This window comes from Culex quinquefasciatus, chromosome 2, assembly GCF_015732765.1.
Source record: "Culex quinquefasciatus strain JHB chromosome 2, VPISU_Cqui_1.0_pri_paternal, whole genome shotgun sequence".
NCBI lineage: Eukaryota > Metazoa > Arthropoda > Insecta > Diptera > Culicidae > Culex > Culex quinquefasciatus.
In genome coordinates this window covers 173330007-173402095 of record NC_051862.1, presented here as the reverse complement: position 1 = coordinate 173402095, position 72089 = coordinate 173330007, and the positions used below count along the sequence as shown (strand labels likewise).

Sequence of the window (72089 nt, the reverse complement as noted above, 5' to 3'; positions counted from 1 at the left end):
TCTCACCCAAACAACCCACCATTTTCTAACGTCGACTGATGGTTCGATTTGCAAAGTTAAAATATGAAAAGTTCGTGAAATTTTCCGGTCTTTTCGAAAACAATATTTTCAAAATATTCAAATCAAGACTAACACTTCAAAAGGGCCAAACACTCAATATTACGCGATCATAAAATCCCTACCAAAGCTAATTAGGGGATAGTACACTGTCTGTCTGCATGACACATGTTTGGATAGGTTGTAGAGGGTTACAAAGTCGATACTGTTCACGAAAGTTGTGCAGATGCACGCTAAGTAGCTAATGTTGACGAGAACTGACATCGTCGAAAAGCTGCATATAAAATTTATCTCTAGCTGACACTGTGAATCATTTCAGTTCGACCTGGTTTCGAGCCCGAGTTGGAGGGGAGCCATCCGTGAAATAGCAATTATTTTCACAGCGCGCTCCGGTGATCTCTGCAAACATTGATGTGGCTGCAAGCTGCTCATATTCCGATGAGTTGTCGTCGTGAGTGGAAGTACTCCAATTTGGCTGGAATTTGCATTGGGGAGACTTTGAGTCGGTTCAGCAGCGAAACATTGGGTTTGTTCAAATATTACGTCCAGAGATTTTCGGGATTTCAGACCCCCCTCCCTCCCCCCTGTCACGCACTTTTCCTATACCTTTAACATGGGCTGTCACAAACCGCAGACCCCCCCCCCCCCTCCCCATTCATGGACGTAATTTTTGAACAAACCCATTTCAACGAGGATTGGAAAGCTGAAAGTGGGCCGATTAGGAAAGTCTAATTGATGTGTTGTTTTATGCTACCGGAAGCAACCAGCAGAGTGGAAATTCAATTTGTGCATCTGTTATTTCAGCTTATTCCTTAAAGATACCTGCTCAAACAGTTCTTGGAACGGATCCTTCTACTCGGGAAGAGCTTCGTCTGCTCATAGCAAGGCTTTGATGCACTGAGTTTCATCTCTCCCTCGCATTCATATCGCATCATTCACGTGGATGAATTTATTTCCAGCGGTGTGTGTACTAACGCGTTGAACTCACCTCCAACGATGGCGGTGTATTTTGTGATGTCCCATCAATCTTGGGACCTGTTCGCTCCCGCATGTGGAGAACCTACATTTTTCTTTTCGAGTGCATCCGACGACGCCTGGAGAAACCAACAGTAGGTACTTCCAGAATGGAGCAATCGCGCTGGGCGATGTGGGGTCGACTACGTAGCCTTTTAGTGTTGTAACATTTTTAGATATTTAAAGTCATATTTTCTGATTGTCATTTAATGTGTTTTACAGTCTTCCAAGGGCCTTCCAAACCCCGCGGGTGCCCACAAACAACGAACGGATGCCACGTGATGCATTGGGAAGCTTTCGCGCATCGCTGGCACTCCTTCAAACGAACGAGCCGCGCAAGGCGCCCGCAAGGATGCAACCAGCCACGGGGAAAAGCGTATCAATCATATCCGTAGCCCGTGCTGTTTTCCACCCACACCGCGTGAAGTGCATGCAAAATATGGCGGACGTGACTGTGTGCTCATTTCGCAGCAGCACGGGGAAAATGCAGTTTGGTCTTGTCTTTCGACACGGATGCATTTCTTTTCTGTTTTTTTTTGCGCCCGCTTCAAGTTCGACTCGCTTTTTTGGGGAATGTGCATTTCATGATGTGGAGCATTCGATGAAAGAATAGTAAATGCGATTGAACGAACAAGCATTTTATGTGTTGGAAGCTCCGTGTTTGATCTTACGAGAAATGTAGGAAAAAAAGAAAATACTAACCAATTTTGAAACTGATTGAATTGTCCTCCGAAATCGGATCTGAGATGCGCTGGATACATTTTTGCTCAATATAATACTTTTTTGGTAAAATATTTGATGTGGCAATCATTTTGAAACGTGTAATTTTGTTTAGAAAGTGTGTTTAAAAAGAAAAAATATGTTTGAAATGATCAATATCATTTCAAAAATAAAATACCCATTTGAAATGTTAGTCTTGATTTGAAAACTCTGAAATAGTAGTTTATGCAACAAGTTGCAAAAAGAGGATTTTTTCAGCACGAGTCGTACATTTATCCAACGAGGTTCACCGAGTTGGATAATTACGACGAGTGCTGAAAAAATCAAGTTTTGCAACGAGTTCCATACAACATTTTTTGCAATTCCGAAAAACACCCATTGAGTGAAATTTTAAGTCAAATTTTCATGTATTTCGTCAATAATTCGTTTAAATCAAAAAAATGTTGAAAAGTGTTACTTTTCGAAACAAGTGCTGAAAAGTTCAACTTTTCAGCACCCATTTCAGTGCTAAAAAGTAGAACTTTTCAGCATTTATTTTGAAAAGTGTTGCTATTCGATTCTGCTATGTTTGGTACAGAAAAGTAGGCTAGTTTGTCATTCAAGAATGACAGAAAAAGTAAGTGGTTTCACGACGGAATTGCAAAAATTTTTTTTTTCAACAAGTACAAGCTACAGCGCAGAAGTTGAGACAGATTTTTAATGTTAAGCTTTTAGCAGATTTTTTTGGTAAGGATGAGCAGTTCTCTCAGATTTCGGTCATTCGATTTTTTTTTGTATTTTTTTATCTGACTGAAACTTTTTGGTGCCTTCGGTATGCCCAAAGAAGCCATTTTGCATCATTAGTTTGCCCATATATTTTTCCATAAAAATTTGGCAGCTGTCCACACAAAAATGATATATGAAAATTCAAAAATCTGTAGGCTCTGAATCTGAAGGCATTTTTGTGACCGATTTGGTGTCTTCGGCAAAGTAGTAGGTATGGATACGGACTACACTGCAAAAAAATGATACACGGTAAAAAATGGTGGTTTTTTATTTAACTTTTTGTCACTAAAACTTGATTTGCAAAAACACACTATTTTTTTTCATTTTCTGGTATGTTTTAGAGGACATCAAATGCCAACTTTTCAAAAATTTCCAGAACGGGCAAAAATTCATTGGCCGAGTTATGAATTTTTGAATCAATACTGATTTTTTCAAAAAATCGAAATATTGGTAGCAAAAATTTTCAACTTCATTTTTCGATGTAAAATCAAATTTGCAACCAAAAAGTACTTTAGTTAAATTTTGATAAAGTGCACCGTTTTCAAGTTAAATAGTCGCAGTTTATCATTTTATGCATATGCACATACATTCAATATTACGCCCTTTTTTAATGTTAGTCTTGGTTTCATAATTTTGTAAATATTGTTTTCGATCAGATTGGAAAATTTCACGATTGATTCATATTTCAACATTAAAAATCGGACCATTAGTTGTAGCGATTTCAACATTAGAAAATGTTGGGTTGTTTGGGTGAGACTTAGAAAACATCAATTTTTCTGTTTTTAAACACTTTCATGGCAAGATCTCAGCAACTAAGGGCCGTATCAACTAAGTTCAAAAAAAAAAAAAAAACAAAATATAGAGAATTTTCTCAGCTCTTCCAAAATATTTTTTTCAATAGCGGGCAAACATGTGCATTAATTTCAAAAATCAATAACTGCGACTTTTTCCAAAAAGTTACCTGGAAATGGCTTTAACTTGAAAAATGGTGCAATTTATAAAATTTCATTAAAGTACAATTTTTGCGATCAATATTTCGATTTTTTGAAAAAAAAAACAGTATTGATTCAAAAAATCACAACCCGGTCAAAAATTTTTTGTCCGTTCTGGAAATTACAGAGAAGTTGATATTTAATGTCCCCTAAAACAAATTAGAAAATAAAAAAAAACTTAAGTTACCGTAAACCGGGGTCAATCGGGACACATGTGGTGAATTGGGACAGCAATTTTAAACATGTTGGAGCAAAATATTTTGATTTTTCTGGTTGGTTTCGGTTAGAACAGACTCAGACCAACAAAATGATTACATCCACTTCCAAATTTAAAAGCTTTAAGTGCTCTAAAAACTGCTGTCCCTATTCAGACTGAAGTCCCGATTCGCCCCAGATTACGGTAGTGTTTTCTTGCAAATTAAGTTTTAGTGACAAAAAGTGAAATTAAAAATCGCATAAAAAAGTATACCGTGCAATATTTGTTTTCAGTATAGTCCTTATTCATAGCTACAACTTTGGCAAAGGCGCCAAATCAATAAAAAAATTTCAAAAAATACAGATTTTTGAATTTTTATAAATCATTTTTCAATGGTCAGCTGCCAAATTTGTATGGTTTATTATATGGACAAACTAATGATGTAAAATGACTTTCTTGGGCATTTAACGCACCAAAAAAGCCACTTGTTTCACCTGTAATCCTGAGTTATTCAACAAAACCTACAAACAATGCTGTTACTCTTCATAAGAAAGTAGTTGCGTTCTGATCGTGCTTTGTTGACACACTTGCAAGTGCAACATTTTATTTTCTCTTTTCTCACTTTCAGGCTGACATTTATAAGAAGCACAGTGACTATCAAAGTCGCATTGTTTTTTCAATAACAATTTTAAACAAAACTTTTTTTAAAGTTCCATTGATTTTTATTTAAGTACATGGACATCATGTCATGGCTGAAGAAGATTATTATTAAAAATTTAATTTATCATGAAAAAAAATCTTCGTGGTAAGGACGAATTTTGTTTTTTTTTTCAATTTCAAAACTCTATACATTTAAAAGGAGGCACGCGATACTTCGTGAATCTTCACCTAAAACGAAGATTTATGAATGGTCGTGCGCCTCCGCTTAAGCGTAAAGAGAGCGATTTATTCACTTAAACTTAACACGAAAAATTTGTTCTTAAATCTAATTACAAGTTCTTCAATACAGATCGTAAATAAACAAATAGCAAATCTACCCTACGTTGTGTTTGTGTATCAGTGTGGTGACATTTAGTAATTCACCACACTGCTTTGGCGAGGGGTACTTGTTTACACAGTACTTAGGAGGAGTTAGGGTGGAGTGGCCAATGGTTGGCTGCAACACACAGGTATAATATTTTCTAGGTTACGGATATTTCAAAACGATCTTTAAGCTTCACAATAACATTTGTTAGGTACATTTAGTTGAAATGATAATCACTTTCCGTCATATTGGTGTGGGATATTTTAAATTCGATTTTTTTTGAATAATGTTTGAAGTATAAAATAAAATCCTATCATTTTTATAAACATAAGTTGCGTCTCTTTTTGTATTTTTTGTCAATTTCGCGAGACTTTAATATAAGAAGTTTTGTTAATTAATCTATTTTATAGCAAATACTGTAAATTAATACATAAAAACTTTTTTTTTGAATTTAGGATAATTTCGACTCCAACTCCAGGTTATCAGAAATTTTCGGCTCCAACTCCGACTCCAGCTAATAAAATTTAGCCGACTCCGGCTATTCGAGTTTTGACGAATCCAACTCCGACTCCAGGTCCCCAAAAAGGACCCGATTCCACCGACTCTGGATCCGACTCCGACTGCACAGCCCTGATTATAACATTATAACGCAAAACTTCAATAAGCGACCTGCGACAAGTTAGCACGATCATGTCGACATGACGTCTTCTAATAAAAGTGGTTGGCATGAAAATACAGACACATTGAAAGGAAAAGCAGTTTTTCTTACAGTTTGGAGTTTTTTTTAAATTAATGAATTTTTTATTTTCGTTGAGATTGGTGCGCTGGAAGTGGGGACGCGAAGTCGTGATTATTCAGGTTAATTTTTTGTGTGTGCTTTTGTATCGATATTTGTATGTGGTGAGTGCGTAATTTGTAAAGGTGGTGTAAAAAATATTCGGAGTGTAAAGTGATTTTTTTGTGTGTTTTTAGTCATAAATTGTGTGTGTCTTAATTTATTGTTTTGTGATTTTCAAAGCCCTTCCTAAATCATCGATGATCGGAAGGCACGGCGTCGGGTGGATTGTGTTTAAATTTTTCGAGGTTTTATTTATTTGCGGTGAAAAAGCCATTTCTATATAATGATCGAAAGACGCACTGACAATTTGGATCGTCGAGTTAATAGTGGAGCAAAATAACTGTGTGTGAGTGATTTTGTGTGCTAACCAGAAAGACCTTCCCATAGCATCGTTGCTCGGAAGGCTCGCCGACAGGTCTGTTATGAAAGTCCTCCCCATAGCGTCGTAGCTCGGGAGGCATCAAAAAGCCAAAACCTTATCCTACTAACCCAAAAAAATATTAATCACGTGATGCTTGAAGGAGATGCTGTGGATTCAACGGTCTCAAGCGGTATCAACAAGTTTATAGCGAAAAACTATGTGCTTGATCATTCTGCAACTTCAACTATCGGACTAACATTCCTCCCTTTCGTTGATCTGCAGGCTTCTTGGGAGGGCGCCGGTATTGACTAATAAAGTAGGGATCTTTAGAGGTTAAACAGTGAATGGATGGTTGGCTCCCACTGATTTTTGATTCATTGTTTAACTTCAGCTGATCTGTCAATAACGGAGTAGCAGCTCATTGGCAGTCAACCATGCTCATGCTCAACTTATTATTTTTTTTCGTTGACTTATACTTAAGGTCAAAACAGGGTTGATGTTCACCTTGGCCCTATCAATCTGTTTAAGTTTTCTTTCGAAGCTGACTTGAACAAATTATTTGCTGATTTATTTGTTAAAAAAACAACATTGTTCATTCAAATTACGCACCCAAAATGTCAAACATTTATTCCGAACTTCACGACACTTCACGTTGCCCCTTCATTAAGTTACATTTTGAAAGCAAAAAACGACGTCGACGACGACGACGTCACAAATGGAATGTTTCTGACTCAAGTTTAATTACGCTGCCGGCGTCGTCGTTTTCACCATCGACTTCAGTCTGTTGGAAGATAAGTTTTTGGGACCCATTTCGAGGAAATTTCGTTCGATTGAAGCTGGAAAACTGCTGCTGCTGAAACTATGGCACAAATGAGAAGCTTTCTCGTAAAATTGGACGGTTTATGTGTGAAGATGGTTGGGAAATTGTAGTGAATGAGTTGAAGTTGTAGGGCTTTTAGATATAAATTTTGCTAGAAATCGTGGTGATAGTGCTTTTACGTCAAGTTTCGGATTGAATTGGATTCGAGACGAATTTTTTTATTGTTTCACACTTCATGAAATGGATTTTATAGTTGTAGTGAAACTAATTTTTAATATTTGTATTAATGATTGCTGAAATGCGCATCTTTTAAGCTCTGTTTGATGTCAAATTATTTTTTTACAAAAAAAAAAATAAATAAATAAATAATTGTATATTCAGATTGAACTGTCACCATTTGAATGAAAATATTTTTGTTTACCTTTAAAGTAAATCAAAAGGTTTTTGACAATGTTTCGTTTGACAAATATACAAAAAAAGTCGTTTTGCAAAACTTTTGAGAATTTGTCCGCAAATTAAATTTTCACACCAAACAGCACATCTCAAGAATCAAATGTCGGTCACGTGAGTGAAATTCATCAACACAACATTTTACCAAGAGTATACACTCTCTTGCTTCGTTACGATTGAGTAGTATCAGCAACACATTATCGCAATCAATTCCACTTTGATGGAATTCCTGGAAAAACTTTCCTGGGTGCTGCACTCATTTTAATGTTACGTGCTGAATGCATTGCAAAAGATGCTTCTTATGGTCGACCATTTCACCTAAAAGTGTATTTTAAATGATTTTCATGAATTAACATACTTATGAACAGATGATTTGTTTAGCTTCAAACAGCAGAAATAATCTTCAACTACCATCTATTAGATCAGTTAAAAACTGCCCGCTTACCCCACATCGGAAATCATTCTCTGGGGGATGAATGAATACTGAACAATGATTTATGAGTTTCGGTTGCCGTGACAGTGCAATTAAAAGCATGTGAGATTTCCTGCGTTTTTTCTCCCCACAATCCCTTCACTTCCGTGTTTTCCGCACAGTTTGTGAGGGAGCACCATGGAAAAGGGAAAAATCGCTCCCGCTCTCATTCATCATATAAGCTGTCTAGGATTTTTCGGCTTAGCTTTTACCCAGCTGAAGAAAAAGAAAACGAAGAAGGGGGTACACCGCTTAATCATGACCGTCGTGAATTCGAAATTGTAATAGAACTCAGCTGGCTCAACCGTAAGAGCAACGGAATTATGTCGACACGGGGAGGCATTTCAATTTGACTGGGTTTTGAGATTTTTTTTCTCTCTTGTGCTGAGGAACAACCATCATGCTGCGGTGTTATTAAAGTGCCTCCAGCAGGGGTTATGTACGTTGGTAGCATGAAGTTCTGAATAAAATCATCGAGAATATGTTTTTTTTTGTCGGGCTGCTGATACAAGCTACAGCGTAAAAGTTGAGCCAGATTTTTCAGGTTTAGCTTTTAGCAGATTTTTTTTGTCATGAATTTGCAAGATAAAGTTAGGAGTTCCATTTGTTTTAATTTAGAATAAAAAAAATGGTGATTTTGGTATTTTTTTCCAAATAATTATAAATAAAGATTTTCAATATTTTTTAGCGCTAAACCGTGATGGAAAAACATTCAGCTAGATCGTCCAATTTCCAGTCCCTTAAAAAAATCCTGGTAGTTCTGTGGTAGTTTTTTTTACAGTAACATTCAATGTACTGTTTTTCCATTGGGGTATGTATCTTTACCTAAATATTTTATAATTATTAGTGGATGAAATACTGAGTAAAAAGTAATTAAAACGAGTAGCTATAGAGCAGTTCTCTACGGAATCGGTCTTTTTTCTTTAATTTTAATTTTTGTATTTTTTAATCCGGCTGAAACTTTTTTGGTGCCTTCGGTATGCCCAAAGAAGCCATTTTGCATCATTAGTTTGTCCATATAATTTCCCATACAAATTTGGCAGCTGTTCATACAAAAATGATATGTGAAAATTCAAAAATCTGTATCCTTTGAAGGAATTTTTTGATCGATTTGGTGTCTTCGGCAAAGTTGTAGGTATGGTCCATACTACACTGAAAAAAAAATGCTACACGGTAAAAAAAAATTTGGTGATTTTTTATTTAACTTTTTGTCACTAAAACTTGATTTGCAAAAAATACTATTTTTAATTTTTTTTTATTTTTTGGTATGTTTTAGAGGACATAAAATGCCAACTTTTCAGAAATTTCCAGAATGGGCAAAAAATCTTTGACCGAGTTATGATTTTTTGAATCAATACTGATTTTTTCAAAAAATCGAAATATCGGTCGCAAAAATTTTTCAACTTCATTTTTCGATGTAAAATCGAATTTGCAATCAAAAAGTACTTTAGTGAATTTTTGATAAAGTGCACCGTTTTCAAGTTATAGCCATTTTTAGGTAACTTTTTTGAAAATTGTCGCAGTTTTTCATTTTTTATAATTAGTGCCCATGTTTGCCCACTTTTGAAAAAAATATTTTTGAAAAGCTGAGAAAATTCTCTATATTTTGCTTTATTGAACTTTGTTGATGCGACCCATAGTTGCTGAGATATTGCTATGCAAAGGCTAAAAAACAGGAAAATTGATGTTTTCTAAGTCTCACCCAAACAACCCAACATTGTCTAATGTCGATATCTCAGCAACTTTAAGTCCGATTTACAATATTAAAACATGAAACATTCGTGAAATTTTCCGATCTTTTCGAAAAAAATATTTTAAAAAATTTAAAATCAAGACTAACATTTCAAATGGGCGTAATATTGAATGTTTGGCCCGTTTAAAATGTTAGTCTTTATTTTGAATTTTTGAAAGTATTTTTTTCGAAAAGATCGGAAAATTTCACGAATGTTTCATGCATTAACATTGTAAATCGGACCTATAGTTGCTGAGATATCGACATTAGAAAATGGTGGGTTGTTTGGGTGAGACTTAGAAAACATCAATTTTCCTGTTTTTATCCTTTGCATAGCAATATCTCAGCAACTATGGGTCGCATCAACAAAGTTCAATAAAGCAAAATATAGAGAATTTTCTCAGCTTTTCAAAAATATTTTTTTCAAAGGTGGGCAAACATGGACACTAATTTTAAAAAATGAAAAACTGCGACTATTTTCAAAAAAGTTACCTAAAAATGGCTATAACTTGAAAACGGGGCTCTTTATCAAAAAATCACTAAAGTACTTTTTGATTGCAAATTTGATTTGACATCGAAAAATGAAGTTGAAAAATTTTTGCGACCGATATTTCGATTTTTTGAAAAAATCAGTATTGATTCAAAAAATCATAACTCGGTCAAAGATTTTTTGCCCATTCTGGAAATTTCTGAAAAGTTGGCGTTTTATGTCCTCTAAAACATATCAAAAAACAAAAAAAAATAAAAATAGCGTTTTTTTGCAAATCAAGTTTTAGTGACAAAAAGTTAAATAAAAAATCACCAAAATTTTTTTTACCGTGTATCATTTTTTTTCAGTGTAGTCCATATCCATACCTACAACTTAGTCGAAGACACCAACTCGATCGAAAAATCCTTCAAAAGATACAGATTTTTGAATTTTCACATATCATTTTTGTATGGACAGCTGCCAAATTTGTATGGAAAATTATATGGACAAACTAATGATGCAAATTGGCTTCTTTGGGCATACCGAAGGCACCAAAAAAGTTTCAGCCGGATTAAAAAATACAAAAAAAAAATCGAATGACCGAAAACTCAGAGAATTGCTCTATAGAAAAAAAGCTGATTGGTTTAAACAAAATGTGGAAGAGTCTTCGCTTTCGCCAGATTTATATTTTCATTCCGCAGGGCCTATTCATGCTGTGATCGATACGAAATTAATGTTACGATTTACGAAATTGTTTGAACAGGGCTCAATTGATGAAATCCAAGAACGGTGCACTCGGGGCTAAACGATTTTCCCAAGTACCATCGTCAAGCCCCGCTTCCAGCCTTTGAGCATCATAATTACCAAATAATATGCCATCATTTTTCCACCGTTGCTGAAAAGTTAATTTGCATTTTATTAAAACACTTACGGTTCATTGTTCTTTGTAGTACTTATTCGTTTCAGTTTTCGGTTTGCTTAGGGTATCTTTTGGCCAGATTTTCTCTCCTCACCACCTCAAACCCTGAAAAAAAGGAGAACAAGTTTCCGTTCTCCGTTCGCTTGTTACGAATGCAAATCGAGTTGGTTAATTTTTGCAATCATTAAATGCCTCAAAATATGATCATCAATTACCATATTTTTCTCACTCGGTTTCATTCGCCGTACGGAGGCGAATATCCAAAACTTCCCGCTAAGCTTCCCTTTCGGCTTCAGCAAACCGAGCCCGCTGGTGCCGAACCCCGTCATGGTAAATAAAAGCAGAACAAAGCAGCAACGGCGACGAAAATTGGCTTTACTGAATAAATCTCGGATTTGCATTTTTCAGAAAATTTGAATAATTTCTGCCACACGGCTAGCGTCAGCGCTGGGGTGGTTCCTTTCTAGAATTTTTGTTTGTGAGATATCGTCCTGTTCCTGTAATTATTATTTAGTTTGGACCCTAAACAAATGAATGAATAAAGTTGCACAACTTCACCCTTTGTCGTAACCACTCTATTTGGTGTGATTACGGCGGCATCATCATCAAAATGGGGAGAAAAATCGGAAATGCCCGAAAATGTAGCTCATAAACCGGTGAATCTATTCTGTCAATGTTGAGATTTGCGAATTCATTATTGTTGGAAAACGATCTGCGAAAATGCTTGTTTATATTTGGAATATATCTTTATGTATGTTTACTTGATTCAGAAATGTTGCTATAATGAAATATTTGTCAACATTGTAAAAATGTAATCGTAAATAATAGTTTATTCTGACATAAAGTCAGTAAACATTACCCGTCAACATTATTGGGGCCATCTATAAACCATACGACTTTTTTCAATTTTGGCTGGAGTACCTCCATTGAAGCCTGCATACTTTAAAGTTTACTTAAAGTTACAATCCCAAATTACGTGCATTTTAAATCAATTTTTTTGATATATTTTTGGAAATAAAAAAAGACATCATTTAAAATAATTCAAAAATTATTTTTCATTTTTTAAAGTTAATTTTACGTTCTCAAGTTATCACCACTTATGGGCATTATCATCGATTTTTCTGCATTTTTTCAAATCCATTTTTTTTAATTGTCCGATCTTTTTAAAAATAAATAAATTTGAAAATGTTGTAATGATTTCTGTTAAAAAGAAAGTTTTACAAAATTAACCGGCCCGTGGCTTAATGGCTTCGGCTCCCGCCTCATAAGCGGAAGGTTCCGGGTTCGATTCCCGACCGGTCTCCTTGAAATTATTCGACTATAATTGAACTTTGAATATGAACAAAAAACGCATGGAATCAGGTGGGATTCGAACTCACACCTTTAGATGCTCTAGCCACTCGGCCACCGAGGGTTTGACACCCCTTGAGTGAATTAATCCGTAGTGGTGAAATAATGTCACAAGGTCATTTACTATATAATACATCAATCCCTTTCCCAACGTTTCCCCTACACACACTACACACCATATTCTATAAATAACTCGAAGTGGTTGGTACGGTATGTCCTCACTTCTTCTTCTTCCCCTGATGGTTCTATGAAATGTGGGATCCGTTCATTGAATCTGCGGTTAATGCAACGCAGTAGGCCGGGCCGCTTTAGTGAGTGTAATACATTTCGGGGGTTCTCGAAAGTACTGCAATCATTAATAATGACAAGAAAGAACTTGAGGCGTAATCTAACCATAAGTTCTTCCCGGATGCTTTCTTCGGACTGGCTGCGCTTGTGTTTGATTAGATTAGATTAGATTAGAAAAGAAAGTTTTACAAAATTTTAATTTTTTAACAACGCAAATCGAATCAGTTGATTTCAAGGAACTCATTTCATCGATTCGAACCCTTAGTGAGAGTGCTTATTAGAAAATAATTGTTCGATTTTTGAAGTCTTAGAGGAGAAAATTATATAAAAGAATCTCAGCAATTCATCATTATTTTTTTCTGGATTGGCTTACTTTAAGAGAGTAAAAACAAAAATGCTAAAATTTTATAAAATTATAATCCAAAACGGTGCACCTAATCAAAATTTTTCAATAATTCTCTGGAATTCTGGAACTGGATTCATGCACAATGTGCACTTATTTAAAATAAAAAACTGCGACTTTTTTCAAAAAAGTCACCTAAAAATGGATTTAACTAAAAAACGGTGCACTTTATTAAAATTTCAATGAAGAACTTTTTGATTGCAAGTTCAATTTTACATCGAATCAATATTTCGATTTTATGAAAAAAAAATGTATTGATTCAAAAAATTATAACTCGGTCAAAGATTTTTTGCCCATTCTGGAAATTTCTGAAAAGTTGCCTCTAGAACACATTAAAAAAAACAGTGTTTTTTTGCAAATCAAGTTTTAGTGACAAAAAGTGAAATTAAAAATCACCAAAAAAATTTTATCCTGAATCATTTTTTTTTCAGTGTAGCCCATATCCATACCTTCAACTTTTCCGAAGACACCAAATCGATCAAAAAATTCCTTCAAAAGATACAGATTTTTGAATTTTCACATATAATTTTTGTATGGACAGCTGCCAAATTTGTATGGAAAATTATATGGACAAACTAATGATGCAAAATGGCTTCTTTGGGCATACCGAAGGCACCAAAAAAGTTTCAGCCGGATTAAAAAATACAAAAAAAATCGATTGACCGAAATCTCTGAGAATTGCTCATAAAACACCAACATTAATGGCCAAAATGAGTGTGAGGATGGCTTGACTGCTTGTAAAAAACAAACACGCAACTTTGAGAAAATATTTAAACTTTCCAAATTTTTCTGCCATACCATATTTAAAAAATAGTATTTTTTGTTGAGAAGTATTTATTTTAATCAAATTGTTTGGAGAGTGAAAATTTATGCTCCACAGCGATAAAACTGCTTTTAAATTTGTCTCAGTGACCATTCCAGGATATGTATTTTCAACGTGTGAATAAATAGGGGTAATTCTCCGCCAACTCACACAGCAGTTGCCCCGACCCCTCTTCGATTTGCGTGAAACTTTGTCTTAAGGGGTAACTTTTGTCCCTGATCACGAATCCGAGGTCCGTTTTTTGATATCTCGTGACGGAGGGGCGGTACGACCTTCCATTTTGAACATGCGAAAAAGAGGTGTTTTTCAATAATTTGCAGCCTGAAACGGTGATGAGATAGAAATTTGGTGTCAAAGGGACTTTTATGTAAAATTAGACGCCCGATTTGATGGCGTACTCAGAATTCCGAAAAACGTATTTTCATCGAAAAACACTAAAAAGTTTTAAAAATTCTCCCATTTTCCGTTACTTGACTGTAAAAAAATTTGGAACATGTCATTTTATGGGAAATTTAATGTATTTTTCGAATCTACATTGACCAAGAAGGGTCATTTTTTCATTTAGAACAAAATTTTTCATTTTAAAATTTCGTGCTTTTTCTAACTTTGCAGGGTTATTTTTTAGAGTGTAACAATGTTCTACAAAGTTGTAGAGCAGACAATTACAAAAATTTTAATATATATACATAAGGGTTTTGCTTATAAACATCACAAGTTATCACGATTTTACGAAAAAAAGTTTTAAAAAAGTTGGTCGTCATCGATCATGGCCGTTCATAGTCACCCGCGACAGACACGGACGACGAAACAAAGAGAAACGCAAAAAGTAACTTTTTCAAAACTTTTTTTCGTAAAATCGCGATAACTTGTGATGTTTATAAGCAAACCCCTTATGTATATATATTAAAATTTTTGTAATTGTCTGCTCTACAACTTTGTAGAACATTGTTACACTCTAAAAATAACCCTGCAAAGTTAGAAAAACACGAAATTTTAAAATGAAAAATTTTGTTCTAAATGAAAAATGACCCTTCTGGGACAATGTAGATTCGAAAAGTACATTAAATTTCCCATAAAATGACATGTTCCAAAATTTTACAGTCGAGTAACGGAAAATGGGAGAATTTTTAAAACTTTTTAGTGTTTTTCGATGAAAATACGTTTTTTCGGAATTCTGAGTACGCCATCAAATCGGGCGTCTAATTTTACATAAAAGTCCCTTTGACACCAAATTTCTATCTCATCACCGTTTCAGGCTGCAAATTATTGAAAAACACCTCTTTTTCGCATGTTCAAAAATGGAAGGGGTCGTACCGCCCCTCCGTCACGAGATATCAAAAAACGGACCTCGGATTCGTGATCAGGGACAAAAGTTACCCCTTAGGACAAAGTTTCACGCAAATCGAAGAGGGGTCGGGGCAACTTTTCCCGATTTCGTGTGAGTTGGTAGAGAATTACCCATAGGTAATCATTGAATTTGCCTTAAAAATCTAATTTCTAGCGCTATTTAATTTGAAACACTATTTCATGAAATCACAGCTTAAAGTTATAAAATATTTGAAGCGAATGTTTGAAATATAGTTGCATTCTTTGGGTGAATTTCATATGATTCGAAGTTGTTTTTTTAAATGATTTTTCAAGGTTCTATTTATGGTATGACTCTAGTTATATGGTTATATGACCTCATATTTGATATTTCATATCATAATTGTTTGGATTAAATAATTTTCATAGTGTAAAAGTAATTGAAATTAAACGATATTTTATTCATATTTAACACTCTTACGCCTTGGGTAGCTCACGTCCTTCAGAAATTTATAACTTCAAACAGTAAAAGTAGAGTAATTTTTGTTGCTAAACATATAAGCAAACAATATTCCTAGTTTTGAATGCTTCAGAAATAAATATGTTCTGAATTAAACCTTGACATGAAATATTCAGACAAGCTGATTAGTTCAATATGAACAGTAGATTGAAATGAATAAAATCAAATCAGGTTCTGTAATTATTATTTTTGTATAATTTTCAAACATTAGTTCCTCAAAGGTAGGAAAATGTATAACCCGCATGTAATTCGGAAATTTCCCGGGAAACGGGAAATATTTTTTTCCGGGAATTCCCGAGCGACGGCGCTTGATACCCATAATTTCACTTAGGTAAATTTGACGTAGAAATAAAATTTGAACACCTTGAATTTTATTTAAGGGTTACATACATGTAGAAAATCACCAAATTTCATGTAACAGAAAATTTATTCAATCCACAAAAAAGATGATTTTCAATCACTCCTGAAAGTTTTATGAATATATTACATGATTAAACTGAGTAAGAAACGATTTAAGACCAAAATTTTACCATGCGCAAAGCGGACTGTCAAACTTTGTGAGTGTTTTGCTCAAAACACCGAGTTGATTTACCGGTGCCACGATATCTCGAGATGGGATAGACCAAATTGGCTGAAAATTGAGGTGAAGACTCCCAAGACATATCCCGTGTGCATGACGAAGCCCGATTTTTAAATTTTGCTTTTTAAAAAAAAATACAAAAATCAATTACTGACGATTCTTCATATGAAAATTATAAAAGTATTTGTATCTTTTTTTTAAATAAACTTTTTGAAAATCGGCCTTCGTCATGCACACGGGAATAGTTTGACGAGTCTTCACCAAAATTTTGAGCCGATTTGGTCAGAGCAGTGTTGAGATATCGTGGCACCCGTTTTTTGAAACTGCTAACTTAAAATAGCTATAACTCGGCAACGGTACAACCAAATGGCTTCAAATTTGTTTTGTTAGTAGATGAAAATGTATATTTTAATTCTTTGAAAACAGATTTAAAAAATCAACCTCTGACATTTTTGCCGATTTACATGTATTTAACCCCTTAAACAAGAAAAATTATGACAATCAAAGTCACCCCGGAATGCAAAATAAGAAACTTCAACGCAACTTTTTTTAAAGCACTATTGATTTTTTTTCAAAGATGGTGCATGGACTTTGTGTGGCCTACCCAGTACATATTTTCAAAATAATAATCTTGAGAAAACCTTAACCAAACATAAATTCAAATCCAATCCTATCGGTTTACGGTATTTTGTAAAAAAATAATAGTTTGATGATAATGAACTGAAAACCATACCAAACTTTCCTTCAATTGACACCCATATTGCATTGAAAATTTGTTTTCCGAGGACTTTGGGTAATGAATTCTGAACTGTACATTAAAGTCTTAAAACCGAAACACAACTAAATTTAGATTACTTATGTTATTCTCAAACGTCTCTTTCGAGTAAAACTGGCTACTGAGTTCAATTGATATCGGGTAGGGTCGAGTAAAAAAGCATCGAAAAATGTCTGTTTTGAGCTGGAATTGTTCTTCCTTCTCATTTCCGTTTTCCATCGTGTATTTTGAAAAATCCCCAGAATAAAAAATAAAAAATAGCACGAGAAAATGTATCCGTGCACCGGTAAAGGGTTCTAGCAAGCGAGAAAGCAGCTTATCTAATTGCTGCCTTTCGATTATTCTCGCTTTCCTGGCTGCAAAAGCAAACGAACGCCACATGGAAGCAAAACGGGCAACAATTAAAAATCCAGTGTTGCCAACCCCCCGTACCCTCGTATTGCAAACATGGAAGAAGATGTAGTGCCGGGGCTAGACGAGCTGCGAAACAATTAAGCTCCAATCGATCCCTGTCGTGGACGGGGAGGCAGGCAGCTTCGCTAAGTGGAATTGCTTGTTCCTGGGCCTGTGATTACTAGGAGTTGAAGAAGGTTTCCAGAGGGCGTAAGTGGGACGTGGTAATAGCTGGAGCAGACTGTGTCCTTTACAAAAATCCAACTTTTCATCACCTCCATTACACTCGAGGTCTGATTGTTGAAAAGTGAAACATGTAATCAAATGTCAGCCGTTAGTGAGCATAAATAAAGTTTCGCGACTTGATGACTTTCGATGGGGCAAGAAAAAAATCATTTCTTAATGGTCATGTTTGGGCGGCATAACGTTTTGCAATCACCATCAAAATTTGGCCATTCGTCATAAAACCAAAGCGCCAGCTGATGAGATGAAGAATTACACTCCCTCGGCACGGTCTTTATCGCTGTGTCAACTGTAAAGCTTCTAATTTGCAGTATTCTTGAGCCATAATGGGGAATGCTTCGACGATGGGTGTCAAATCCTGGTTTTAACGGCGGTTGGTCACATTTTGAGGTTGCGGCCTTTATGTCTTCAAAAATAACAGTGGATGACCATCGTTAAAATAATTGGATTTGAATGTAGTAATATGCAAGATTCAACAATGGTTAATTAACATACTCAAAAACACGTAACTGTGAACGATGATTTCTTTCCCAAATGATCTTCAACGCCAGCAACGCTAACATTCCCAGAAATTCAACATGGCTTCCAAACGGATCATGCTTTTGTTCCATTCTTTCTTCTAAGTTTCTGTTCATACAATAACTTTCGGACTGGTTCCGTCGAGGTATGTAAGAAATTTCTTTTCTGAAAACCGATCCAAGATTCACAAAACAACAAAACAACTTATCTTGTCCTCCAAATACAAACCTCGAGTTTAGCAGCTCACTTAGGCTGTCGATGCGTTCCGACGGAGTCTGGATAAGAGAGAAGATCTTGGCAGAGTAGTAACCACTGCCCGTTGGAAGGGTGACCTGGAGACCAGCAAAGATCCTTGCTGAACAGCTATGTCGATTCCTTTGAACAGCTGATCGTACCTTTCAGCCTTGTTTACCAGTGGTCGTGTCCGCAAACCAATGCAATACCCGCTGGCCGACGCTAACGACGAGACTCAATTAGATTGTCTCGGTTGTCCTGAAACTTAAAATACTATTTCTGATCGAAACGTTTCCACTATTTAAATCTGTGCTAAAATAGTAAACTTCACTACTTCTAGTAACCGGTAGTGAACCAACTGCTCCCGACGACGACCATCCAGTAGCTCACCGGACAGGCCGCATCGACGACGACGAGATGTTGCTGGTTTTCCCGCGAATCCGACCTTGCCTACATGAAAACTGGCTTTCCGATGACGCGGCCAGTGCACCTGTCGAATGAAGTCAGCAGCCTCGTCTGGGAGAGGCCAGCAGAATTGATTGATGAAGCTTGGCGATGCGGAAATCAACGCCAAAATGCACCACTTTTTGGCCAGCAAACGAGCTTGTTGGAACAAGCACAAATCCACAATCATTTCTGGAATGGTTGGTGCGGTTACACTTGAGGGTTGACCGAATGCTACACGGAAAAAATATCAATTCTCAAAATCGTGAATTAAATTCACGAATGCGAGAGCTACGAAGGAATGTATTCACGTTTATTATGCAAATGCACCATACTCAAGAATAAATTCCTTCGTGGTTCTCACATTCGTGAACTTAATTCACGATTATGAGAATTGTTTTTTTTCTGTGTACGCTGCCCACCAGGGCAAGAAGTTGCCAGAAAGTGGCCTTTCTACTTTATTCGCAGTGCGGAGTGATAGCAGAGTCCCATAAGTTGCGCATTTTTACACCCAAACGGCGGTCGCATGATTGTGATGCATGGCGGCATGAAAGTATATCAGAATCTGCATGAAAACTGTCCTCATGCATTTTTTGCGATATAGGGGTATGACATTTTTGCCCGTTATCGACAATTATCGACATTACCGACGGCTTTTTGGTTGTATTTAACAAAAAAAACCTTATCAGAACGAGGATTGAACCACCAACTTCTTGATTATTGGTCCGACACGCTACCACCGCGCCAAAGACGCTTGATGAAACGAGAGTGAAAGAGCACCAACATATTCTTCTCTTTGGTGTGTTGCTCTTGGACGGGCCAGCTTTATATGTGTTGGTGAGAACTGCAGATCGCTGAAATGTTTACACGCGGGCAAAAATGATCTACGGGCTTGCTGCAAAAATTGTTATAAAATGTGACATTTTCTGCAGCAAATCCACTGTTGCAGATTTTGAGATATATATTTCCTTTGAGTGTATTATGTTAGCATTCGTACCTGGACTAGGGAATCAGTGTAATTGATGTAAATTGAACTTCAAGTGCCCTGAAATTGCCGCTAGTTGTATACAATTTTACGAAACTTGTTCTTAACCAATATTCCGCGTCCTATATTATAATTCCCATTACTTTTTTTTTCAAACCCTGTATAGGTATACATTCCTTAAAGGCTATTCTTGTTCATTTACATAAATAATTCGCATTGATAAGTACAGTTTTGAGTCTTCTCCATGATTGAAACCAATCAATTGACATACTCAAACACCGGCAGCCGTGAAACTTTATATCGGTTCCATGCGTTCTCCATAGCCAGCAACATCAACGCTCCCAGCAAACCTCCACCGATCAAACCCGCAGCGAACCGTACATCCACCATGTTCAGTGGTTGAAAGTCCGCTCCCTTGACGCAGTTCAACCTCGCGTCGATACGATACATGATGAACTCCCGTTTGTACACCCCGGTCTCGCGAATCTTCGCAATCCCAACCTGAAAGTGCTCCCGAAAGGTGAAGTTCTTTTGAACCGCCAGGTTGATGTCACCGCTATCGATAAACTTGAGCTCCCTGATGAAGCACTTCTCCGTCTCGTCAAACGTTTCGCTGATCACGTGTACGACGGCCGAATAGATCGCGTGAAAGGCAAACAATCCCTGCAATGGGAAAACGCTGTTTTTTTTGGTTTCTCCACGATTCAGTCTGTTGATGGCTTACCTTTTGAATTTTTGAAACGCCTTCCTCGAGTGAATAAACTTTTAATGAGCCATCTTTCCGTCTAAGCTTCTGCTCGTACAACGCCTTTCGAACTGGTTCCGTCGAGGTCTGTAAGATCAAACATTACTTAAAATGGATCGATATGTGACTCTACAGGTAACTTACAGAGAGAAAGAAATGATTATACGGCAAATCGTCACCGCTAACTTCGAGTCTCGAATTCAGCAGTTCAGTCAAGCTGTCAATACGTTCTGAGGGAGCCTGGATAAGTGAAAATATCTTGGAGGAGTAGCTGATGTGGAGAAACATGAGTCCAATGACGCTAACCATAACCACGGTGCGTTGAAACGCTGACTTGGAGACCAGCAAACAACCCTGCTGCACAGCAATGGCGATTGCATTGAACACTTGGTCATTCCTGTTTGTTTGGCCTTTCAATGGTCGCGTTGTTAAGTTGTCCATAAAATGCATCAAACCAAAAACCACCGATAATACCACAACCAAGCCCAGCAAGCAAACCCAAACCTTTGGATCAAACGGTAGCTGGTAAATGTTGTTCGTGATTGACAGCTTTGGGGCCTTGAAGATAAACAGTATTGGAGTAGGAATACTCAGAGGAATGAAGTCCATCAACTTCAACCTGCTAGTGGTAAGAAACATAAAGGCTCCCACTTCCGAGTGGTTGTTGACCAGATCGACGCACACACCAATCAGGTCACCAGTCTTTTGGTCCGGATAGCACCACGTTGTGCTGTAACGCTTCACGAACGTTGCATTGATGTAGAACCGATATAAAATGTGTATCATCATGTACGAAATGCGATTGTGTGTGTCGATTTGCCGATTTCTGCAAATAAAAAACAAACTTCACCACGGTGATTTCATAACATCAACAAAGAATTTTACTCATAATCATCAAAATGATCTAACGTCTGATTATCGGTATACAGAAGCGTGGTCCGCAGCGGCAGCTGTTGCAGATTCTTCCTTCGAACTGAAACCGAACGACCTGCTCGTTTGTCCTCAATGGTTCCATTACACCAGATGCCAATCTCTTCGCTAAGCAGTCCACTTTCCATTGAATTTCTGTAAACTATGTCAAAAACCATTAGTATGAATGGCTGGCACTAGAACCAATACAAAATAGTACCATTTCTGATCGAAACGTTTCCACTAACAAAATATGTGCTAAAATAGTAAACTTCACTGCTTCCAGTAACCGGTAGCGAACCAACTGCATCGAACACTCGTCGTTCGGGCTCCATCTGCCCACGATGACCATCCAGTAAGACCCACCGGGTCCGGTGGTAGATTCGATGTTGGGCCTCCCGAAGTAGCTCACCCGTCCCCAGACAGGCCACATCGACGAGGACGAGCTGTTGGTGAGTCTCCCGAGTGTCCAAGAACCGCACATTTTCCACCGAATCCGACTTTGCCTCAATGAAGATCGGCTTCCCGACGAGGCGAGATGAAGGCCAGTTCACCTGTCGAATGAAGTCAGCGGTTTCATCTGGAAGAGGCCAGCAGAATTGATTGATGAAGGTTGGCGATGCGGAAATCAACGCCAAAATGCACACCACCTTTCGGCCAGCAAACGAGCAGCGTCACTTTTAATGGGACTTTCAGGAATGATACCAAATCGATTATCAGCTCTGGGGTGGTTGGTGGAGATTGACTGTGAGTTGTACCGAGAGAAATACTGACCGTCAGGGCCAGCAGTGTCCAGTAAGTGGCCATGCTGGATAGATTTCAGGATTGAATGATTCCCGTTCGTTCGAGGTTGGCATTCTCATATTGTTGATTTTTCCATGCGACTTGGTGGGCTGTTGGAGAACTAATTTTTAATGCACTTTTGCGCACGTGTAACTGTTAGTGCAATTTATCAATCATTTTAAAAACATAGGCCCCGATTCATTGTGTGTTCTTAGAGTTCTTTATGATTTTTAGCTTTGAATAATATTTGAAAATATCAATTAAGTATTTGTTTTAGTGTAATGAACACAACTTACATAGTTCTCGACATATTTGAAGATGATATCTGGAAGCGCTTCATTTTCATCAAGATATCGTCGTCATCGTGCTAACTTGTCGTACAGCTCACAATGCCTCACATTTGACCTTCACAGATCCCCAAAATATTATTTCAATCCTGAGATATTCAATAAAAACCAAAAAAGCTCCGCAGATTTTTGTGTGAAAAAAGTTCCAATCTTGTCACAGCCTGAAAATTGATGTAAGTGCGACAATTGGCCAAAGGGATTTCAGGTCAGAACGCGTTTGACACATGTGCAAGTTAGACTACCGTAAACATTTGTAGTTATAATTCGGGACTCCAGCAACCAAATACAACCAAACTTCCGGACAGTGCACAGAATTTTTTGTTCAAACAACCTGTAGGTACGTCTGGGGAAAAGAAACAGCAACTTCTTGTATGGCCTGTCATTAGCGGAATCGTCTGGAGAGAAACTTTCCCGAAGAGCCCAGGTCGATTCGTTGAACCTGGTTCGGACCTGATGGCAATACATCTGGAGTCGTCGGAATCACCAACCACCAACCACCGGGGGTTGACTGTATTCCCAAAGCTATGAAAGTTCGATGAACATCATTCGACGGATCGACAAGGCTTTAAGTCGAAACATGAAATCTATCGTTTTAACGCTTCGCGTATAGGTTATTCATCTGGGATATGGTCATAGAACGGCGAAGTACTCCTTTTTATCCGTTGTAAACTATTTTGACCCAATTGAGGGCTTGTTTTTACATCGGTGAGACTCTTAAAATCTTATACTTTGTTGAAATTATTTGTAATGTGTAACATTTATTTACCAATACATTAGCAGGCTTCTTCAAAAAACTAACTTAATCCACCTATGTGGTTGTTGCCTTCCTCACTTTTTACCAACATTTGGTGATATCAAAGAGTGATATGATGGGTTTGGATACAAATTCCATATATCTTCTATACATATTATATATACAAAATTTCGACGGTTTTGTTCGAACGCGAATCAATTCAACACGGAACGTCCGATCGAGTTGATTGTTGTTGCGTTGGGTTCGTATGGTAAGCTCGTAAGTCCAACGAAGGTTCTTACGCCAAAAAGTTACTAATTTGGCCACTCTGGAACCTATTCCGGAAAATTTGCAGATTGTATGGGAAAGGTTAAAATCAAGTTTTGATCACAGGAGGCTGAATAAGCAAAAAAGTCAAAAACGTCAACAAACGAAAAAAGGCAGAACGAAGTTTGTCAGGTAAGGCTTGTATCTCAATAAAGAAATACACAAATGTCACTTAAGCGGTCATAACTTGAGACTGAGCGTTGTCAGATCTTCAATGTTTTGGACTCATTGGAAAGGTCTTTTGATGACCTATCCAACGATTGGTTGGATAATGGATCCGGACATAGTTTACATACATTTAAGTGAGATCCGGCTTCAAAAAAGTACATAAATATCACATAAGTGGTCATAACTCGAGACAGGGTTACCAGATCTCCAATGTTTTGGACTCATTGGAAAGGCCTTTCTATTACCTAACCAACGATGGGCCGGATGATGGATCCGGACATAGTTTACATACATTTAAGTGAGATCCGGCTTCAAAAAAGTACATAAATATCACATAAGTGGTCATAACTCGAGACAGGGTTACCAGATCTCCAATGTTTTGGACTCATTGGAAAGGTCTTTCGATTAACTAACCAACGATGGGTTGAATAATGGATCCGAACATAGTTTACATACATTTAAGTGAGATCCGGAATCAAAAAAGTACATAAATATCACTTAAGTGGTCATAACTTGAGACAGGGTTGCCAGATCTTCAATGTATTTGACTCATTAGAAAGGTCTTTTGATGACCTATCCAACGATGGGTTGGATGATGGATCCGGACATAGTTTACATACATTTAAGTGAGATCCGGCATCAAAAAAGTACATAAATATCACTTAAGTGGTCATAACTTGAGACAGGGTTGCCAGATCTTCAATGTATTAGACTCATTAGAAAGGTCTTTTGATGACCTATCCAACGATGGGTTGAATAATGGATCCGGACATAGTTTACATACATTTAAGTGAGATTCGGCATCAAAAAAGTACATAAATATCACTTAAGTGGCCATAACTTGAGACAGGATTGCCAGATCTTCAATGTTTTGGACTCATTGGAAAGATCTTTTGATTACCTATCTAACAATGGGTTGAATGATGGATCCGGACATAGTTTACATACATTTAAGTGAGATCCGGCTTCAAAAAAGTACATAAATATCACTTAAGTGCTCATAACTCGAGACAGGGTTGCCAGATCTTCAATGTTTTGGACTCATTGGAAAGGTATTTTGATAACCTATCCAACGATGGGTCGGGTGATGGGTCTGGACATAGTTTACATGCATTTAAGTGAGATCCGATTCGCAACTCTGTCACTTTTTTATACGTAACTTTTGAACTACTTATCGGATCTTCAAACAATTCAATAGTGCAGTATGGGGCACCAAACCGGATCGAATGCAACTTATTTGACTCAAATCGGATCATCCAGTGCCGAGAAAACTTGGCAAGAATTTTGAGCACCAAGGAGAATACGCACACACATACACACACACACACAGACATTTGTTCAGTTTTCGATTCTGAGTCGATAGGTATAAATGAATATAGGTCTACGAGCTGTTTTTCAAAAGTTCATTTTTCGAGCAGGATTATAGCCTTACCTCAGTGAGGAAGGCAAAATTGTTTTTCTTTTTTCTAAATGCTTTCTTTGGTTTTGACAAAGCTCTTAGGAAAAAATAATTTCAAGCCATTTCTACTCAACATATTCAAACACCGGCAGTCGGTTGTACTGATACCTGCTCCACCCGACCTCCGCCGCCAGCACCAGCAGCGTTCCCAGCAGTCCCACCCCAATCACTTCCATCGCAAATCGCACGTCCACCACGCTCAACGGCTGAAAGTCGGTGCCCTTGACGCAGCTGAGCTGCGCCTTCAGCCGGATCATGATGAACTCCCGGGTGTACACGCCGCACTCGCGAATCTTGGCCAGCCCCACCTGAAAGTGCTCCCGGAGGGTGAAGTTCCGCTGGACCGCCAGGTAGATCACGGTATAGTCCACAAAGTTCAGCTTCCGGAGGTAGCACTTTTCGGTGTCGTCGAACGTTTCGCTAATCAGCTGTTCGGCGGCCGCTATTTGGACGTGCAACGCAAACAGTCCCTGGGAAGGAGGTATAGATTTGCAGTTTTTTTGAGATCATACATTTTTAGATACCTTTTTAACTCTAGCAACACCCTCATCCAATGAAAACATGTTCAATGATCCGTTCTTAAGTCTGATCTTCTGCTCGTATATAGCCTTTCGGACTGGTTCCGTCGAAGTCTGTAAGATGGAACATTGATTCAAAATCATTTTTTAACGATTCATGAAATTACAAACAGTTAGATAAAAATGATTGTACGGGATGTCGAGTCCTCCAACTTCGAGCCTCGAGTTAAGCAATTCGGTCAAACTGTTGATCTGTTCCGACGGAGTCTGTATCAGGGAGATGATTTTGGCGGAGTAGCTGACACTCAAGAACAAAAGTCCAACGACGCTTACAAGGACAACGGCGCGCTGAGTACCCGATTTGGATACCACTGAGCCTTGCTGAAGAGTAATGGAGACTGCGTTGAACACCTGGTCATAGCTATTATCTTTGTTTCTTAGAGGTCGAGTTTGAAAATCGTTTAGCTTGGTCATGAGATAAAAAGTAACGCCTAAAACAAATACCAGACTAAACAGGCAAACCCAAACATTTGGGTCAAACGGCAGTTCAAAAATGTTGTTCATGATAGAAAGTTTCGGTGCCTTGAAGATGAAACTGAGCGTTCCCTCCATGCCCAACGGTAAGAAGTCCATCATTTTGAGCCTGCTTGTCGTGATGAACATGAAGGCTCCCACTTCCGAGTGGTTGTTGATCAGATCGACGCACACTCCTATCAGACCACCGGTCTTTGGGTTCGGATAGCACCAGGTAGTGCTGTAACGTTTCACAAATGTTGCGTTCAGATAGATTCGGTACAGCGAGTTGATCATAAGGTAAGAAAGGCGGTTGGGAGTGTCGATTTGAGGGTTTCTGGAAGGAGATTTTTGTTCCTTACATAGGGAAGAAATTCAGATTTGGTACCCTACTCATAGTCATCAAAATGATCCAACGTGTAGGTATCGGTGTAGAGAAGAGTTGTCCTTAGTGGCAGCTGATGTAGGTTCTTCCGTCGAACTGACACTGATCGACCTGCTCGTCGGTCGTCAATGACTCCATTGCACCAGATGGCAATCTCTTCGCTGATGAGGCCTCTTTGCATTGAGTTTCTGTAAACTAGTTCAAATTCCATTAGATTGTTCCGGTTGAACCAGAACTAGTACAAAAAATACCATTTCTGATCGAAACGTTTCCACCAATCAAATCTGTTCTAAAATAGTAAACTTCGCTGCTTCCAGTAACCGATAGCGACCCAACTGCATCAAACACTCGTCGTTCCGGCTCCATCTGCCCACGCTGACCATCCAGCAAGACCCATCGTACTCGATGGTAGATTCGATGACGCGCGGCCAAAAGTAGCTCACCCGTCCTCGGACAAGCCACATCGACGACGACGAGCTGTTGGTGAGGCTCCCGTGTGTCCAAGAATCGCAAATGTTCCACCGAATCCGACTTTGCCTCAATGAAGACCGGCTTCGCGACGATGCGAAATGAAGGCCAGTTCACCTGTCGAATAAAGTCCGCAGTTTCCTCTGGAAGAAGCGCAGAATTGTTTGGTGAAACTTGGCGATGCGAAAGTCAACGCAAAAATGCACCACCTTTCGACCAGCAAACGAGCAGAGTGACTTTCAGAGGAACTTTCAGAAACGACACCAAATCGATAACCAGCTGTGGTTCGTTTGGAAGGTTCGAACTCAAAAAGTGTGACGAATTTGTGGTTGTTACGATAGCAAAACTGATTAACAGTGAAAGAAGTTTTAGTAGACGGGTCATGCTGGCCACTGATCAGTTATTTCATTTTCCCGGCTTTAATGTTCTTTTCATGCTTATTGTCTTCACAGTTCGAGGAATTAAATCAATTGAGCAATTTGGCCGAATTTCCACAAAATTGTATGTTATTCGGAAAATTACTTCTTGATTGGTTTCTAACCTTCATTAACTTGTGGTGATACACAATCACCATTTTACCAGCATAACAAGTTCTAGCTAATTCATTAAATAACCAGACCGACCGATTTTCCAGTGAAAGCTAAACATGCTATAGCGGTGCACCCCCAGATGGAGGGGCTTTTCCTCGAAACTAAACAACAACATTGCACACACAGACACACACGCCGTTCTATGCCAAAACCAACAAACCGAACCGTGCAATTTCCGCCGCCGTTGGAACGAGTCCAACATTAAAGCTCCAAATTATTTAAGGCTCTCCAACCCCCCGGAAGGGGAAAAGCTCAATTCCGAAAACAACCAGGACAACACGACTGTTAACGAGCTGTTTGGAGACTAATACACAGTGTAATTGCATGTGTCTGGCTGGGCTGCAGGGCATTGCAAAGCCGCAATTATTGGCCACGTGGGCAATCGCGCACACTCAATCTCCCTGTTCATTGATCGTGTAAATGATGGGATTTTATGTTGTTTTTTTTTTTGTTCTAGATTGGAACATCATGTGAAATGGATTCCTGGAGGGTTTGATGTGGTTATCAGTTTCATGTTTTTAAGAGAAGCAAATAGCCTTTGATAATAAAGCTTATAGATAATTATCATAAAATGATCTCCCTATCTTTTTTATATTTATTTTAATGTATTGAACACATTACAATTCCTTCCTCGCCCCATAGGAATAAGTTCAAAAACTTCAAATGAGGATTAGTTTATTTTTTCCCGATCAAAGATTTTCGTTCACCCCGCAAATGAACGGGGATGTTCCACACTTTCATATGCATATGACAGTTTTCATACTATTTCTCAAAAAATACTACCCCCCCTGAAAAAGACCCTGTGGTCCAGTTTGGTGAAAACTGCGATTGGAAATGTATATAAACAAAAGCTGGTTGCCTAGTTTTTTGAAATGTTGTAGTTTTTTGAAAAGTGCGAGCAAAATCCAAGTTACAATGAAAGGATCAATATTAGGATGTAACAAAAATGACTTTTTAGCGGGCATTCAGGGGTTTGTTCCGGTAAGCCCAAACCCCAAATATGAGCTTGAATGGACGTAACAGGAGCTGGCGCTCCGCCCTACAATTTTAAATGGGATTTAACCCGTAAAAATACTTTTTTTTCAAAAATGTTTATTTATGAGGCACTTTGGCCACCAATGCGTTTACCAAAAACATCACTGGAGTGTAGGCCAGATCCTTGCGCATCTTTTGGTATATATAACATTGAAGTTAAGAGCACCCTGGAGCTCGTTACAGACCTTCAAAGTTTGACATTTTTTTCGAAAAATCGTCGTTAGTTTTTGCCCTGTAGGCCTCCATAGCGGCACATTTTGGTCTCAATTTTGTCATATTCGGAATCCTCAGAAAATTTCACGTTAGTTAGAAGTATTGGTGTGGCAAATTTGATTGGAAAAAATGCCATTTAGAATGAATTAAAATATTTTTTACAATTTGTTGGATTAGGGATGAAACAGGTTTTCGCCTACTTGATACAGCATTTGACGTATTGATCACAGAGTAAAAAAGATCTATTTCTTTTTTCAAAAATGTTTTATTCAATTATTTTTTAAATCAAATTTACCACTCCAATACTTCTAACTAACGTGAAATTAACCGAGGAGTTGTGGATTGCCTGGCCCGAGTCATCTGCATTACCGATCTATGTCTGTTCAATTTCAGAAGAAATCGTTAGCCATATAAAGGTATTTTGCTTCAAAGGTTCTTGAGATATATGGTGGTTACTAACCGAACCGTCTCAGTTGAAATATACTGTGGTCATGGCCAAGTCCTGCCAAGACGGCGGTTCAAATACATACGTACATACATACATAACATTCGATATTTTCCGATCTTTTCAAAAACATATTTTCAGTTTTTTTAATCAAGACTAACATTTCAAAATTGCAAAACATTCAATATTACGCCATTTTGAAGCATCAGTCTTGATTAAAAAAAATGAAAATATTGTTTTCAAAAAGACCGGAAAATTTCACGGATACTTCATATTTTATCATTTAAAATAAGACCATTAGTTGCTGAGACATCGATATTAGAATGGTGAATTGTTTGGGTGAGACTTCGAAAACATTAATTTTCCTGTTTTAAATTCTTTGCATGGCAATATCTCAACAACTTAAGGTCGTATCGACAAAGTTCAAAAAAGCAAAATATAGAGAATAATAAGCACTAATTTTAAAAGATGAATAACTGTGACTATTTTCAAAAAAGTTACCTAAAAATGGCTTCAAACATGAAAAACGTGCACTTTTTCAAAATTACACCAAAGTACTTTTGATAACACATTCTTTTTTTTTATCGAAAAATGAATTTGAAACTGATTTGCGACCAATATTTCGATTTTTATAAAAAAAAAAACTGTATTGTTTAAAATATTCATAACTCGGTCGATGATTTTTCGCACAACCTGAAAATTTCTGAAAAGTTGGCAAAAATAATATGTTAGAAATGAAATTAGTGTTTTTTGCAAATCAAGTTTTTATGTCAAAAAGTGAAATTAAAAATTACCAAAAAAATTTACCGCTTATAATTTTTTTTTTCAGTGTAGTCCTTTCCCATACCTACAACTTTGTCCAAGTCACCAAATCGACCAAAACATTCCTTCAAGGATACCGATTTTTGAATTTTCATATATCATTTTTGTACGGACAGCTGCCAAATGTGTATGGAAAATTATATGGACAAACTTGTAATGCAAAATGGCTTCTTTGGGCATACTGAAGTGAAAACAAAAACAACAGCCGGATTAAAACATATAAAAATTAAAATTAAAAAGAACCAATCTCGTTGGCTGGTAGAAATCTAGAGTTTTTTAAAGGCCCTATAAGCTATTGTGTTTCATATATACATATATAAATAGGTCCTATCCAAATAAAAATCTAGAAAATATTGAAAAAAATGTCATCGGGGATAATTCCAATCGGCCCAAAAATCAAGGGGCAAATTTTTGTTTCAAACTTCAAAATTTGTATGATAATTCAAGTGCAATCATCTTAAATCAATTTAAAATGTACTCCCTTAAATAATTCTTTGCATGTTTGGTTTTATTTCAAAAAAAATAAAAAAATTCGTCGGGAAGATTTTTTTGGTACAATTTTTGATTTTGTCAAGCCTTATTTATTTTTAAACTAAGGATTGCAAAACAACTGAACTGCATGCTCCTATAACACTTTTCGATTCAAAGGTTGAAACTGTGGCTTGTCTTATTATTTTATTTTTGTCCTTCCCTTGACCCCGGCCAGAACGGATACTTTGAAAAATATTTGCTTCGGCCTTATCTAAATTCCAAAAATCGTACATCGTTTTGGATTTGTTAAAATGTAGCGTTTACAGATAAATGTTTTTATTATAGGGCCTTCGGCCCAAGTTTTGGGATGACACCCGATACTTTCGAGTCCTACGTCAAAAGCAACGAACATCACAGAAAAATACGAAGTTGACTTTATAACTGTCGGCCACCATTGCTAGTACCATCCACTAGTGTCTTCCCTTTAACTACAAGGACTTCGCCGCCCTGGGCAGCAACCTCTGGGTTGTGAGTCCGAGCATCACAGATTGTATTCAATTATCGCGTGCTTAGAGGGTGTCAAGATTTTCCACTCCAAAAAGCTTCAAAAGACCTTTCAAATGCATCTACAAGAGTAGGAATTGATGAAGTTTTACGGAAATGCGAGCAATTTTAAGATTTTTTAGGTTTTTTGGACCTCAAACTTCGAAGCCCGTTTTACCCCACTTCCCTTTGTCGTAGAGGGCTCATATTTGGCATGAGTTCATCTCATGCATAGACAAACAAACGCTGATAGTTAAATCCAAATCGGAGCACTTCGATACGACCTCTAGAACAAACCGAGCAGAATTTACAAATACTGCCTCTTAAGAATCAAGTGGGATTCGAACTCACACCTTTGGATTGATGGTCTGGAACGCTAACCAGTCGGCCATCATGGAGTGGCGTGGAGTGGAGTGGCCATGGCGAAATAATGTCACAAGCTATAATACATCAAACCATTATATAACTACTAACACCGTATAAAAAAAAGCCCAGGGCCATCTCATATACTCATGAACTAGACGAGGGAGTTGTGGATTGCCTGGCCCGAGTCATCTGCATTACCGATCTATGTCTGTTCAATTTCAGAAGAAATCGTTAGCCATATAAAGGTATTTTGCTTCAAAGGTTCTTGAGATATATGGTGGTTACTAACCGAACCGTCTCAGTTGAAATATACTGTGGTCATGGCCAAGTCCTGCCAAGACGGCGGTTCAAATACATACGTACATACATACATAACATTCGATATTTTCCGATCTTTTCAAAAACATATTTTCAGTTTTTTTAATCAAGACTAACATTCCAAAATTGCAAAACATTCAATATTTCGCCATTTTGAAGCATCAGTCTTGATTAAAAAAAATGAAAAGATTGTTTTCAAAAAGATCGAGAAATTTCATGAATATTTCATATGTAATCAGACCATTAGTTGCTGATATTAGAAAATGGTGAATTGTTTGGGTGAGACTTCGAAAACATTAATTTTCCTGTTTTAAAATCTTTGCATGGCAATATATCTCAACAACTTAAGGTCGTATCAACAAAGTTCAAAAAAGCAATATGTAGAGAATATTCTCAACTTTTTGAAAACTTTTTTCAAAGGTCAGCAAACATAAGCACTAATTTTAAAAGATGAATAATTGTGACTATTTTCAAAAAAGTTACCTAAAAAGGCTTTAAACTTGAAAACGATGCACTTTATCAAAATTTCACCTAAGTACTTTTGATTGCAAATTCTTCTTTATCGAAAAATGAAGCTAAAAATGTTTTGCAACCAATATTTCGATTTATAAAAAAAATCAGTATCAATTCAAATATTCATAACTCGGTCGATGATTTTTCGCACAACCGGAAAATTTCTGAAAAGTTGACATTTGATGTTCCCTAAAACATATCAGAGAATAAAAAAATTGAAAATAGTGTTTTTTGCAAATCTAGTTTTTGTGTTAAAAAGTGAAATAAAAAGTTACCAAAAAAAAATTATCGCTAATCATTTTTTTTTCAGTGTAGTCCTTTTCCATACCTACAGCTTTGCCTAAGACACCAAATCGACCAAAACATTCCTTCAAGGATACAGATTTTTTAATTTTCATATATCATTTTTGTACGGACAGCTGCCAAATGTGTATGGAAAGTTATATGGGGGTAATTCTCTACCAACTCACACGAAATCGGGAAAAGTTGCCCCGACCCCTCTTCGATTTGCGTGAAACTTTGTCCTAAGGGGTAACTTTTGTCCCTGATCACGAATCCGAGGTCCGTTTTTTGATATCTCGTGACGGAGGGGCGGTACGACCCCTTCCATTTTTGAACATGCGAAAAAAGAGGTGTTTCTCAACAATTTGCAGCCTGAAACGGTGATGAGATAGAAATTTGGTGTCAAAGGGACTTTTATGTAAAATTAGACGCCCGATTTGATGGCGTACTCAGAATTCCGAATAAACGTATTTTTCATCGAAAAAAACACTAAAAAAGTTTAAAAAATTCTCCTATTTTCCGTTACTCGACTGTAAAAAATTTTGGAACATGTCATTTTATGGGAAATTTAATGTATTTTTCGAATCTACATTGTCCCAGAAGGGTCATTTTTTCATTTAGAACAAAATTTTTCATTTTAAAATTTCGTGTTTTTTCTAACTTTGCTGGGTTATTTTTTAGAGTGTAACAATGTTCTACAAAGTTGTAGAGCAGACAATTACAAAAATTTTGATATATAGACATAAGGGGTTTGCTTATAAACATCACGAGTTATCGCGATTTTACGAAAAAAAGTTTTGAAAAAGTTGGTCGTCATCGATCATGGCCATTTATGGTCACCCGCGACAGACACGGACGACGAAACAAAGAGAAACGCAAAAAGTAACTTTTTCAAAACTTTTTTTCGTAAAATCGCGATAACTCGTGATGTTTATAAGCAAACCCCTTATGTCTATATATCAAAATTTTTGTAATTGTCTGCTCTACAACTTTGTAGAACATTGTTACACTCTAAAAAATAACTGAGTACGCCATCAAATCGGGCGTCTAATTTTACATAAAAGTCCCTTTGACACCAAATTTCTATCTCATCACCGTTTCAGGCTGCAAATTATTGAAAACACCTCTTTTTTCACATGTTCAAAAATGGAAGGGGTCGTACCGCCCCTCCGTCACGAGATATCAAAAAACGGACCTCGGATTCGTGATCAGGGACAAAAGTTACCCCTTAGGACAAAGTTTCACGCAAATCGAAGAGGGGTCGGGGCAACTGCTGTGTGAGTTGGCGGAGAATTACCCATGGACAAACTTGTAATGCAAAATGGCTTCTTTGGGCATACCAAAGTGAAAACAAAAACATCAGCCGGATTAAAACAAATGAAAATTAAAATTAAAAAAAATACCGATCTCGTTGGCGGATAGAAATCTAGAGTTTTTTTTTAAAAGACCCAATAAGCTACTGTATTTTATATATTTATAGGTCCTTTTCAAATAAAAATCTAGAAAATATTTAAATAAAATGTCATCGGGGTTAATTCCAATCGGCCCAAAAATCAAGGGGCAAATTTTTGTTTTAAACTTCAAAATTTGTATGATAATTCAAGTGCAATCATCTTTAATCAATTTAAAATTTACTCCCTTAAATAATTCTTTTCATGTTTGGTTTTATTAAAAAAAATATTTTTTTGAAAAAAAGAATTGTTTTTGGTATAATTATTGATTTTGTCAAACCTTTTTTTTAAACTAAGGATTGCAAAACAACTGAACTGCATGCACCTATAACACTTTTCGATTCAAAGGTTGAGACTGTGGCGTGTCTTTTTTTTTTAAATATTTTTTTGCCTTTTCCTTGACCCCGGCCAGAACGGATACTTTGAAAAATATTTGCCTCGGCCTTATCGAAATTCCAAAAATCGTACATCGTTTTGGATTTGTTTAAATGAAGCGTTTACAGATAAATGCTTTTATTAAAGGGCCTCCGGCCCAAGTTTCGGGATGACACCCGATACATTCGAGTCCTACGTCAAAAGCAACGAGCATCACAGAAAAAAACGAATTTGAGTTTATAGCTGTCGGCCACCATTGCTAGTACCATCCACTAGTGTCTTCCCTTTAACTACAAGGACTTCGCCGCCCTGGGCTCCTGAGTGTTTGAGTACGGCACGGAGCGACGGCGCCGAATACCCATATTTATACTTAGAATTTTTAGAGCGCCCGCCGCGGGATTCGAACCAGCAACCTCTGGATTGTGAGTCCGAGCATCACAGATTGTATTCAATTATCGCTTGCATAGAGGGTGTCAAGATTTTCCACTCCACAGTGAAAAAGCGGGTTAAATATTCATTCGAAAATGTCTCAAGTTTTCGGCCAACTCCCCAAAGTGCACTTCTGAAACCGTTTCGGGGCGAGATTATTGAACTGGACGCGGACCCACGCTCGTGGCAAAGTAAAAGTTGTGTCTGATTTTCTGACATTGCTATTTTGGGTTCAGAGGTAGAAGCACATTTTCAAGAGCTCGAAACATTATGTTGCAGCATGGTCCAAAGCTTCGATGTCGAGTCACAAATGACGATGCGACGGGAGATACGAAGCTACACAGCTAGGGCGAACGAAAGTTTCTTCGCCAACTCCGGGAGAGTTCAAGAAGGTGCACGTCGCAAAGCCAAATCTAATTTGATACCATTTGAATCCTGTCGATGCAGTTGCTACACAGTGCAACAAAATGTGAGAATTTTGCTTACTTTTTGACTTATTTTGCTTTGTTTTTTGTTTAAATTTTTTACGTTAAACCTCAACAAAAATTTTGTTACTAAGTTCAAAAAATATTTTTTATGTGTAGTCCCGTGTCGGAGAGGGTGTGTAATGCAATTTGTAGCCAGTTTATATGGGTGTCTGAGAGCATTTGCTGGGTGTGAGAGTGAACCTGAATGGAGGGGGTGTTTGATTGGCCGGATTCGTCCCAAATCTGCTGTAAAGCTGCTTGAGATAACAAATTTTGGAAGCGATTTGGAGACTGCTAAAACAAGTTGAATCCACTTGGCGAGCACAGAATATTGGATTGCTCTGGATTTTAGTCGTGCCAAGTGGGCGGCAATTACTGCAAATGGTGGGAAACTGAGTTTGCGACTTTTTATCAGATTGTACTGCAATTTGTAGAGATATAAAGAAATCAGTTAAATCTAAAACTTGGGTCTCGTTCGAAAAGCTTTGGCTTTTGTCTTGTTAAATTAGTTTTTTTTTCTTTATGAAAGCACTGCAGTCCGAACCTTTAATTCACATGAGTGTTGTACGCAATCTCAATCAATTCAAGATGCAAATTTTAAGCCCCCATTTAATCGTTCACTTACCCAACAGTCATTCCTTTGGTATATGCTCTTCAGTGCCACCAAACTAATAAAATTGAGCTCACCCAGCGACGCAGTCAGCCAGCCGGGTGAGCACCTGTTTAGATTGCATTCCCAGGTGTGCAAGGGGTGTCAGTATGGCCAAACGAATACCTACTCGCTCTATTTTCGCAACCTTGTTAGTGCTGACATACTGGCCTGGCCTGACGGGTTGAGTCTACCAAAGGGTACGTGATGGCATTGGATTGCGCCACCAGCAGAGGGGTAAGGGTTTCAATGTTGGAAAAACCTAATTTTTTTACTGTGTATTTTTTTTGTGTAGTCCTTAACCGAATGTACAACATTGCCGAAGACACCGAGTCGATCAAAAAATTTCTTAAAAAGATACAGATTTTTGAATGTCCATGTATCATATTTGTATGGACAGCTGCCAAATTTGTATGGAAAATTTTATGGACAGACTAATGAGGGTAATTCTCTACCAACTCACACGAAATCGGGAAAAGTTGCCCCGACCCCTCTTCGATTTGCGTGAAACTTTGTCCTAAGGGGTAACTTTTGTCCCTGATCACGAATCTGAGGTCCGTTTTTTGATATCTCGTGACGGAGGGGCGGTACGACCCCTTCCATTTTTGAACATGCGAAAAAAGAGGTGTTTTTCAATAATTTTCAGCCTGAAACGGTGATGATATAGAAATTTGGTGTCAAAGGGACTTTTATGTAAAATTAGACGCCCGATTTGATGGTGTACTCAGAAATCCGAAAAAAACGTATTTTTCATCGAAAAAAACACTAAAAATGTTTAAAAAATTCTTCCATTTTCCGTTACTCGACTGTAAAAAATATTGGAACATGTCATTTTATGGGAAATTTAATGTTCTTTTCGAATCTACATTGACCCAGAAGGGTCATTTTTTCATTTAGAACAATTTTTTTCATTTTAAAATTTCGTGTTTTTTCTAACTTTGCAGGATTATTTTTTAGAGTGTAACAATGTTCTACAAAGTTGTAGAGCAAATAATTACAAAAATTTTGATAGATAGACAAAAGGCGTTTGCTAAGAAACATCACGAGTTACCGCGAATTTACCATTTTTTTTTTTTTTGAAAAAGTTACTTTTTACGTTTCTTTTTGTTTCGTCGTCCGTGTCTGTCGCGGGTGGCCATGAACGGCCATGATCGATGACGACCAACTTTTTCAAAACTTTTTTTCGTAAAATCGCGATAACTCGTGATGTTTATAAGCAAACCCCTTATGTCTATATATCAATTTTTTTTAATTGTCTGCTCTACAACTTTGTAGAACACTGTTACACTCTAAAAAATAACCCTGCAAAGTTAGAAAAAACACGAAATTTTAAAATGAAAAATTTTGTTCTAAATGAAAAAATGACCCTTCTGGGTCAATGTTGATGCGAAAAGTACTTTAAATTTCCCATAAAATGACATGTTCCAATATTTTTTACAGTCAATTAACGGAAAATGGGAGAATTTTCAAAACTTTTTAAGTGTTTTTTTCGATGAAAAATACGTTTTTTCGGAATTCTGAGTACGCCATCAAATCGGGCGTCTAATTTTACATAAATGTCCCTTTGACACCAAATTTTTATCTCATCACCGTTTCAGGCTGCAAATTATTGAAAAACACCTCTTTTATCGCATGTTCAAAAATGGAAGGGGTCGTACCACCCTCCGTCACGAGATATCAAAAACGGACCTCGGATTCGTAATCAGGGACAAAAGTTACCCCTTAGGACAAAGTTTCACGCAAATCGAAGAGGGGTCGGGGCAACTGCTGTGTGAGTTGGCGGAGAATTACCCATTATGCAAAATAGCTTCTTTGGGCATACCGAAGGCACCAAAAAAGTTTCAGCTGGATTAAAAAATACAATTCAAATCTGGCAAAGTACATGAAAAATGCCTTACAAAACAAAAACAAAAAAAAAAATGGTCAGTGTAAAACCAAAATTGCAGAATTTGATGTCCTCAAAATTGACATTTAAAATAAAAAGTTCGATTAAGTTCAGGACTAGACAAGTGGATCACTTACTATACTCATTAGACTAGTATTGTTTGGCCATTAGGGTGACCTATGCCGTCTTAAGGTGTTCTGTTTATTCTGTTCATCAAATTTTGCAAACGTCACAATTTCAAAAAAAAAAAAAATGAATTGGTGCCATTTTTAACGACTTACTCTTACTGTATATGACACAAGTCGTAAGTGATATGTTAAAATTTTAAGGATTATTTGAGAAAAAAAAAATCAGAAGAAAAATTTAAATGACGTTTTATTGGTGCTTGGACCAAAGAGTCTGATCATATTTTTAAATATAAATTATAACAAAATAAACAAAGCAAATCATTACAAAAATTGGAGAAGTTCATAATCAGGATTCCGAAATATGTTTTTTTTTGAAAATAAAAACTGGGTTTTTTTAGTCAAAGTCCCAACTTCGCTGCCTGACCGTAAAGCTCAACGAACGATGCAATATCATTCCGATGCTGGTGGTGCCACCGTTGATGTTGCAGTAAAACTGGCTGACATGTAATAGAACACTCTTGACACACACACACCCATACTCACTCGGAGACACGTGAGACCAATAACGTTTTGTTGAACGGTGCAGGTAGGATGCGTTGTATGCTCAACTTTGACGCAAACATTTTGAAAGGGTGGAGCGATTTCATTTTAGTGAGTTTTTATTTAAAGGCCTATTTTTAAAATTTAATAAACCGTTTATAATAATAGTAATATTATTGATTCGTGAATATATTATTATTTAACATACAATGTTTCATTGAACAAAAATTACGACACAATTCAAGAAGATATCTTTCAAGATGATTTAAATTTCTATATTTGCCCTTCAGAAATGAAAGTTCACAGCAGCCTATGGTTCACATCAGCTAGTTGGTCACTGTTGCCTGAGGCAGACAAGGTTCGCGTGGAATTTTTCCGTAACGGTACCAGTGTAAATTGATTTTTTTTGTAATTAAGAACTGCAATGCTATGGAACACGTCAAAATACCGTTAAAACTCCCGCTGGTGGGACCGGGAACTGCATTCTTCAGAAGCTTTGATCATTGGATGGTTTGTAGGTACTTGGTTCGGACAGATTAAAATAAAAAAATACAAAAAATCTGTAGAACTATTCGCAATCAAGTTAGAAATTTTTATGAACCAGCTTGAACAATATTTGAACCAATTAATGATGGGAAAGCATCAATGTTATGGTGTAAAGTCAGAGAAATGATCTGTTTGAAAGTGGAAACAGGGATTCGCCCTGTTAACCTCTGAAAGGCTTGCGTGCAATCTTTGACCTTTTAGATGTTAAAGGGAAAGAGGGTAGATTATTGCAGCTCATGCTACTCATCACTAAGTCCGAGTCAGCCTGCAACCGCAGACCTGCACTCTGGTTGAGCTTCTGCTGACGATGCGAATGCGTCAAGCTAGTGATAGGAAGTTTATTGAAAACGAGCCAGTTCATTAGAGCCCTTTGGGCGTCTCGAAATTGCCTGCCAGAAGGCAAACTGGATAACAGTTTGACGTAGTTGCATCTTATATTTATTGCACGTGCTAGCTGGGGTCAAAGTTACGGTAATTTACTTGTGACACATGGAAAACCATATTTGGATCGTACGAACAAGCGCATGCCAATTTAATCAACAAAATATTCGATTTTTTGACAACATGCACCATGAACCGGGGTAATATTAGTCTCTAGAGAGACTTATTTTTAGCTAAGATTGGTGCGCTGGAAGTGTGGACGCGAAGTCGTGATTATTCAGGTTAATTTTTTGGTGTGCTTTTGTGTCGCTGTTCGTATCGGATGAGTGATTGTGCTAATCGAATAATAGCATCATTGGTGCGCTGGAAGTGGGGACGCGAAGTCGTGATTATTCAGGTTAATTTTTTGGTGTGCTTTTGTGTCGCTGTTCGTATCGGATGAGTGATTGTGCTAATCGAATCATAGCATCATTGGTGCGCTGGAAGTGGGGACGCGAAATCGTGATTATGCAGGTTATTTTTTTTTGTGTGCTTTTGTGTCGCTATTCGTATGGAGTGAGTGATTGTGGTGATCGAATAATAGCATGACTTACTGAATTATTTGTGTCTTGAGCGTAATTTTCGTTGAGTGATTGGTGTTTTTTTGTGATTTTTTTGTGATTTTTTTTGAGATCTTAATTAATTGTTTTGTGATTTTCAAAGCCCTTCCTATATCATCGTTGATCGGAAGGCACGGCGTCGGGTAAATTGTGTATAATGTTTTGAATAAGGTTTTATTTTTAATGGTGAAAAAATCATTTCTATATAATGATCGAAAGACGCACTGACATTTTGGATTAATTAATAGTGGAGTGAAATAATTGTGTGTGAGTGACTTTGTGTGTTAACCAAAAAGACCTTCCCATAGCATCGTTGCTCGGAAGGCTCGCCGACGGGTCTGTTATGAAAGTCCTCCCATAGCATCGTAGCTCGGGAGGCATCGAAAAGCCAATACCTTATCCTACTAACCCAAAAAAATAATAATCACGTGATGCTTGAAGGAGATGCTGTGGATTCAACGGTCTCAAGCGTTATCAACAAGTATATAGCGAAAAACTGTGTGCTTGATGAGTCTGCAACTTCAACTATCGGACTAACATTCCTCCCTTTCGTTGAACTGCAGGCTTCTTGGGAGGGCGCCGGTATTGACTAATAAAGTAGGGATCTTCAGAGGTTAAACAGTGAACGGATGGTTGGCTCCCACTGATCATTTTTGATTCATTGTTTAACTTCAGCTGATCTGTCAATAACGGAGTAGCAGCTCATTGGCAGTCAACCATGCTCATGCTCATGCTCATGCTCTAGAGAGACTTATTTTTAGCTAACCCTTTAGTGCACATTTTTTTGGAAATCTTGCCCTTGTAAAGGTTGCCGTTTTTAACAACTTTTGATTTTTAATGGAAACACTTTCTTTATATTGCTATTAAGCGACACAAGCTTTGAAAAATATTTCCGAATGCTTTTTGGAGATTTAATCAATTAAATTTTTATATTTAGCAATGTACAGGGTCATTGGATTAACACAATCCAATATAGGATTTAAAATTTTGTTTTGCATTTCATGCTAATGTATTGACTAAGAAGTCAGTTTCTTTTATCGTCATATATCTTCTCTCCGAATAAATTAACATAAAAAAAGATTCATATTACAAATACAATTCAGGAAACATAAAATTACTTAAAATGCTCAATAATTACTTTAGTAACCCATTAATTACTGAGGCCTTGCTGGAAATCCTTATTTCAAAGCTCGAACTCACGAGCGTATTTTTTCTATGGAGCAATTCTCTACACAGAAAAAAAAAATCATGGTAATATTACATTTGGGAAGGGGTACATCTTTTATGTCAGAAAAAAGGTGTAATTTTACCTCTGAAAATGTGTAATTTTACCACTTTTCTGGTGTAATGTCACTTTTTCAGTCTAAATTGAGGTAAAATTACATCATAAAAGAGGTAATATTCAACCTTCCAAAATTACAGCTTCCAAATTTACATTATTTTTTACTGTGTACCAAAACCGGAAATGGATTTTATTTGTATTTTTTTATTTGGCTCAAACTTTGTGGGGGCCTTCCTCATGGCCAAAGAAGCTATTTTGTGTCATTGGATCACCCATACAAGTTTCCATACAATGTTGGCTGCTGTCCATACAAAAATGGTACGTGCATATTCAAACAGCTGTAACTTTCGAGTGAATTGTCTGATCAATTTAGTGTCTTCGGCAAAGTTGTAGGTATTGTTGAGGACTATTGAGAAAAGAAAAATTGCGGAAACTCAATTTCCCAAAATAAGTATTTTTTGATATTCGAGATTTTTTGATATGTTCAAGGGGACAAAAATCCATAACTTTTGAGTCATAGAGAAACATGGTCAAAAAATCTTTTGCCGAGTTTTAAATTTCTGAAAAAATATTGATTTTTGGAAAAAGTCGAAATTTTATACAAAAAAAATTAACTCATTTTTTATGTAGTTTTATTTGAAATCGAAAAGTACTTTACAGATATTTTTATAAAGGGCTCTGTTTTCAAGATATAGCCACCAAAAGTTTGATTTTAGCGAATAATTTGCAGTTTTCTGATTATTTTTAAATAGCGAACATGAATGACCGTTTCCAAAAATGTTTTTTTGCAATTCCGTCGTGAAACTACTTACTTTTACTGTCATTCTTGAACGACGAAAAAGCCTACTTTTCTGTACCAAAAATAACAGAATCGAATAGCAACACTTTTCACAATAAATGCTGAAAAGTTCCACTTTTCAGCACTGAAATGGGTGCTGAAAAGTTGAACTTTTCAGCACTTGTTTCGAAAAGCATCACTTTTCAACATTTTTTAGATTTAATTGATTTATTGACAAAATACATGAAAATTTTACTTAAAATTTCACTCAAAGGGTGTTTCGGAATTGCAAAAAAATGTTGTATGGAACTCGTTGCAAAACTTGATTTTTTCAGCACTCTTCGTATTTATCCAACTCGGTGAACCTCGTTGGATAAATGTACGACTCGTGCTGAAAAAATCCTATTTTTGCAACTTGTTGCATAAACTACTATTTTATGTTCAGAAAATTTGCTATAAATTATCATAAAGATATTGAAGATTGGACCTCTGGTTGCTGAGATACTGCGGCTTAAACAAATAAAAACAGGAAAATTGAAGTTTTCGAAGTCTCACCCAAACAGCCCACCATTTTCTAATGGTCTGATTCTCAATGTTAAAACATGAATATTCATGAAATTTTCCGATCTTATGAAAAAAATATTTTGAAAATTTTAAAATCCAGACTAACATTTTTCGAGGGCCAACCAGTGAATATAACGCCCATTCAAAATGCTAGTCTTGATTTAAAAATTTTCAAAATTTTTTTTTTTTTCGAAAAGATCGAAAAATTTCACGAATGTTTCATGTTTTAACATTGAGAATCAGACCATTAGTTGCTGAGATATTGACATTAGAAAATGGTGGGCTGTTTGGGTGGGACTTCGAAAACTTCAATTTTCCTGTTTTTATTTCTTTAAGCCGCAGTATCTCCAATCTTTAGTGTCTCTAAGTCAATTTAATAGCAAATTTTCTGAACCTTAAAAAAATATATTTTTAAGGAATGGTCACTCATGGTTACTTTTTTTAAAAATCAGAAAACTGCAAATATTTCGCTAAAATCAAACTTTCAGTGGCTATATCTTGAAAACGGAGCCCTTAATCAAAAATCTGTAATAACTTTTCGATTGCAAATTAAATTTAATTTTATCCAAAAATCACTGTTTTTCTAAAAATTATAATTCGGTGGCAGATTTTTTGACAATTTTTCTCTATAGCTGTATAAAAAATCTCTAAAATTAAAAAAACACATATTTTGCGAAATTTAAAAAAAAACACAAATTTTTTTTTTAAAAATTTCTGCAAATTTTTTCCCTGTACCTATTTTTTCTCAATAGTCCTTAATAATACCTACATTTTTGCCGAAGACACCAAATTGATCAGAAAATTCACTCAAAAGTTACAGCTGTTTGAATATTTACATACCATTTTTGTATGGACAGCAGCCAAAATTGTATGGAGACTTGTATGGGTAAACCAATGACACAAAATAGCTTATTTGGTCATAGGAAAGGCCCCACAAAGTTTGAGCCAAATAAAAAAAATAAAAATTTAAAATGGTCGAATTCGGCCGATTTCGTAGAGAGTTGCTCTATAGCAATCATGATTTTATAATTTTATTATAGCTTTTCAGCGCTCAAAAATCAGAAAATAATATTTCAATATTTTTGTTAAACAATAAAGCTTTTTTCCAAAATACAACATGATTATCATAATTAACTTTGTTTGATGTTAGTTTTAGTACAATTTAATATGTTGTGCTTGAAAAAGATGATAAATGAAATATAATTTCTAAAAATTAGTAACCAAATTTCTTATTAAAGTATTTTTTATATTACAGGGTAATTTATTTGAAGATCGCTCTCTTGTAAAGTTGTTGAATATTTCCAAATTGATAAACATTTAAAACTTTCGCATTTCAAAGAAAAAGTTATGGAAAATTGATGTTAATCAAAATTCTTTTTTTTTTTTTTAATTTTACGAGTATCAGTAACAATTATTTGTGTTTCATATGCAGTCCGAGATACTACTGTAAGACAATGACACCTGATACCAAGCCTGTAAATCGTAATTTTTGAAATTAATTTCTATGAGCGAAATTAAAAAAAAAGTTCTTTTTGCTGTCAATCAAAATTCAAACAGTCATTCAAAAGTATTCTGAAATTTTTATTGGATTCAATAAAAAAACTGCACTCAACCAGACACGGTTAAATAACATTCACACACCAATGAATCCTCTATAAGCTTGGTAGCATTATTTAGCAAAAAGTACTAGTTTTTACTGAAATTCTCTGGGGCACTATTTTGTTTGTTGAATATTTTCATCTGGCACAATTAAGTGCCACGCAAGCAATTAGATACCAGTTCAAAACATTGTAAGGGATTAGATCTGTCTGACATTAGAGTGACCATTTAACGCAATTTTAGTTTTTGAATTTTTCACGTTAGTTTTTGGTTTTAGTAGAATTGATTTATTTACTTATCTTAAATATATTTATTTAATTTTTCAAGAGATATTCTGAAACTAAAAAAAATGTTTTTCAATATCGGTGAAGATTTGTATAGGATATATCCTATACATGAGCTTTTGTTTATAGTTTGAGTTCAAGTTTTAAAAATGTAGGATGCTCTACTGCCTTTTTCGAAAGCAATCCGATTTTGGCCAGTGAAAGTGTGTAGATTCTGTGTAGTTATTTCCACGCAGAGGTTCCACAAAAAAAGATCCGCTCAAACGGTGAGATATTTTCGCCGGCGCAAATTCCATAAAATATCGACCTGGACTGGAACACCACTCCCAAAGCCTGCTCCCAAAGTGCCACTTGTGTCGACTGTTCAGTGCATTGAAATGGGTTTAGCAGGGGAAAAAAAGTTTAAATTTTATCGTGACATTTTTATTGCATTTCACACTGTACTGGCTTTCACGTTCCAGAGAGTCCTCCCCTCAACTGACCCCCGAATGTATGCAGCACCACCAATGTGTGTGTGCACTCACAAAACGTCAGGTTGCACACTCATTAATCTCGTTTGATGTGTGAGCAAGAATGTGTTGGTGGGTGTTTGTTGGTTTCTGTGTTATGCGATCACGAAAAGGATTTTTGTTGTTTGAATTTTAGTAATTTGTTCTCAACTTTCAATGATTTGAATCGTTTGTTTCCTTGAACTGTGAAAAACAAACCATTTAATTTTGAAACAATGAAATATTTTTTTTTAATATTCTTAAATCATTATTCCCTACATTCTCGATGCCATAATGAATTCGTGGAATTTCAACATATTTTTGCCTAACAAACCCGTAAGTGTAATAAACTTTTTCCCAAATAAAAAAAAGGAAATCCATCCCAATCCCAAGCAAACCCCTCAACAAGAACGATGATTACAACTGGGAGCTCCCAGAAGGATGGTCCCGCTCAGGGGTTGTAGAGCAGTAGACTTTTGAAAACTTTATGTTATTCGCTTACGATACGATGAAAAATATCAAAAAAGAATCAACGTGGCAAATACTGGTTCTGCTAAAAATGATGAAATTTCTTTCTGTTAGCTTTTTTTTAAATAACAAAAAACTGATTTGAATACTTGTTTGCCGTCGATCTTGTTTCTATGTGTTTTTTTTTTCTTGAAAAGTGCAACATTTGAACGCAAAAAGAAGCTTTTATGATCAAATCAGTTACCCTGTGGAAGGAAGTTCCGAAAAAAGGGTGCATCAATTTTTCAACGCGAATTTAGACCGTTTTTGGGAGGTATTACGCGTATGTGTGTGTTATGTTCCGGTTATGAAAAGGGTTGGACAGGTGCAGTGTAACATTATCTTGCGAGGGATAAAATCTGGGATTTTGAACAGGCCAACCGTCATAAAGTGTGCTCGAGTGAGATTGCATAAAAGTAGTAGGTTTTTTTCTGGTTGGGAAGGTTCTGGTAGCGAAGCTCAATTATAAAAGGGTTAGAAGTTTTTTTCAGCATTACAATATTTTGGAAAGCAAACATTTGCTACCAAACAAAAAGTGGGTGAAATTGTAGACTGCCATTCTTAACTAATTTAATTTTGCAGTCTCCAAACATTTTTAAAATATACTTCAACTGAAATTCTAATTTATTTTCGGCTCAAAGTACAAACAATATCCACAATTGCAATATTCAAAGGTATAAACGGAATTTTGAATACGGATTTATTTACCTTGGAAAAAAATGGAAAAAAGAAATTGTACTATTTGTAGTCATTTAAATACTACTTTTGGGAAAAGGGTAACTCTCCGCCAACTCTCAAAGCAGTTGCCCCGACCCCACTTCGATTTGCGTGAAACTTTGACTTTAAGGGTAACTTTTGTCCCTGATCACGAGTCCGAGGTCCGTTTTTTGATATCTCGTAACGGAACATGTAAAAAAAGACCTGTTTTTCAATAACTTGCAGCCTGAAACGGTGATGAGATGAAAATTTGGTGTCAAGGACACTTTTATGTAAAATTGTACACCCGATTTAATAGCGTACTCAGCCATTACTCGATTGTAATTTTTTTTGGAACATGTCGTTTTAAGGGAAATTTAATGTACTTTTGGAATACACATTGACTCAGATGGGTCAGTTTCTCATTTAGAACAAAAAATTTCATTCTAAAATTTCGTCTTTTTTCTAACTAAAAAACTAAGTAATTTTTTAGAGTGAAACAATGTTGTACAAAGTTGTAGAACAGACAATTACTAAAATTTTGATCTTTAAACATAATTTTTATTCAAAGCTGGAATACTTACCTTGATCTATAAATATCGACTCTGAATCGAAAACTGAACAACTATCTGTGTGTATTAGACTGGCTCGTCGTTATATGGAAAATTTTCAAATTGGTCAAATCAACCCAGAACAAAGTTTTTTCGGTCCCTTTTGGGTCCCTGAACAACCCCCCAAAATTTGGAAGCGATCGGTTCAGCCCACATTTTGCGCAAAGCGATTCAATTTTGTATGGGATTTAGTATGGGAAAACTAACTTTTTTGTATTTTGATTTTTATAATTTTCAGGTTTCACTGAATTTAAAAACCAATACCGTAGGAGTGTAGCCCTGATTGTCCTCTAAAACTTTCCCGAAGAAAGTATGGTCCTATCTCTCTTCTGAAAAAAGATATAGCGATTTCAAAAGTTCGATTGGAAAATAAGTTGAGAAAATTATATTTCCTGACAACACTGGCAGTACATTTACGTAATATGAGTACGACATTTGTTTCTAACTCGTTTCAAGTGCATCCTAGTTAAATGGTGTCTTCTGGAAAGTTGTTGTATATACACAGGGCTATCTTTTAAAAATATTGACGTACAGGGTGACACCACTACAGGGTGTCAAACCAACCCTAACTTTTTCTGTTGGCCATTTAGAGGATTGGTGTATTCAGCAAAGTTGTTGAGAAAGTTATTTAACGTAACTTTTTATCATTAGGGGAACAGGGTGACACCACTACAGGGTGTCAACTCAATCCTAACTTTTTCTGTTGGCTATTTGGAGCATTGATGTGTTCGGCAAAGTTGTAGGAAAACATATTTTATGTGTCCTCCAACAATGAATGACGTGGTGACACCACAACAGGAGGGAGGGCAAAGTTACTCAACTCAACAAATTCTCAAGATGGTCTTTTAAAATATTGATTTTTGCAGAAAAAATGCAAAGAAGCTTATTTCATGACATTCGGTTAAGAGGATTACACGACAACCGGGTGTAATTTCATAACTAGGTCGTGCTAATGATCTAATCTCCAATGACTTCAGACAGTCCCAGATATATGTTTTAAAAATACATGTGTCTGTAATCAACATGACTTCTAATCTCCAATCTATCATAAGCATAACAAATCAGACGTTTTTGTTAAATTCAAGTATTGGTATCGAACATAAGTTGATCTTGAGTGAAAATTTTGAAAATTGTTTTTTTATGGTTTTATGTATGACGTTGTTTTGCCAGTTAAAAGTCCCAGTTCTAAGTGTGCTTTTACTTGGCAAACATTGCTAACTGAGTTTCAATATATATTTTCTAATGAATTCATTCAAACCTTTTTTTTAATTACCCTATCCCTAAAGAATTTTAATTTGAAATAGAGTATCTCAACAACCTCTAAAATTTTAATGTGTGAATTTCATGTTAATCAGTTAATTGTGCTCAGAATTACTTAAATTATGATCGAATGATTAATTTAATATTATTGAAAGGAAAAAAACGCGGATTAAATTAGATCTTTCGATACTCCTTTATGCAAATCGAGGGAACCGCAATTGAAATGATTTTATAAAAAAGATGTTTAATCAATAACACTGATATTCCTGGCTCAAAGTTGGCAATGATTCTTAAAAGTACAATACAGTCGGGAATAATGTACGCTACAATACTCTTCGATAATAATTTAATAACCTTAAAAACAAAGATTTGTTAAAAAATAGCTCATTCTGCTATCTAAAATTATTTCAAGAAAATCCAATAACAGAGGACAAAAATATTCTCGATAGCTCAACTTGGTATTGGCGAGATAAATTTATTGGCAATGGTAATTAACTGTTATAAAAAATAAAACAATACTTAAAATAGTCCAAATAGTGATCTTAATAAAACTTCAATAACTTTACTTAAGTTTGAAAGTACCCTTAAGTAAAGTTCTAGCAATATTAAAAAAGCAATAGCAATAAAATATTTCGCTACACGCAATTAGAAAATTTTCGAACAACCTTGGGTTACCTTGGGCGGGATATCAATGATTAAATAATCCGTTCGCAATTTATTTTATGACCGGAATAATTTAGTATATCTGGCGTTTTTTTTTAATATTTGCAAACATGCCGAAAATGTTGTTGTGGAAAACAAATTGTTTAGTTTAAAAAATTGTGAGCTGCAAAAAAAATTACTATTTCCTTACTTACTTTTACTTTTATTGGCGTTACACCATTAGCTTGGCCTGCTGCACGATTCTCCGCCAACAAGCTATTTCCAAAAGGTTTTAAAATTTGCTCAAATGTGTAATCGAATAAGAAAAGGATTTTGCAGTGTTTAAACTGTTGAAACTTATAATTACATCAAAAATTTGGAATCATTTTGAAAAATTATCAAGCTCCTGATTTTCGAAGGCAATTTTAAAGGGAAGATGAATGAAAAACTTAGATTTTTTTATTTCCAATAAAAATGTCATAATGTTCTACAAACTTTTAAAGCTAAATTAAAATAAAAATATTCATGAAAAATTAGCTAGAACCCTTCACGAGTTTCAAGTGAATTTCAAATCATACATTTTTTCGGCTAAACAACTCTGCAATAATGAATAAAATAGAATTAAAAAATATGTTTGAATTGATTCCATTGACTTATCTCCTTGTTTTGAAAGAGCAATCCGAACATGTTTTAAAACCTCTGTTTTGATAAAATCAATGTGGGTGACATTGGATCTCTTTCCAAACATCCCAAAAATTCCATTCAGTTTTAAAAGTCGTGTGGGTTCCTCGCAGTTTTGCCCTTAAGCTAACAAAGTTTGTTTCAGCGTATTGGCTGCAGTTGCAAAATAAAAGAAGAACCCCCCCCCAATTGTTTTTACATATTTGGAAAGATAATTGATTTTCCTACAAATAAATTTTATGTAGACTGAACAATACTGTACCTGTGCTTCTCCTGGGGGTAATTCTCTACCAACTCACACAAAACCGGGAATAGTTAACCCGACCCCTTCCATTTTAGAACATGCTAAAAAAGTGGTATTTTTCAATAATTTGCAGCCTGAAACGGTGATGAGATAGAAATTTTTTGTCAAAGAGACTTTTATGTAAACTCGTACGCCCGATTTGATAGCTAAAAAACGTATTATTCATCGACAAAAAAAATGAAAAAAGTTTTAAAAACTCTGCCATTTTCCGTTATTCAACTGTAATTTTGTTTTGGAATGTGTCATTTAAAGGGAAATTTAATGTACTTTTCAAAGGGCTATTTTTCATTTGGAACAAAAAAAAATTATTTTAAAATTTCGTGTTTTTTTCTAAATTTGCAGGGTTATTTTTTAGAGTGTAACAATGTTCTACAAAGTTGTAGAGCAGTCTATGTTCAAAAATGAAAGGGGTCGTACCGTCCCTCCGACACGAGTTATCAATAAATGGACCTCGGATTCGTGATCAGAGACAAAAGTTACCCCTTAGGACAAAGTTTCACGCAAATCGAAGAGGGGTCGGGGCAACTGCTGAGTTACCCCTGAATGAAAAAAGTAGTGTGACGGGACAACATCGTTAAACTGGAATTTTAAAAGGCACTGTAAGGTAATCGCCACGTATTTAAAAACATAGCAATTTTTAAATCATAATAAAAATTAAATTTTTAATTTAAAAAATCGTATTGAAAATTGAATCAAGTGACTTTTTAGTGTAGCTTCGCTAAGAATCGGTCTAATGTTGAATTGACAAATTTATACCTTTCTTTGCATCATTTTTGTTTCATTTGATCTAATTTCATTTTGAGATAAGGCTTACTTTTAAACCAAAGTCATTCAAACAAATTTCATCAAACTTCACTAACTTTTGGGAAAATTATGCTCAATTATCAGATAATTTTCTCCTTAGGTGACTTACTAAATCCATTTAATACCAGTAAACTCTGTTCCTCACTTTGAATTAATCAGCTAGTGCGTCAATCCTGAGATTTCCCGGAACAGAATGACCGGGAAATTTTGAAAAACTGGGAATTCCCGAATCCCGGGAAATTTTATATTTTGTTCCGGATTTCCGGAAATTGTTAAAATACATATTTTGGTCAGGAAATTCAGATTTTGTTGTGAAAATAGTGGAACAGTTGAATACTGAGTAATTGATTAGTTTTTTTAATAGCGTTCAAAATGATATTGAGACAGCGTGAATTTTACTTTTTATGGAAAATTGTAGAAATTTTAGAGTACAAATTTAAAAAATGTTTATTTTTTTATGTAATTTTATGCATTATGAAAATGTTAGGTTATAATTTAAGATAACTAATGTTATTTAAATTCAAAATAAATTTTCATAGTTTACCATTTTTTCTTCGGTGCAATCATCTTTTGTAAATTGGGACAAATGTATCGTTTTGGGAATAATGTTGAACCCACATTTTTACACAGTGTTTTGATATTTCTGATTGATTTGGTTAAAATTCAACATAACAACAAAACAAAAAAAAAACTAATGCACCAAAAAATGCTGTAAAATTTACTATTCCAACTTATATTGAAGTTCTGATTTGCACCAAAAGGCGGATTTAAATGAAGATAATCGATAATATTAAAAATATAAGTTTTAAAAAAACCAAAATTCTAACCTTATTAAAAATGTAGCAATGACTGGATGTAATTTTTATTGTTTCTTTTTTTTTCTTTTTCTCATACCTTATAAAATACATATTTTTTATAAGCTTCTATTTACTTATTTAATCTGAAACACATTTTATAAACAATTGCAGTTGATTCAAAATTTCAAGCATAACAAAGTACATTAACAATACCAACTGCTTTCCCCTTTAAGATTGTAGTCTAGACTCTCACCAGATCATGACAATAAACTTATTTTATGATTTTAAGGTTTTAAAACATATGTACTAAAAAATAGTTTTTGTGGCAATTTAAAAAATAACCTGGGATCCCTGGAATTGCCGGGATTTAAATTTATGTTGCCCGTTTTCCAGGAAATCCTAAACCTGGTAAAATTGTTGATGGAAGGAGGTTCAGCTTGGGCTCATGACGGAACACGAGTTAAGCTAAAACATCGAAATAAATTTATGTAGCTTGGAGAAAATAAAATTAATATCTATGCACTTTTGCTGCAAAAATCAATATTTTAAAAGACCATCTTGAGAATTTGTTGAGTTGAGTAACCTTCCCCTCCCTCCTGTTGTGGTGTCACCACGTTTTCCTACAACTTTGCCGAACACATCAATGCTCCAAATAGCCAACAGAAAAAGTTAGGATTGAGTTGACACCCTGTAGTGGTGTCACCTTGTTCCCCTAATGATAAAAAGTTACGTTAAATAACTTTCTCAACAACTTTGCTGAATACACCAATCCTCTAAATGGCCAACAGAAAAAGTTAGGGTTGGTTTGACACCCTGTAGTGGTGTCACCCTGTACGTCAATATTTTTAAAAGATAGCCCTGTGTATATACAACAACTTTCCAGAAGACACCATTTAACTAGGATGCACTTGAAACGAGTTAGAAACAAATGTCGTACTCATATTACGTAAATGTACTGCCAGTGTTGTCAGGAAATATAATTTTCTCAACTTATTTTCCAATCGAACTTTTGAAATCGCTATATCTTTTTTTCAGAAGAGAGATAGGACCATACTTTCTTCGGGAAAGTTTTAGAGGACAATCAGGGCTACACTCCTACGGTATTGGTTTTTAAATTCAGTGAAACCTGAAAATTATAAAAATCAAAATACAAAAAAGTTAGTTTTCCCATACTAAATCCCATACAAAATTGAATCGCTTTGCGCAAAGTGTGGGCTGAACCAATCGCTTCCAAATTTTGGGGGGTTGTTCAGGGACCCAAAAGGGACCGAAAAAACTTTGTTCTGAAAAATCGATCATGTCGAGCCATCCTAGTGTGTATGTGTGAGTAAGGGTGGTCCAAATCTTTTTTTTTTTATTTTTTTAGATGGTTTAGATGAAAATAAACATTTTTAAACATGTTTCTTTTGTGAAATTGTCTTAGGAATACGAATATGATTAAATTTTTACCAGAAAATTTGGTCTAAGGGTCCGCTGAGCAAAAATTTACAACAAAAAAAAACACTAAAAGAAAAAGTATTTATTTAATATGATAAATCTAGTTTACTTGCTTGACAAAATTTATAGATCTATTAAATCTAATGCTGTTCGAAAAACAATAATACTTTTTTATGCAGAGTTTTCACACTATTTCAAACATAAACAGCTGTCTAATTTGTCGTGTTTTAAGGTTTATTATTCCTTTTAAAAATTAGCATTTCTACATTATATTTAAAGATGATAATTTTATTAATATTTTGAGTTTTCAGGTTAATTTTTCAAATTTGTATAGTTTTAGAAATCATCCTTAATAGTTTGAAATATTTATGTCAAGATATTTTAATTATTCAATAAAGAACATTTAGTTAATATTATGAAAGAGATTATTTTTGAAATATTTTTGTGAGTTATTTTTATTGTAAATATTTGCTTCCTTTCATTGTTCAACAGTTCTTAAAAGAAAATTGATATATTTTTAAGTATTTTTGCAAAATAATTTCTGTGAGTTTATTAAAACCATTCAAATTAAAAAGTTAAAAAAGAATTAATTTTTGTAAGAGTTTGGAAAAAATACTAAGCGTTTTCAATCTTTAAAACAGGTTTTGTAATATTGTTTTTATATTAAAACTTCAACTGTTCAATTTTTTTCTGCATATTGTTATGATTGGAATGTTTCAAATCACGGTATTTGCTTTGATGCTGATTTGGGAACAGGAGGGGAGGGAATGAAGTTCTTGAAATATGGTAAAGGGGGGAATTAAACGAAAAAGGTTGAGAATCACTGCTTTAGATTCAACCTGGTGGGATGTTTCACCCTGCATTTTGTTGAATTTATTAAGCCCCTAGATGCAGTTAGAATTTTGAAATTAAATTGAATTTTGCGTATGTTACAGCCTTTTCAAAATTTTGGACGTTTTTTAACCATCAAACTTTGTGTCCCGATTTGCACCAATTCCCGTTGACATAGAGTGCTCATATTTCGGCCAAATGCTTGTTTTATATGTACAAACAACCCCTGACATTTTCAGGCCTCCCCCAAACTACTCACCATTTTTAAATGTTCGATATCAACTAATGTTTCGATTTTCAATGTTGAAACATGAAAAAATTGCGTAATATTGAATGTTTGGCCCTTTTAAAAAATAGGCTTGATTCAAAAAATAAAAAAAATGTTTTTGAAAGATCTATTTTTTTATTCATACAGCCAAATTGAAAAAGGTTATCTCAGCAACGACTATATATGTGTTTTGAGCAAATGAAAATCTTGATTTTTTTTTATAGGTCTTATGAACATATCACCTTTTAAAATAAAAAAAACTCTGAAAATGTACATTTTGATGTCCTTAGAACAGATGAATAAAAAGGGCTGTTTTCACATCTAAACCCTTGGAAGTTTGGCCGATTTACATTTATGTAACCCCTTAAGTGCGTATGAGTGTAGGACTTTTTACCTCGGAGAGTCATAAAACCATATAACATGAATTTGATTCGTGCGATCTGACAGGTCCATCTATCCGCAGTCCAAGTGGGGGCAAACATAAAAACAAACTCTGTGTGGTGATTTTTGAAACAAGAAAACATGTATTTAACTTTCAGCTATTTATAAAACACTGCTCAATCCTATGAACAAAAACACACATCAATTGTCAAACTACCCCAGCTCATCATCATACACTCGGGCTGATGGGTAACCAAAGTGATGGGCACATTCAGTGTTTGATGATGACAGGTGTCCTTTTTTTCCGCTCTCTGGTCGAGCAATGGGCTCTGCCCGTCCAGTGGGACTTTGAATAAATTGAAATGTACGGTGTATGGTGAGTACAGAGAACACACGCAAAACTCTGCTAACCCTGCACTCTACTGAATGTTTATTTAATGTGAAGGTTGTCATTTTGTCCATATTGATGAAACTTTGGATTAATTTAATTTATTGTTTTCTTTGATAAACAGTATGACAGCAGAGGGTTAACTTGAGCAATCCAAAAGGGAGAGCGACATGTTCAATGTGACTTTTGCAACACATCCTGTGGAGGGAAGGGTAGGGAAACATCACGGCTGAGGAAGCGCGTAATGGTGGCGATGGTGGCCGTTGTGTTTTCCGCCAGGACACCCATCGTTAATGGTCGCTGCTGGTGTTGAACAGTGCGAGAAAATGTTACGATGGCAGTAACGGTTGATGCCCGTGAGGTATCTGGTTTCTTAAATGTTTAATTTTTCTATTAACACTGGCGGCTAAGCTGTTAAATGTTAATCATAAGCTGGAATGGTAATTGCTTCAAATGGCAGGAATGGACATTGTGATTCTTTGTGGCACTTAGAAAATAAATAATGCAAAATGCTACAAAATCGTATAGTTTCTATTTGAGTGTTTCCTGAAGTCAGACTTATTCTTCAACTTGAATTCAGTACAGCCAGTAACATCTCGAATATGTTGTACTTGAGTTTTGCTAGAATTCTCTCATCAGCTCCGGTGGCATCTATAATTAAGCTGTCACGTCCCGATACCGACATCTTGGAGCAGGAATGCAATTAAAGGCATCACTTCGAGCGCAAAACAATGCATTACAAACTCTCGCAGGCAGCCAACGACAAGGACTGTTTTGCTTCGCCAGCTACTTTCATGCAATATTGAAGGATACATTTCGATCCAGCAGCATCGGCAATATCGGATTGTATATGATTTTCACCGGCACAGAATTCTTCCACGTGTGACAAGCAACAAGCTTCTATTCGAGAAGTGAATGATGCTTGAAATTGTTTCAAGTGCAATGCTGCAGCTTGTCTGGAGGTGGGACTTCTTCTTAGTTCGAATCTGCTGTTTAAACATGGTGCTTCAGATTTGATTTTATCGAATAGATGAGTCCAAAAATAATCGAACTTTTTTTGTTTGGTTTTTTGTTTTTTGTTTTTTGATTTTTGATTTGTTTTTTTTTTGTTCGAGCGAGCTGTGGCGCTATAACCACGGCAAATAGTGTCCAGGGCATTTGTGGAAATACAGTGTCCCATCCCTAGAGGGTCCCGGAGCACCAAAACTTCTTAGCATGGTGGTTCCCAACGATAAATTGCCTAAACAAACAGGAACGTGAGCGGGGGATCCCCACGATTCTTCCTCCCCTGTAGATTCAGAACTGTATTGCTGTTTGAACATTCGTGTTCAAACTCAATCCAATTCAACGAATCATCTTTGCGGTAAACTTTACGCAGTGGGCCTGGCCGCTTTAACGTTTGTGATGTTTCAAAGCAATTTATTGCATTGGGGCACTGCAATTGTTAATAATGACAAGAGGATGCTAGGCGTTAATCAACCTAAGGCATTTTCCAGGATGCCCTCGAAAGACTGGCTGCGCTAGGGTTAGATTAGATTAGATTAGATTTTGTTCTTTTTTTTTGTTTGTTTTTTTGCTCTCTAATTTTGAACCAGTCTTTCGTGCAGCGCACAACTTGTCGCAGTGGTAACAGCACAGGTTGAACTTTGAGCGGAATAAATAAATAATTCAGAGAATCTTGGCGAGTGACTGCATTATGAATTCCAAAAGAAATGCCATCAAAATCCTATCCAGACGATGGAAACATTTCTTGTTCTTTCCTTTCACGTTTGAAAAAGTTGAGGGAAAAGGAAAGATAAGCAATGAAAACCGAATGGAAACTGTGATATTCTGGAGTTTAATCCAATATTAAAACTTTATTATTTATAATACAAACGGGAGACAGATGCTCCATCTTTATTGGTCCAACTCTGACTCACTTCCTTCACGCCAGCTGCGCACTACTACACTCGCAGTTCTACACGCTTCCAGCGGTTTACCTAAACTACACTAATATTTAGGAACCACAATGTTCAGGATGCCACATCCTCCCCTTGCCAAATTGAAAGTTATAATAAGTACACTAACGAAACAATAAAGTTAATGTTTAACTAAAATCCTTTCTGCCGCTTCTCGTCTCAAGTTTTGCAACGCCTGGTGAAGTGTCCTTCCCATAGAACAAAGGCTATCGGCTTAGGCTGCCGATACCAATGATGCTGATACCAGCCGATACCAACGATGCCAGTGATGCGGATCCAGTTCCCTTCTTTGCGTAATCATTGATCGTCCAACTTTCCTGTCTTCCTCCGAGTCAACTAAAATAAGGAAAAAATGAATAAAAAAAACAAAAATCAGCAGTATACCAAGCTCTGAAAAGTAAAATAAAAAAAATGAAAACCACGTAGGGGAACTATACCCTTTCTCAGCCTATTTCTATTATCGGCCTATCAGCACTTTGTTCATGAATTACAGCTTTCATAAAGTGTTTTTGACTGTTCCAAAGTAATGAATAGCTCAAATAAAAGTGAGCAACCAACTCTCCACTGTTGAAACATCTGAAAATGTTGATTTAATAGCGGAAAACGGAAAAGTGATGAGAATTGGTCGAACGGCTTAGAGTGATTAGAATGGGCATATTTCCCTATATAATGCATATAGGAAATCATAAACCTCTTTGTAACATATTTAACCGTATCAATATAACATCAATTTGACTGAAAACTGTATAAGGCTTCCTCTCCTAACTAAAATTAATGTGTTTATGACAGACGTGTGTCATGTCGTTATGGTATAAACTTCAGTGAACTTCCTTCTTTACAGTTATTTAAACTGTGATATAAGAATACTCTTTTCATCGAACTATCCCCCTTCTATTGGCTATTCGGAGGTTTCTTTTTCCTGCGATAGATTTACGCTAGGGGTGCTTAACTTTGAATGTATTATCCGTTGAAAGGTAGTCTATATCTCAGCTAAGGATAGTAACTGTACACAAATAATGCTAAAACAATGCAATAAATTGGATGAAATTTGTTTAGGGTTTACACAAGGCTTGAATGACATTATTCAAAAGCATTGTTAAATAACATAAATTTCAGAACAATACTTCATCCAAGGGTTAAAGTAAATATGTTTAGTTTGTTAAGAACTCAGTCCTATTTCCATCCACTACTTTTACAAATTATATTCTACTTATATTCAAATTATATTATTTAAATCTTTTACATAACCTTGATTGCTCTTCGCCTATTCAGCTTTTTATCACTTGGCTTCAGATGAAAATCGTTTTTATAAACTGAAATCGCTGGAATCTTCCTATGAAATTGATTAGCGAACATTCGTCGCCCGCTATCTCGAATTTCGTATCTTGTACATTCTCTCCTTATATTTTTATATGTGTGTTTAACTGTAGTAATATATTATACTTGTTCTTTATTTATTTATTCGTCAAACATACGTTGACTACATAGATCCCTGCTTAAAATCTAAATACAATGAAACCTTGTTTGGATAATATTTGTATGTAGAACCGTTTTTTTCTATAGTGGGACTTATCAATGTGTAATCCATTGTGTTGCTATATTTGTTATAAGCTTCATTATTATTTTTGGTGAGTTCTGTGCAGGCAATAGTGCCCCATCCTTCGCGGTAAATTCTGAAATGTGAACTGTTCAGCGAATCCTTTCTGCGGTAGACATTACTCAGTAAGGCTGGCCACTTAAATTTTTGCGATACATTTTCGTTTGTTTTAGAATTACTGTATCCATTAATATTGACTCATTACATTGAAGCATTTACCTAAGACTTATTAGCAACATTCTTTGGACAGACTGCGTCTGTTTTTAATTCGAATGGTTAAAGATTATAGTTCTTCCCGGTTCTTCTTTGTTTTTTTTTGTTTAATTTCTTGCCTGATATTATCTATTCTATTGCCGACTTCTGCCCTCACAGTAGCAATATACTTCTCATTAAAATAACTCAACTCGACTTCTTCGGTAACTGCAGCTAGCTTCGGATCAAATTTTACTAAAATTTTCAGCAACTCTCTAGGTCTAAATGCCACTCAACATTCAGAAACTCTTTTGCAGCTGTTGGCCTTGGGCTAAACCCGACTCAACTTTTTATGAACTCTTTTGCTGCAGTTGGCCTTGGGCTAAACCCGACTCAACTTTTCCGGACGATTGGCCTTGGGCTAAACCCGACTCAATCTCTTGCAGCAGTTGGCCTTGGGCTAAACCCGACTCAACTTTTCAGGAACTCTTTTGCTGCAGTTGGCCTTGGGCTAAACCCGACTCAACTTTTCCGGACGATTGGCCTTGGGCTAAACCCGACTCAATCTCTTGCAGCAGTTGGCCTTGGGCTAAACCCGACTCAACTTTTCTGGAACTCTTTTGCTGCAGTTGGCCTTGGGCTAAACCCGACTCAACTTTTCCGGACGATTGGCCTTGGGCTAAACCCGACTCAACTTTTCCGGACGATTGGCCTTGGGCTAAACCCGACTCAATCTATTGCAGCAGTTGGCCTTGGGCTAAACCCGACTCAACTTTTCTGGAACTCTTTTGCTGCAGTTGGCCTTGGGCTAAACCCGACTCAACTATTCCGGACGATTGGCCTTGGGCTAAACCCGACTCAATCTATTGCAGCAGTTGGCCTTGGGCTACACCCGACTCAACTTTTCTGGAACTCTTTTGCTGCAGTTGGCCTTGGGCTAAACCCGACTCAACTATTCCGGACGATTGGCCTTGGGCTAAACCCGACTCAATCTATTGCAGCAGTTGGCCTTGGGCTAAACCCGACTCAACTTTTCTGGAACTCTTTTGTAGCAGTTATTTTTATCTCTTTATCTATGCCCTCAAATCTTCAATTTCATTCATTCAATTTTTAATCTTTGCACATTCCATCTCTTTTCTCTTACTTTTTTTTAATATCATGCATGTTAACAGTAGCATCGGTATTACTTTCATGTCGTTATTATTTCTCAAATTAATGTTTAATAGTTGGCTTTATTAATATAACCGTTAGAAATTCTCCCAAAAACGCAATTGCATTCAGTTTAATATGAAAATTTATTTTATTTTGAAAATTTGTTTCTCGGTTCAACAAGCAATTATTTATGCACTTATAAACATTATCTTTTCATGTTATGTATGTTCGTAAATATCTGCCGAACTATTAAACAACAAACGCAACAAAGCAAATAGGTTATGACTCACATTGTCTGAGCAAAAACCTAGACAAGAACTATTGAGGATATCTGAAAATTAACAATTTTTATTTTATAAATTTAAAAGCACTTTACCGAACTTAATATATTTTCAATGGGTACATATGGGTACAAACCAGACCTTACGAAACTAAACCGGCCAATTTTTTTTTCAACTGGTTTAGAATACTTAAGTTACAGTATGTATTTCTAAATCCAATGATTATACACTAACCCTGAATCATCACAAGCCAACTCTACGCCATCCTCAAGCCTCCTCTTCACCAAGCTTCCATGTTATCATCCACAAGCCATCTCTCCTCCAGGCATGAGTGAATCAACGACACTAAGCCACTCTTCGGCACATCCCCCAGGCACTAAGCCTCCGATCAGCACACAGCCAAAACATCCCCGTCCTTACAGTTATTATCCACAGGCTAAACGCTAGTTATCTTTGACATTTTTAGTTGGTTCTTTCCAACTGTCTTCGAAAAAAATCTATCCTAAAGTCACTCTTGGCTGTACAGCTTTTTTTTTTTTGTTATAAGTACAGTAGCTAAACATCAACTAAAATTCCTATTAACACTCGGCACCGTGTATAAAGTAAACATCGCCCTTCCGCTCACCCAAGTTTGGGTAATGTTATTGCGCAATTCCCACTAGCTTGGACTTCGCACTAAATTATTGCTATCGATCGCACTATAGGCAATCAAACATCAAAAAAATATCCCCACTAGAAGGCGCTGAAACTTGGGGTGATGTTTTCATTATAACCCACAGCGAATAAATTGATTTGAAATTTGAAATTGTTTTATTTCATCATAAAATCGACATTGGTAGCAAATTATACCATTTTCAGGTAAGAAAATAAATAGCTTAATTGATATAACGAAAATATTTTTGTGATTCAAAATAAGGGAATGATTTAATCAACCAAAACCTAACTAATCAATTGAGAATGTAGATTATCCAAGTCAACAAATATTTGTTCAAAGTCACTTCTACCATAAAAGCAAAGCTCTGCTTGAAAAATGATAATTGGAAAGATTTTCAAAATTAGCAATCTAACCTCATTCTCGCGTTTTCAATCCGGATCTCAGAATTTTCAATGAAAAAACAACGCAGCAAAAAAAATCAAAAAGTCAGTCTATATAACTTTTTATTTCTCTCTTGTCAATCGCAATTTAAAAATGCGAATGTTCAGTTTGGTGGAAACTGCGACAGGAAATGTAACTAAACAACTACTGGTTGCCTAGTTTTGGAATTCTTGTTGTCAAAAGTGCGAGAGAAAAGTGCGGGCATAATTCAAGTTTCAAGTTTCAAGTGCAAGGATCAATATTATTGACACTTTTAATCAGAACCCCTTTATCGTGCATGATGTAAACAAAACTCCTCGAGTGTGCTGTCCGTGCAGCACACATACGAAAACATTCACTCCGCGGACCAGATTAGTGTGCGTCGACGAATCCGCGGATGGCCGCCAAACGCGAAATCAACGATTGCTGTGACTCCTGCATGACGCAACGAATGCAGAAAATAAGCGCAGCTTGGTCACAAGGCGCAGCGCGGGGGAATTGAAAAAGGAGAACTACGGCCTCGTGTGCTTTTGTCCCGTCATGGGAGGGTGGGAAGACACACATCAACTCAGGAGGCCGCGCACGCGACTGCCATACACACAAACACACACACGCTCGCCTCACATTAACTAAACAACCGGATCATGCTCACCGAACTCCATCAGGCCCGCTGTCTCGTTATGGCAATGCTCGGCTGCCGCCGCCATCGTCGCTACGATGCCGTCCTGCTGCGCGAAAATGCCACTGCGTCTCTTTCTTCACACTCAAAGAATCGAGTTTTTCCACTTTTTTTTTTTAATTATCCAGACTTTACTCACAATATTACAATTTATCAACATGGCAGGATCGCCAATGTGATATTCTGGAGTTTAATCCAATATTAAAACTTTATTATTTATAATACAAACGGGAGACAGATGCTCCATCTTTATTGGTCCAACTCTGACTCACTTCCTTCACGCCAGCTGCGCACTACTACACTCGCAGTTCTACACGCTTCCAGCGGTTTACCTAAACTACACTAATATTTAGGAACCACAATGTTCAGGATGCCACAGAAACGTCGATTTCAGACAAAAATTCATCCGATATTGCTCCAAGTCGACGTTTTCAGGCATCACTCCTGGTCGTGGGAGCCGAGTGTGGGAAATATCCACTCCAAGATTCGATTGAGCAAGTTTTCCCAGCATTTCAATTATGCAAAGTGCGATGCTGCTGCTGCTGCTGGTGCACGGGGCGCGTTCGTTGTTGAAAATCTTACTCCTCTAAGTTATTCAACGAGTTTGGCGCCGGCGATGGATGAAATCCGCTCGTCGACAAAGTCCGATGAGGAGACCATAGTTTACATTCCTCTTGAATCGGCTCGCTCGTTGCCTTCCTCCTGGAAAGAGAGAGAGGGGAAAAAGATGGTCAAAGCTCGTTGTCCGGGCGCTTGTTATCGTAAAACTTTCCTCATTTTAAATTTCAATTTCATTGTGAAAATATAAGACTTTTTTGTACCTCGTCGATCGTCCACTTTTTTCCACTTCCCCATTTTTTTTGTCTTCGAAACCGGTGCAACTCGACGTAATCCGTAAAGGTAACCTGGGACGAGTGCGATGTTTTCCCGACGCTGACCAACCTGGACCTGGGATACGAGTTGGACGAGATGCGGTGGCATAAAATGAGTATAAATGAAAGTCTGGATAGTTTCAACAGATGAGCAATTCTCTACAAAATCAGCCATTTTTGTCATTATAGATTTGGCACAAACTTTTCTGGGAGCATTTCCTATGAACATAGAAGCCATTTTCTGTCATTGGTTCATCCATGCAAGGCAACATACAATGTTGGCAGCTGTCCATACAAAAATCTCACGTAATTATTCGATTTATTATCTTTAGCAAAGTTGTTGATATTGATGAGAATTACAAAAAATAGCCACATGTGAAACATTCCCGATGTTTATGGAAAAAATATAAATTTCTCATTGCAAAATCAGAAGTTATGTTAGTAGATTTTAAAATAAATTTTGTTGAATTTCGTCCACCGATTGATCCACCGCCAGAAGTTTCCCCAGCGAAGGCAAACACGATTGTCGTCGAGCCGTAAAGTTATCGCCCCCTGGGTGGGAGAAAAACAAAGTTGTACTTTTCGAATGTTTCCTTAAGCAGCGACGCTGAACCCATTCCTCCCCAGCAGAAGGCAAAGATGTACGGGACGAATTCAGTTCGCTCTCACCTGTAGGCCAAATGTGCATTGCACCGAGGGGGGCTGAAGAGAAGAATGCCATTATTTTGAGTAGCCTCTAAAGCCAATATCCATTCTTTGATAGTGGCTTCTACTTTATTTTTTGTGGGAGTTTTCGTCTTGAAAAAAGTTTACCCAGCAAAATCAACAACAGGATGGCGATTTATGTTTAAAATTTAAATAATTTCAGTCGTGTTTTTTTCATAGAGTTTCGATATTTTTTTAAATGTCAAATATTTTTATAAAAAAAAAAAAAACAAAAATTATTCACATTTGCCATGGAAAGCACAGAACAGGTCTACCAATCTCTGAGCAAGTGGTGCGGCAAGCATTAGCCAAAGCCGTAAAAGCTTGTGGTTTTTCTGAGACATGTTTGTTGCATTTTGGTCAAACACTCGGTAAAACCAGAAAGGAAAGAATACTAAAGGATTGCCTCGTGGGCATTGCGGTGGTTTGGGACGTTCTACTTGTGGATGACTTTTAAGTTTCTGTCTGATTCCATTAATTTTACGTCATAAAAAATATAAATTTTCTTAGGTGTTATTAAAATTATGATTGATTTTTTTCTTATGAATATAAATGTGAGTGCTCCGATCAAATTATTAATGATAAAGAGTTCACACAAAACGAAAATGTTTAAACTCAAAGAAATTTTTTTTTCAAGATAATATTCCCCGTTCATGCAGCAATTTTTTGCTCAGTTTTCCCAAACCTCATCACCTTTCAAGCCAGGTTTGGGTAGTTTATCTTGGCATATTGTAGAGATGTGATGGATGGGTTCTAAAAAATGTACCTTTTTGTTCTCTTCAACCCCGAAAAAAAAAACAATACCTTGTCCGCCTTCGAACATGCAAAATCATAAATCTGCAAGCAAGGTTTCAAATGTTAACCATCTGCTGAGAAGGGTCAAAATCGCATTTAATAATTTATGAAAATTGAAACACACCACCGAACTTGCTGCTGAAAGTGATTGAGGGGCTGGTGCGTAGGAGGATTTCCGTTAGAAGCAAGGTGCTACACTGAAAGGATATTTGTTCACGAGGAACTGAGGGGGAGAGGGTTATCTTGGGTGGAATTATGTCAGCATCAGTTGATGGCAGTCGAGTTTCCACATGCGATAAGCTTTGGGTAGTCTCGGAAGGAATTTTCTTTGTAGAACATCATGATGCAACTTCCGTTGGATAGATTTTATTCCAGAACCTTAAAAAAAGGTTCCTCAAATGTTACACAAGCACAATGATGAGAGTAATCCAACGGAGTTTTTTTTACAATTGGCTTTGAAAAAGATCATTATAACATAAGACTGCTTACAAAAACTCGTTAACACTTTTTATCTGGCAGACTTTTCGAATAAGCTTTTTGTGCGCTCTTCAGGCATGCGCAAATCTTTTGTGTTTTTTTACGAGTGAACTAAATGAGATACGTTAAAATTTCTGATGCATCCTTTTCCGAACGGAAATGATGTATTAATGGATCATAGCAGAAACTGGATTTTGTTTTTGCATCAAACTTTAAAAGTAATAAAACAAACAGCAAACTAAGTCTTAAGTTTTCCAAAACAAAAACAAAAAACAAAAAACAAAAAACAAAAAACAAAAAACAAAAAACAAGAAACAAGAAACAAGAAACAAGAAACAAGAAACAAGAAACAAGAAACAAGAAACAAGAAACAAGAAACAAGAAACAAGAAACAAGAAACAAGAAACAAGAAACAAGAAACAAGAAACAAGAAACAAGAAACAAGAAACAAGAAACAAGAAACAAGAAACAAGAAACAAGAAACAAGAAACAAGAAACAAGAAACAAGAAACAAGAAACAAGAAACAAGAAACAAGAAACAAGAAACAAGAAACAAGAAACAAGAAACAAGAAACAAGAAACAAGAAACAAGAAACAAGAAACAAGAAACAAGAAACAAGAAACAAGAAACAAGAAACAAGAAACAAGAAACAAGAAACAAGAAACAAGAAACAAGAAACAAGAAACAAGAAACAAGAAACAAGAAACAAGAAACAAGAAACAAGAAACAAGAAACAAGAAACAAGAAACAAGAAACAAGAAACAAGAAACAAGAAACAAGAAACAAGAAACAAGAAACAAGAAACAAGAAACAAGAAACAAGAAACAAGAAACAAGAAACAAGAAACAAGAAACAAGAAACAAGAAACAAGAAACAAGAAACAAGAAACAAGAAACAAGAAACAAGAAACAAGAAACAAGAAACAAGAAACAAGAAACAAGAAACAAGAAACAAGAAACAAGAAACAAGAAACAAGAAACAAGAAACAAGAAACAAGAAACAAGAAACAAGAAACAAGAAACAAGAAACAAGAAACAAGAAACAAGAAACAAGAAACAAGAAACAAGAAACAAGAAACAAGAAACAAGAAACAAGAAACAAGAAACAAGAAACAAGAAACAAGAAACAAGAAACAAGAAACAAGAAACAAGAAACAAGAAACAAGAAACAAGAAACAAGAAACAAGAAACAAGAAACAAGAAACAAGAAACAAGAAACAAGAAACAAGAAACAAGAAACAAGAAACAAGAAACAAGAAACAAGAAACAAGAAACAAGAAACAAGAAACAAGAAACAAGAAACAAGAAACAAGAAACAAGAAACAAGAAACAAGAAACAAGAAACAAGAAACAAGAAACAAGAAACAAGAAACAAGAAACAAGAAACAAGAAACAAGAAACAAGAAACAAGAAACAAGAAACAAGAAACAAGAAACAAGAAACAAGAAACAAGAAACAAGAAACAAGAAACAAGAAACAAGAAACAAGAAACAAGAAACAAGAAACAAGAAACAAGAAACAAGAAACAAGAAACAAGAAACAAGAAACAAGAAACAAGAAACAAGAAACAAGAAACAAGAAACAAGAAACAAGAAACAAGAAACAAGAAACAAGAAACAAGAAACAAGAAACAAGAAACAAGAAACAAGAAACAAGAAACAAGAAACAAGAAACAAGAAACAAGAAACAAGAAACAAGAAACAAGAAACAAGAAACAAGAAACAAGAAACAAGAAACAAGAAACAAGAAACAAGAAACAAGAAACAAGAAACAAGAAACAAGAAACAAGAAACAAGAAACAAGAAACAAGAAACAAGAAACAAGAAACTTTTTTTTTAAATAAGCATTTTTGTAAGTTTTTGGTCTAGACTGAGTTGTTTACTGCAATAAAGTATATAATTTTGTCCGTTGAAAGTCGCTACATATGCAAACATAAACTGTAATCATAATCCAAGTGCCACCGCTGCAGTCTCCTCCTCATGAAGATAGTAGACATCCGAAATACATGAACTGCCGCACTGTCGCACTCATAACTAAGCATGTTTATCGAGCGTGGCCCCCTCTCCGGAGACACAATTCCCGCCGCAGGTTGGTTGGTTTTTGTCCCCTCCTGCAGGAGTCACGTCCCGGAAGGCCCGGTCGTAAATAGTGTGTCTATGTGTAAAAGCTTCCAGGTGCTCTGTGAAGCTTCCTTCGGGAAGGTGATAGTGTATTCGACCAGGACGACCTTCAAGGTTACGTGTGGACGCTTAGTCAAAGTAATAAAGTATGTTTGTTAAACTAAGAGGGAAAACTGTACACGTTTCGTGCTGAAAAAGTTTTGGAAAAAGTAGTTGATCAAAAATCAAACAACTTTTTTCCTCTTTCGCGTAATCATTGCGCAATCAAAATCATAAAATAAACTCTATCAATCAACTGAAAAAGACACCAAAATTTGTTCATACATACGTGAATATCGCAGCAAACCTCTCGAGTCTCAGTTTGACAGGTCATTCGCTGAATTATGTTTTCGGTTTCCATTTTGCGAGAAAATGAGATTTTATTCAACCTGGGGCACACCAGCTCGCTCGCAACCTTGCGACTGATTAATGGTTCAATCTTCCGGAACAGATTTGAGCTTCGATTCTGCACTCTTATGCTGCCAAAATAGGTTTGGCGAGGTTTGTTGGGGGGTAACGAGTTAGAAAATATCTCATCTATTAGGGTGACATTTCTCTAGTGTGTTTTGATTGAAAAAGACATTTCAATTTCCAGGTGATTATTATCAGTCCAGCTTGTTCAAATGAAATAGTCTCAAATAATTTCTCATCACTGCTTAGTCAATTGTGATTCCACAAAAAGACAATAATTTTCGTTATTTCTCGCCATCCCCGCTAAATCTGGGTCACATCAATGTGAATAAATAGCACTACCCCATAATGGCACCAATCAATTGCGTACGAAATCTCAACTGCAATACATTACCGCGCCTAATCGGCAGTATTCATCTCTGAACGACCAAAGTTCGAAAGCCTATCAGCGAAATCGAAATCTGATGGGCTTCTTGTTTATTTTGCCTCCGTCCCGTTAAGATTCAATTTAAAAAGCCTGCTCGCCGCCTCATGCCGATCAAAATGCGAATTGGCCCATCTCGGGAAAGATACAGAAATGGGCTCCGAAATTGATTTCGATGGTGACACGAGAATGGCCGAGTGGCGATGGGAAGCTGAAAATGAATGAATATTGCATCTTTCCGGTGGGTGGGGGAGGGGGGTTGTGGGTCTCTTGGCGGAGGCTCGGCCGGTTGTGGTTGACCAAATCCATTTTCGGCCAACGATTGGGTGAGCTGAGAAACGTTTCCATGGCACGGTTTGTATCACAAGACAGATACATGTAAATCGACGACGATTTTGGCGATTGTGGAATTTGGTGATTTTGAGCTGAAGGATAATGACAGCATAAATTGTGCGGCTTTATTTATACTCATAATGGTCAAATGGCTCGAACATCTTTTGATACGAAAAAAAGTTCTCATAAAGGAACAAGACATTTGAGCAACTCTCCACACAGCAAAAAAAAGGATTCCGAATTTTGTGGGGTCCTTTCCTATGACCAAAGAGCAATTCCATGTCAAATAAGGAATTGGTTGTACCCGACCCACTCCGATTTCAATGAAACTTTAACCTTCCCTTGGTATTAAAAAAAAATCACACATAAGGTATTGGGGTCCTTTTCGACCCCAAACTTTAAAAAATCGACAAAAATCCAGTTTTTGACCGATTCCGTTTTTTTTGGTCACAAATGAAAGCTTAGAACGTCCCCTTTCCGATACCGACCTGGAAAACCGGATTTGGTCACTGTGGCCACTGGGAATCGGCTACAACTGAAAAAAGGCCTTTTTGAGACCCCAACTTTGACGACCTGTATCTCCGGTAAATTTCAACCAATCAGGATGCTCCGGGTTGCATTCGACAGGTGTATACGTGTACTTTGACCACAAATATTAATATCAGGGCCAGGTGACCTACCGGTTCCGGAAATCCGGAACATCCGAAAAGTTCATAATTTACTGTTTTTCACGTATATGTGATACCAATACTCTCATGATAGTTGAAATTGATCCATAAAACTTACTAAAAACACAATACACGATTGCCAGAACCTAGTTATCCTAGGCATATATAAGCCTTTGTTGTGTATATGGAGCCAGTTACACTCGATAATGACATTTGAAAAGGGTGTAATTGGACGAGCTTTCAGGTAAAATATTTTCGAGACTAAAAAATCATGTATGTCATATAGAAATCGCCAAAACAATCAAAAAACCTATTTTTTCAACATTTTTATTTTTAAAACTGCTGTAACTTCACAAGGATTGGACTTAGGACAATGGTCAATATAGAGACTTATATGTTTTTTTTTTTTGAAATTAAATATGTCTTTATTGAACTCTCTTATAATAATTACATTTCATCTACATTCTAAGTGGTATGGCTAAATGCTCTTCATCTTTGTTTTTTTTTTCGTTTTATTATTAACTGTTCACATTCATTCATTTATTTCAAATTGTTTTACATTTTTGCATTTAATCGAATACATTTGGGTAAAAAAAGAAGAAAAAATCATTTTCACAACTAATCCTAACTTAAAACTAAAATAAAAATTCTTTGAATTATTCAAAATCATTAGAACGAGTAACCTACGAACTGTATTTTAAGATGAATGCTCCAAGGGTTCTTACTTGTTCCTGACGAGTTTTGCACCCACGCAGTGTTGTTGTGATCTCGATGAAAATGTTCAGAAGTTCTTTTGGTGAAAACAGGTCACTACTGCCTTCATCCGTTGATGCTGGTTGGTTTTCTCTCGGTTGCTGACTGAAACCAGGAGGTGTTGTATTTTCTGCAACTTTTGGCCGCTGATTCAACGGCAATGGCTGCAGATTTGGAACCACTCGAACAGATCCCGCTTCAGGTGACGCCAAAGCAGGAAAATCCACGTCCGTGAAAGTTGGTGGTGTTTTGCGACGATTTGGTTGGTGCCTTGTCGTCGCTTGCCGCCGAATTTTCACAAACTCAGCTCGTTTTGGGCAGCTTCGATTCTTGGTAGAATGGTCGCCGCCGCAATTGAAGCATTTCGCTTCGATGTTCTCGTTGATTGTTTCGCAAGCTTGAGTTTTGTGCTCACCTCCGCAGGTTGCACAACGACTCTTGATGAAACAGTTCCTACCACCATGTCCAAACTGCAAGCAATTCGAACATTGTGTCACGTCACGGTGCACTGGGCGATAACGTTCCCAAGTCACGATGATGTTGAAAATAGCCCGAACTGCTTTCAGCTCAGAAGGCGTTGTCGATCCTTTCTCGAGATGAACCAGATACAGTTGATCACGATACTTGATGTCCTTGTTGTGTCTCGTCATCTTGAAGACTTCGATCACATTCAACCAGTCTTCCCCGAACATGGTACAGTTCTGCACCCGAGCACAAGTTTTCAGTGCGCGTGAACCTCAAACACGCTTCGTCGCTATGTTCGGGTTCTCGCCGAACGCTGCACCAAACGCGCACCCGGTGTAAACTTGATGTACAAAACCTCAGGTTTAAACGGCGTTCAAACGTAGATGATCGGATAGTTTGAATGTAGTAGTGTTAGATGTTTCATACATACAGCAGTCGCTGCTGTCTCGCTGTTGCTAGAGTAATCTTTAGATAGGGTCTACATTCTGATATGGATAAGTGTATTTATATTCACTTAATATTTTAAAAAGAATACTTGAAGTAAATTTTCAGGCACTCCATATTTTTCCAACCATTGTCAAATGTTTTGATAAAAAAAAATCAGGGACTGGCACTAAATACCGTAGTATCGTTATGTCCTGCTATTTCCATATATACATGTTTATATATATTTAATGACACACTGTCGATTTTCGGCAGGGGGTAATATGGGCCATCTCAGTTAACATAAAATTGTATGGCCAAATCTCACCACTCAAGCCCAATTTCTGCAGGGGTGACGGTATTCGTATATAATTTAATATGAAATATTGCCCACACGTAATTTGAATCCGACCCCTATTCTCAGTAGCCCGGGAACAAGTGGACATCTCCAATGCAAACAGAGCGTACCTGTTTTCAGGGTGTGTGGGCCTAAGTTGGCGGCCTATAGGCCACCGACACCGACAGACGGCAATGAGGGCCTCGTCGGAGCTCGACCATTCAATACGTAACTCAAAATTCGTATGGGGAACTTTTTTATCGTGACGGCTTTCGCGGTACGCTCCCTCAAACTGTTCTGGGATAATATTTGAACATGGCGTATCTCTAAACAAGTTTTTCAAGAAAATGATTCTATAATGCTTATTTTGTCGTTTTAAGCTGAAACAAGCCAAAAACTATATTAATTTAAACAATTTGCCATTTTCAAATATTTGGCCAGATGATATTATATACGCGTATAGAGATCTCCACGGTTTCTCTCACGCACACCATCATTCTGTGTTAGTATTTGTATTTGAAGTATTGTTTTGGTTTTGAACGATTGTGATTGGCTGAATTCCAAGCAGCTGATTTTGTTTACACTTTTTTTACGCAGACATAGGCAAATCGAGTAGATCAATCGTCTGTAGAAACCAGCTGTTTACCACGTGCTCGTGGTATAACAAAGGACACAGCTGATTTTGACAGACGAATCATTCTACTCGATTTGCCTTTGTGTGCGTGTAAATTTTGTTACAAACTAACACACTCTCGCGCGTGGATATCTCTATATGATATCATCTAGCCAAATATTTGAAAATGGCAAATTGTTTAAATTAATATAGTTTTTGGCTTGTTTCAGCTTAAAACGACAAAATAAGCATTACAGAATCATTTTCTTGAAAAACTTGTTTGGGCATACGCCATGTTCAAATATTATCCCAGAACAGTTTGAGGGAGCGTACCGCGAAAGCCGTCACGAAAAAAAAGTTCCCCATACGAATTTTGAGTTACGTATTGAATGGTCGAGCTCCGACGAGGCCCTCATTGCCGTCTGTCGGTGTATACGTGCAACTTAGAGAAGGGCTGTGTATTGGTAACACCAATATTTTCGGCAACGACGAAGTTGAATTCTCGAAGTTTACACCCGGGGTTTAAACTCGAAGTGCATGCACGGCGTGTAAACCTGAGGTGCGGTTCAGACGTGTTCGTGTACATGGAGGCATGTTCGCGTGCGAGTTCATAGGTTCGAGTTTACACACGACGATGGTGTTCGTTTGTGTACAAAAACCGGGCGCACGCAGACTGAACGCGGTGCAGCACTCAAAAAAATCCACATGTAGATGCTACGTGAAAAATCACGTAATCCCAATTTTCCCCTCCATAGGTCCGTTTTACGTGACACACGTAAAAATAATGTGAAAGTGTACCGGCAAAAAAAAATAATTCATGTTGATATTACGTGAAAAACCTTATAGTATTTTTCCACTAGGTTTTTTCATGTAGCTTCTATGTGTTTTGGAATGTAACTTCGACGAAACTTCTTTTACTCGAGTGGGCCAAATTTCTACGTGATTATTTTAGTATGAAAATTGATGGCGAACGGTGAAGATCAGAAGCCGAACTTGTGCTCGTCAAAATGTAAATGATGGTAAG

The 72089-nt window shown here is 36.5% G+C and overlaps 1 protein-coding gene across 1 annotated transcript; it reads right to left on the bottom strand.

Annotated features, from left to right (window-relative positions):
* Nucleotides 1–19860: 19860 nt before the first annotated feature.
* On the bottom strand, nt 19861–27920 carry LOC6032973. Its single transcript, XM_038250935.1, has 12 exons — nt 27256–27920; nt 26830–27189; nt 26587–26773; nt 25852–26530; nt 25687–25794; nt 25231–25632; nt 21996–22164; nt 21566–21925; nt 21322–21508; nt 20581–21262; nt 20416–20523; nt 19861–20354 (listed from the first exon to the last, which is right to left on the bottom strand). The coding sequence occupies exons 1-12, from the start codon at nt 27428–27430 to the stop codon at nt 19950–19952; spliced, it is 3822 nt and encodes a 1273-aa protein (XP_038106863.1). The 5' UTR covers nt 27431–27920; the 3' UTR covers nt 19861–19949.
* Between the last annotated feature and the right edge of the window lie 44169 nt (nt 27921–72089).

Bases quoted from the DNA above. Each gene is read 5' to 3' on its own strand.
- LOC6032973 (XM_038250935.1), bottom strand. From the start codon at position 27,430: ATGACCCGTCTACTAAAACTTCTTTCACTGTTAATCAGTTTTGCTATC. The intron at 26,774-26,829 runs GTATTTTTTGTA...AATTTGAACTAG, and splicing joins AAACGTTTCGATCAGAAATG to TTTACAGAAACTCAATGCAA. The intron at 21,509-21,565 runs GTACTATTTTGT...TTTTTGACATAG, and splicing joins AAACGTTTCGATCAGAAATG to TTTACAGAAATTCAATGGAA.